Source organism: Talpa europaea (assembly GCF_964194135.1).
Source record: "Talpa europaea genome assembly, chromosome: 5".
Classification (NCBI taxonomy): Eukaryota; Metazoa; Chordata; class Mammalia; order Eulipotyphla; family Talpidae; genus Talpa; species Talpa europaea.
The window spans coordinates 15,956,364-16,028,452 of record NC_140071.1 but is presented as its reverse complement, the minus strand read 5'-3'; the positions used below and the strand labels follow the sequence as shown (position 1 = coordinate 16,028,452).

Here is a 72,089-nt window from a genome sequence, read left to right as displayed (position 1 = left end):
GGAAGTATTATAGTACGGAAGAAAATAGTCAACATTGGTAACATAAGAATATCTGGTCAGAGTAAATATTATTTCATCTTCTGTATGTTCTGATCATACCGAAATAATTAGATATCTGGAAGTCAGTGATTGGTAGAGATTCTACCACCTTATGCAGATGGCTGGATGCTCATTAAATACAGGACTTTAGAAAATGCACAGCAACCCTTACCTCTCTTCTTATGTCTTCTTTTTACTGAGCCTTTGAGCTCAATCAGACTTTATAGGTCATGAGCAAGAAGCCATTGAAGATAGGTAGGAGGGAGGGAGGGAGGGAGGGAGGGAGGGAGGGAGGGAGGGAGGGAGGAAAATAGATAATTAGACAGAAAGAAGACAGATAGATAGACAGACCAACCAGCCGGAGGATGGATTAAGGAAGTATTACGGGTGTATTTTGTGGTGGGTATGACGTAACATAAACCTGAAGAGATGTGAACCTATACCTCTGAATAACATGCATGCTGTAAACTCCTATTACCGCATTAAAAAAAAAAATACAATTTTAAAAACACATACCACAAAAAGAATTCAATAGAAGTTTCAGCAGTTTCACCCAGTGTTTTTCATTACTTGCCAAATACTTATGCACCAAAGAATGTGTTGATGTCCAACTATATTCAAGCACCTTGCCAGAGAGCAGTTTCTGACCTCTGAGAACACCTTGCATGGTGGGGGAAATGAGTTACTCGCAACCACAATACAAGAAGTGGGAGGATTCTGAGACATCATCAAGTCCAGTCCTCTGTCTCATGGGTTCTTACATTGACAGCTGTGGACTAACTTCAGAATATTTAGCCCCTCACAATGCTTCTCATTCTCTGTCTCCCTTGGATACTCACCCTATTCTAACTGTCCCTAGTAGATTCTGAGATTCCTTAAGTATTCAGGCAGACCCATCCCCTGGCAGTCATGATTTCAAAATAAATATTGATGTACTCCGTATATCAGTGACTCCTAAATGTAACTATCCACACAAGATCTCATTTCTAAGTTTCATAATTTCACCACCACTTGGCATTTCCCCTAGGAAAACTTAAAAACAGGTTAAACTCAACATGCCCAAGATGTGCCTCATAATCTTCCCTCTCAAACCAGGTTCTTTTATACTTATACTCCGTATCCATTCTTAAGTCTCTCCATCCCCGTCTCCACACAATAAAACTAGACCACCTGTTTCCAACTACATCTTACCATGCCACATTTTGCTAAAGCCTTTCAGCAAACTATAAATGTCTATGTGATTTGGGACATTTAGGACTGAAAATAATAGAGAGCCAACCCCCTCTCAAATAGCTTAAATAGTAATGACATCACTTAAGAAAAAAGTCCTTACAATGGTGGCTCCAGACGGGTTATCAGCATCTTCAGGGATCCAGTTTCCTTCCATCCATCCATCCTCGCCACCATTCATTTTTTTTAAGATTTCTGGTTTATGTGCATCATAGTTTTAGTCATAAAGGAAAAATTTTCTTTCCATATTAATCCCTCTGATCTGTTATGCATGGGTTGTTTTTTTTTTTTATAAACGAGCATTTTATTTTCTATTTTAAGAGAAATTATTTTATTTTATTTTTTTTATTTTTTACATCATTGTTCATTTTTAAACAATATTTGCTTCCCCCCACCCCCTCAGGTGTAGTCCCCATAGAATTTCCTTCCCAATGCACCTGTATGCATGGGTTTTTAGATTGGATCAAGGCAATGATTCAAAACATTTAGTCAGTGAGACGCCACGGAATAACAAAGAGCTGAAAACAGGGTTAGCCAATGAGTTAGAGCCTGAGAAACAGACATCAGCAGTCTGGACCATAAGTACAAAGAGGAGCCTCTCTTGCCCACGTGGGAAGTGTGTCCACTGGACATTTAGGGACTCAGTCAGGTGAACCAGGCCACAGACCCGGGAACCCCGCAGGAAAATGTAACTGATGCCCATGTCAGAAAGCTCCTCCGAAAAGTAGTTAAAGACCACCGCGTATGTAAACTTACCTCACCACAATGACCCGACTCAGAACTTTGCCAGTGCCTGTCCTTCCTAAGACTAAGGGAGGTCATGGATCTCTTTTCGCCCCCCTTTATATCAAATTGCAAAGACATCCTTTCTAGCAGTATGGAAGATGTGATTGCCTGGAAACCATCCCCTTGAGAGATCTTGAAATATTGGGCAGGTAGAACAACATTACTATAAATGCATAGCTGAGCGCACACAAAAATTAAGGGAAAGCTCAGGGACACAAAATGCAGAAGGGGTTGAGTAAACACCAGAGCAGTAAGAGTGTGAGCCAAAGGACTGCCTTCCTGGGTACAAAAAGGGTGGGGAGTTTGCCAGGTTACAGAAAAAGGACTTGGGCTTTAGCTGTCATGCAGGAACAGAGATGAATGTTTCAGAGAAAATTTGCCATGACTGAATATTTCTCTTGGGTGACCTTGAGTGACTTCTAGGCTCCTGGTCAAAACGTGTCCCCAGATTTTTTCCCCAGTGGTTGATTCTGAGGAAGAAAGTAAGGAACTTTTTCAATGCTTCTTCTGGATGTATTTCTCTCTATCAGAAAGCAGAGGACTCCAAAGCCTCTTTAGTACAACAACAGACCATGGAGACCCCCAGAGCCTGCAACTCTTGAACATTTAGTCACCTGGAGACTTCAGCTCTTCATCTTCTCACCCAAGTTCCCAAAGTTTCGGGACATATCTTCCACTCTTCCTCCCTGCTCTGTTCCAAGGCTTCTAGACTATAGACTCTATAGTCCGAAGGATCCTGAAATCAAAACCTACCTTGCCTTCCAATGTACAGTCAAGCCTAGAGTGTTCAGAAAAATAAAGTGATTATTCCTTTTAAAAGAAGGGAAACTTCCTGTTTTAAAAACCCAATATGATATCTTTCTTTTAACAAATCTCCATGGTGACAACTTTGGTCATGGCTACCTCAAGTCTGAAACCAGGACCTGAGAGAAGAATTGGAGGTCTCAGGAAATAGCACCAAACTCTCGGGTCAGGAAATCAGTAGGCACCTGGAAGGTGAAAAGGAGCACACAGTCACAGTAAAAACAGCTCCTTATCAGTGGAGTTCATGCTCCTCTAACAAGGAATTCCGTGTTTTCCTGAGAAGGTAAATATGAGAAGGTCATTAGCCCTGAGATGACTCACTGAAATGCACCCAGAGTAGCTGTATGTTCACTGGGAGACCCCCATTGGCATTGCAGGCTGTAAATTATGGTCATTCCTGAGAGGTAACAAGAGAGGTTCTGTCAGCTGTGCAATTACTTTGTTTTGGCAGGACACTTTGGAGTCAAGAAAACATTGGCTGGAGTTCAAGGCCAAGATTTTGGATCAGCTGCCACCATAATTTTTCAGAAATGTGATGACTGTTCCTCAAGAAATAGTTTCCTAAGTAGGCTGCAGGAATGTCTCCTGTACATGTTGAAAAGGGAGTTAAAGAATGGAGCCGTTGGGGACCCACCAGTACAGCTGAGTTTCCATGGATTCTCAAGCAAAGGATGAGCAGTCCAAGTCGCGTCAGGAAGCCTTCTCACCAAGTGTCATGAAGGAATGAGAGAATGGCTTGAACTGAGAATGGGCATGCCTGCTCTCTGCATCTTCTACATGATTTGTGCACATGGAAACATAAAATCTCTCAAGGTTACCCAGATAGCTCTCCCTTCTTCATTGAAAGTTCTGCATTAAGCTGACAGTGTATCTTCCTCCACTCCTTGGTCCATCCTATTTGGATGTAACAGTAGTAAAGAGTATCTTGTAGCCATCTAAATGACCCTCAACCCTCCAGAGGACCACAGAATGCAACCAGACTCCACTTCTCACCTAATCACAGTCCTTCATTTGTATGCCAGAAACCATCACTCATACTTAAAAAATTCAGGAGTTTTTGCAAGTTGAATACCCAAGTGTATGATTTGGTGGAGACACTATCCCTGTCCTTTTATATTTAGGATGACATTGCATCTAGACAAACACTGCATTAGAAACACTATATACTGTGGTTGTCAAGGACAACATTTACAATGTACCTGAGTTCCTAAGATAGAAAAAAAGATAGAAGTCTGAGTGGTGTGAGGTTGAGTGTCAAATTGGGAGTCAAATACTGAATTAGAAATACCATTAAAGAATTGCTGATGTAATAATTATGGAAGCACTGAGCAAGTGTAGCAAGTGAGGAGAGTTCCTTGAGGGCAGTAGCTGGGCCATGCAAGTCATTAATTTATTATCAAGTATTACATTCATTATTAATTTTAACAAAGTAAAGTATAATAAATACACTGTTTGCTCTATAAGAGATTTATAAACCATGGTCTCTCAAGAGTTCATAGAGTTAACACCAATGGTTTCTGAAATGGAGACTGATGTCGAATTCCTTTCTATTTAGGAAATTATAATCCTTATTCTTGGGAAACCTATAAACATTGTATGCCCTTAGATTGGTTCTACAATATAATCTTTTAAATGTTATAAGAAATAGAATTATGCAAATAGATGTGAACTGAGGTCTTGCTTGGAAGGTGTGTTTCAAGTGTTCCAACTGTATTTCATTCTCTTTATTTTTTATCATGTTTCCAACTTTACCATATGTGTCTTGTGTGAGTATGTGGTAGTGAGGGTAAGCGCTGTAAATCTGGGAGAAGGTGGGATATCTAAAACATCAACAACAGAGCTTCTATCTATAAGATTCCCAGTTAGTCTCATCTTCTTGTATCACCCACCTGTTCCCACCCACACCATGCAATGCATACACAAACCTTGCTAAATACTGAGAGTTTCTTGTGAGACAACACTTGGGGACTACTAGCTAAAGCCATATTTTTCATATTTTAAGGATTTCTATTACAAAAATTTAAAATATTTGATCTCTCAGCCAATACTCAGGGCAGAACTTTCTCCAGGGTCAAGATTAAGCTGGGAAGTTCACCCTAGCATCCAAGTTTCTCTTTAGGATCTGAGGTGGCCTTTTTTCTCTAGGATATAAAGAGCATGAGGTAGGCTTTTGAAACCTTGAACTCTAGTCCTGGGCTTACTATTTGTCAGCTGTGAGAATTTGAACAGATTTTTGTCATGCTCACAACATCAAGTTTCTCATCTGTGAAAGAGAAGCATCATTGATAGTTGAGTTCTGAGTTCGGCTGGGAATCGTACACAGTAGTGTGCTGGGAAGCATTTAACAAGCAGTCTCTGAAGGAAGTGACATGATTTGTGGTACTTGTCAATTGCCCTGGTGTAAATACTCATCCCATGGCCCATTTCAAGCTTCTGATGTGATGTCAATAGGCAAGGAGCTGGGAAGAAAAAAACAGTAGCACACCATTGTTTTGTATTTCCACTAGAAGATACCTTACAGTGTAGATGTAAACCTCAAAAGCATAGATAGTATTAAAAAAAATTAGTTAGTGGTGTTCTTAGTACTAATTCCTTTTGTTTAAAAAAAAAACAGCTTTAAGAATGGCTGTTAACCAACCAGTTCACAAAGTTCCTGAAAATTTAATCATTTGTTCTCCTGAGAGCCTGTTGTACAAGCCAACTCCAACACCCCACTAGATACATTCATTTTCTTTTATATGACAGAGATGAACCAGAGAATGGCAATTAATTCTTAAATTAGCATCCGAGAATTCCTTGGGGCCAAGATTTACTGGAATGAGAAGACATAGCATTTTGGGAATATAACATAATATTATAATGTAATGAAATATATGTATATTTTATTTACATGTAACATAAAACACAAAAATGCATCCTCACTCATATGCAGTTTTGGCATCATGGGCTATTCTTTTTCTCTCCTAAGTCAAGCAGCTACGTTTCAAAAAGGCATAAAGTAAGGAAAACTCTCAGTGTGGACATACTACATAGAAGCCTCTAACATGGTCTTCCGTTAATCGCTACTGTTATTATACTAAGCCAATAAACAGTGATTTTCACAACAGAAGCTTCTGGGAAGAGTAGCTACAGCAACACTAGAACATTGGAAAATGGTTTTGAGAAACAGTTATGTAAATTTTTGATGGTTAGAGCCTCAGTCTCAGATGTTTGCTTTACCAACAAACAAACATGTTACTCAACTAGTTAGAATGTGAGTGATCTCAAAGGAAAACAAAGATAAACCATGTGGAATCTGGGCTGGGACACAGGTATTGTGTGGACCTTAAAATAATCAGCCACAAGAGCTTTCCTGAACAGATACCTCTAAACAACAGGCTCCAAAAGGGAGCAGTCTGCCCAGGACAGGAGATATTCTCATGTTGCATGAATAAACAAGTAGACATTGTGTAATCCCTTCAGACAACAGGCTGATGTTTCTGGGTGGTTTCACTTTCAGGGGAACCAAATAAGGGATCGGGGGGGAAAAACAAGAACAATATATTGATGAATTTTATGATTTTCAACCATTATTTATGGACTTTTTGATAAGCAAAAACATTTTTAAAACCCACTATCATCACTGCCATTTTTTAATTATTTATTGTATTATTTTACTGAGGTAATATTGGTTTACACACCGTATATGATTGAGAGATACAGGCTCACACCGCGTCAAGTATGTGTTACCTCAACACATCCACCACCAAGGCACCCAAAATCCTCCACCAGAGTCCATGGGACTCCTGCCCACCTGCCTCTCCTCCTTCTCCCCATGTCTGGAAGCCTCAATTTTAGAGATAGGTTTCTAGAGTTTATTTTGGTTTGGTTTTGTCTAAACCTTCATTTTGTTTCTGCATATACCACATATTTTGAAGCCATTTGATCGTTCAATTTCAAAGGTGATATTCACAACTCAGATACAAAATCCTAAAGTTATACTCTCTGAACAATTTTGAATCAATGTTCATTGATCAACATTTCCCCATTATTGCCCTAAGTTTTCTTATTTCACTACAACCTGGCATAACTCCTTGGGTCAACGCTAGTCTGCAGATAGTGCTTGAGAATCTCCAAGCTAAATCCTAAATTCTAGTATAAAGTACTATTTTCTTATCATCGTGATTAGTGTATGATAGGGCAGGGGTGACAGAATTTGAGGTGGGAGTCTCCGAGGGCTGTGCAGGCACACTTAGGGCGTGAGTGACAATTTGTGTATGTTGCCGCCTGAGTCAGAGCCGAGAAGCATTGAGCTCTGAATCCACATTCCCAGGAGCTGTGTCTCAGAAATGATGGCAGCGCCGCCTCCCCCCGGGCTGTGGGGAGACAGTGTGAGGTGCCAGCCCATGGAGGATCCTGACCTCAGACGTGCACAATCATCATCGTCTGCACAGGAACTTCACGCCCGCAGTCCTGTGCCCACCCAGTGTCCCCGTGTATGAATAAGGACAGGATTAGAGGCGGGCGTCTCTCCTGTTAGCTCCGTGCCCAAAAGACCCCAGGGTCTCAGTCATGGGTCAGCCTTGACCGCAGGTATCCAGGAACATGAAGCACTAAGTAAGGTTGCTCGTGGAAATAGAAAGGGACTGTTAGAAAACACTACAATGCAGTCATTATTCTCCGGATTGCACAAAAGAGGAAACTGAGCAGGTCCTGTGATTTGCTGAGGCCTCACAGCTAGTAAATAGAAAAGCAAGGGTTGAAGCTCTGGAGTCCTTTTAGTGGAAAGTCATGTAAAAATCTTCCAGTTTTAAGAAAATTTCGCAAAGCAGAAACTTGATAGAGCATGAATATCGTAAAAACTACATTAAGATTCTTTGGGTAGTAATTCCTCTGCTGCAGGAAGTATTTTATTTTGGAACCACTTAGTATTTGATAAGCTAAAGGGAAAGAGACAAATCTAAAGTGTCAGGGGGAAAAAATTAAAGTAAAAAATACAATGTCAGGAGCCTCCCCTGGTGGCGCAGCGGTTGAGCGCTGGGCTGCGAAGCTGCCCGCAGCCTCTGCAGCGCCGGTTCGATCCCCAGCAGCCGGCGAGGGTCCCACAAGGTGCGACAGACCTCTCCTGCCGTGCCCACAGCTCCCCTCAGCAGTGTATTTCATCAGTCTGCCTGTTCTGTTCCCCACTCTGGCTCTGGTGAATTCTCTCACCCTCCCACGCTTTTGACTATACCCAGTGCTTGTATAAATAAATAAATAAATCTTTAAAAAAAAAAAAAATACAATGTCAGGAAATTTTTTGAAGACTAGCTACTTGGAAGGTATGCTATTAATCGGTAAATGTGGTGGCAATAGCATGAACCTATACATGATTGTCCAATTAACTGCACAAGTGGAGATTGAAAGCCCAAATCTTGAGTATAAATTAGTGAAGAAAACTGGAAGTAAGAACATCAGAAGTCTAGGGGTTCTGGCAAATTCCAATTTACCCCATCCAAAAGCATTCAAAATCCTCTATTTTTTTTTTCCTAAAAGCAGGCTGACCCTACAGAACACATGTGCATACCTCCCATTCCTAACCCCCAACACAATAAATGCCACAAAATCAGATAGAGCTCATCTGGGACTGGCGGGGGTGGGCGGGAGCAGGGGAGCTTCTGGGAGAACTGGAATTTGAGCTGCAGATGCAGACGGACCTGGTTGGGTTTTCCAAGCAGGAAAATGCTGTGAATAAAATGTTCACAGGCAAGAAAATGCAGGGAATGTTTCATGGGTGACAAGTGAATCAATTTGAGTCCAATTTAGCACAACATAGCAAACCAAAGGAAAGTGAATAATAAGGCGATAAAGCAGGATGGAGGGTCTAGGGCTGTGAACACCAGGCACAGGCTAGAGGATCTGGCCTCTGAGCAATGGGAGTCATTAAAGGTCCTTGCACAAGAGGACATTACGAGTGTTCTTTTAGCAAGACTGATGTGACAGTGATGTGGACAATGAGTCGAGAACTTAAAAATAAGGGGTGTTAAGAGGCTGCTAACTTGGTAAATTGAGGATACAATGATAAAGACTTAGTGACAGAGATAATGGAGAGAGAGCGCTGGGTACAAACCCGAAGTGGACAATTGATAAGCCTGACAGCGCCCTGGCTGCAGGACAAAAGGCCAGTCTGCCATGTGGTCACTGGGAGGCCTTGGGCGAGCCATTTAGCCTCCCTCTGACTCAGTTTACAGATCCCTAAGAGAGAAGGATGACCCCAGTCCTACTGAGGAGTGACATGAGGGTAACCACGTAAGGATCAGAGAAAAGAACATGTTTAAGATGCTCAGCCCAGTCTTGGCATGTAGCCGCTCTCGACAATAGCTACCATCATGGGCCGGAGCAGGGATGCACTCTTGCTCACTCTCGTTCCCCTTCTGCACATAGTGCTAAAAATAGCCATAAAGTAGCAGTCATTTAAGATAGTAGGGAAACAGTTCTATTAAGATAAATCTCAGGTTGGATTTTTGCCTGAAAGCACAAAATAACTTTAACACCATCCAAGATGTTCCTGCTGGGGGAGCGTGGCTCTCTCGCACACTGCTGGGTTTTCTCAGGCATTCCATGGAGACAGCCATGCCTTGGGCCCAGATACCCTCATCTTTGGGTACCAGGTGCTGGCCACTGTGCTTAGCGGCCTGAAGCAGGTAACGCGGCCTAGAATGCCGCCTCCCAGATGGACACCCCCCAACCCTCATTTTGAACTATTGGAGACCGTTTCAGAAGAGCAGTTTCGTCTTTATTCTGGTGTCTGGGGACCCTAGGCTGGGGAAGAGAAGGCCCCCGGGAGTGCTAGGAACCTGGTCACATTGATGTGGTTGCTTGTCACCAGCCGGCAGCACACTTGATCCCACTAGACACGCTGGAGCAGCAGCAGAGTAAGAACCTCCTGTGTCCCCCAAGGAGATTCTCATTCTCTCTCTGTGTGTCTGTGTGTGTGTGTCTGTATCTCACTCTCTCTCTCTCTCTCTCTCTGTGTGTGTCACACACACACACACACACACACACACACACACACACAGTGCTACTATTGCATTTGGGACAAAATCCCAGCATTCTCAGGGGAGACCTGGGCCTGAGAACAGCCTCTCACAGGAAGGCCTGTATGTCCTGGGGGAGCAGGACTGCTGTCTGGTCATGGACCCAGGGGGTGAGGAGCAGGGAGCAGTTCTTAGGGCCACCTCCTGCAGGGGCAGAAAGCAGGCTGGGGGTGGCAGGTATGACATGCTGGACCAGCCGTGGCATCTCCACTCTGAGGAGAAAACAGATTTTTGGGAGACCGGTCCCCTGAGAGCTTCAGAGATGATGTGGCCATAGCTGTTCACATCTTGGCTCTTGTCTGGATCCTTCAGGAGGAGGAGAGTGCACAGACACGAGACCTGTTCCCTCCTTGTCTCTCATCTCAGCTTCCACGTCATGGAAGGAACGGCCAAGGCCATTCCAAGCTTAAACAGCCTTAAAAATGGCTAGTTGGGGTTTTATTTCTTTATCCAAAGTGACAGGAGGATATAATCTTCCATCTGTTGAGTGCTTCGGTCTGTGCCCAACAGGCATCTGAGTACGAAGTCCTCACAGCAGCAATGCAGCCAGGAACAGGATTGTCCCTGTTTCACACAGGCCAGTGAGCCCCACATAGCAGAGCCAGGTGCCTCCCCTAAGCTATCTGCCTCCAGGATGTCCTCACCTCTGAAGTGGGGGTGATAGGGCTTTAGCAGTATGGACAGCAGAGACGTGCGAAGCCTGCGAAGGCAATTATTTGTCTTGGTCCTAGTTTGGTGCTAATAGACGGTTTATTAAATGGCTATTTTTTTTAAAGATCTCCAGCCATTGGTGCTTCTCCCAATAGTAGCTGCTATTTAAGTCAATCCCAGAAGCCCATAATTTAGGGTGAGGGTGGGGAACTAAATCAATGGTATTTGGAGCGCCCTGGGGCTCCCCTGAAGTACATATCCCCTACTAGCCAGTCATCAGGCATTCTGGCCTTCTGAGGGGTGTTGAGTATGCAGGAAGAGGTTCGACGGGGGTGAGGAGGTAGGAGATGAAATGGAAAGATTCGAGGAGCCCATGGTCCCCATGGTGATGTGGGAAAGTAGTCACAGCACTCTGGACTGAAAGTTTGTGTTCCTCCTAAAATCCATACGTTGAAGCCTGAACCCCCGGCCTGGCTCCACTTGAACAGGGAAAGTCTGAGAAAGGAATTAAGGTAAAATGAGGATATAGGGGTGGCGCCCGAGTGTGAGAGGATTAATATTCTTATGAAAAGAGACACCACAATGCCCCCTTTGCTCTCTCCTCCTCCTTTCTATCACTATCTCTGTGTGCCCGTATGCATGCGCACGTGTACACACACACACACACACACACACACACACACACACACACACAGAGCAAGAAGGAGCCATCACTAAGCCAGGAAGAAAACCCTCACCAGGAACAAAATTGGCTGGCACCTTGATCTTGGGTTTCCCAGATTCCAGGATGGTTTTAGAAATAATTTCTGTTGTTTAAGCCCTCAAGTCGGTAGTGTTTGTTACAGCAGCCCGAGTAGACTAAGACATCCTGTGTTCCCTGGAGGTTTCCCGGCCCCACCCTGCATGCCCGCCGCATCTGCCCCGCCCTCTCTCCCATCTCAGACCCCAAACCAGCATCTTGCTCAGAATGTTTTCGAGTGCCATGTGACTGCCAGGCGCTCCCATGGTGGAGACAGAGTAGCAGGACCAGGAACGGCCCTCGGACCAGGAGAATCACCATGTGCTTCTCAGGCTTAAAATAAATCATGAGTAACTTCCCAGACAGTGAAGCAGCATTTTACAACCCAGAGCAACTGGAGAGGCTGCTTAATCTGCTTAGCAGGCTACAGCCCAAGGAGCTCGTTAGAGTGACACAGTTGACTTAGGACAAGAACACCGAGATGCAAGTCAGAGAAGCCAGCGTCTAACTACAGGGGGCCAGTGAGCTGCAGGAGCCCGGGATGACATTATTCACGCAGGTTTCTTCCCTCATCTGCCAATTCAAGATTTACCCTCACTTTGATAGTATATTCTTTTCTCATTTCTGCCAATTTCCCTTTGCTAGACAGAAGTTCTCGAGCTCTTTTGTGAGTACCATTCAAACAGTACAATCCATCACGTCCACCAATTCCTCTTTTACTTCACCCCATCCTAGGAGAACAGAAAATCCTTGGAGAATATGGAAATGGCAGTGTAGGATTGCTGAATTATAAACAGGAAAAGGTCTCATTGGGGATGTATTTTTTTAATGAGAACACATTGTTATACTGTGAGCATGTAGTATTCTTGCTTGATAGAAATATTTACAAGAACACATACACATCTATATCCAAACACCAAATGCACCAAATGAAGTAGATACTCTAAATAACTGGTTTGCACCAGAAATAAAATATATTATACAAAACAGGGGTTATATCCACAGTCATTAATTCTCATTTTCTACACAAAACAATAATAAATTAAATCACATTATATGCAGATAGTTCTACTTACATCAGAATAATAAGCTGTATGTAGCTTGTGCAGCTTTTACTTTTACTTTTCTACTAGATTCATGGTAGGCTTGTATTGTTCGGTAGTCCTGCATTTAAATAAACAATAAGACGACCCAGAAGACAGGGGGTGCAGAATCCATCTTCCACAGATCTACACCATGTCCTCTTGGTTCCCATTATTTACCATGCACAGGGAACAAAGCTTCTTTTCCCAGGACCCAGAAATAAGTCTGCAAACTCACAGCATCTCCAGGCTGTGGATGCACACTTACTGCTCTCTTCAAAGTACCACATTGGCCATTTCCAAATCGTAGCACTAGAGAATCCATTGGTTAGTTATTGGATATTTCAAAATCCAAACATTCTTCTTTCCCAACCTTTTTTGCCCAATTATTAAATTATGTGATATGACATCTCTGTTCTATCAAAAAAAAAAAAGCAATTTGGTGGCCTATGTTGTGATTTACATGTGGTGAATAGATCCTTTATTCCCTGTGCATAGAAACTTAAGTCTTTAAACATGTGAATCAAAGCAAGGCAGCGTGTTTGCTAACTCTTAATTCTGCCTGCTCAAATCGCTCCCCTAGGAATCATCCCACACCTGATACATCAAAGAGCTATTATAACATATGGATTTTTACTTCTAAGACTCAGCTCCCATTGAGACTCTCCTACTATGTTTGAAGTAGCTTAAAACATGAACAGTAACAGCATCAGCTGGGTTAGAATTGCTTTGCCTTTGGTATGAATGAACATTAGTGGTTAATCAGAAATTTGAACAAACCCCAATCCAGCACCTCTTGAAAGTCATTTTAATCCTAGAGTCTAGCTGTGGGGCGTGCCTGCTAGAGAAATTTGTGACATCTATAAGGTGAAAACAAAAGCCAGGCTCACTGCTACAAATGCACAACACAGGCTAAAACTGCCCTCACTTTGATAGAGCGAATCTGGTCAAGTTAACACAAAGGGTCTGAAGAAAATCCAGCCACATTCTTACAGACAGTACTGTTTTGTCTTCCATCCCACTGAGGAATGATGGAGGTCCTGCTCACAGTGTCCACCTCCATGGGCAGATGCTGATGCATCTTAGGGCCTTGCTGGTAGATCAGGCTGTGGGGAGGAGGGGGTGGTTAAGATGGTATCAAGACCACACTCTTTTGTGTCTTCTGGAGGCTCAAACTTCTGATTGTTCTTACTGGATATGTCCCAGGCTCTTTGCTGCACCTGGCTGCTGAAGATGGACTAATTGCTAGTTATTCTGTAGTTCTAACAATCAACCCAAACTGTAGGGCTATCCTTAAAATGTAGCTGTTATAGCAGCCTCAGTGGACTGAGGATGTTTGGGGAAAGCTTCCTTGTTGTTCACTGAAGTTGTTCAGTCCAGTATGGACTCCCTGTGAAGCACTGAACCACGGGGCATGACTCACTGGGACCGGGACCCAGGACACACAGACCTGAAGCCTGCTTTTGGTGGCATTTGGCTTTATGATTGCATCCACTCAGGACCTGAGGCTGTGTCCTAAGAAACATAGGCATGTGTTCCTTTCAGTTAATAGACGCTTTTTTTGGTTCCCACCAGCATTATTCTACTTGGCCTCGCAAAGAGAATTCCACAAAGAGACTCACAAGAGGCTCATGATGCCACTGGAACCAACTTTCTGAATTCCTGTCTCTCTGTACGGGATCCATGCAGCGGATACACTGTCAATGGCATATCTTATACTCCCCAAATCAATAGCAGACAGAAAGAAAGTGGTACATTCGATGCAAAGGGGACACATGTGCCTTGAATCAGTTAATGATGCCAGAATCATGTGACAGGGAAAGTGAAGGGACATTCCAAAGCTCAAGTCTTTGAATTTCAGAAAGAGAAGAGAGACATTCTCTTTCCATACATTTCTCTCCTCATCCCATTAAATGCAGTTTCTGAAACATAAAGAACTATTTTAAAGCCTGTGGAACTATGTCTGCGGTCCAGAAAAGGACAAGCTGATGGGTCTTCCAAGAAATGTAATGTTTACAGGGGCTTCCTCATGGATCCTGTGGTCTAGGGGAGGACAGGCACTCTTTACAGAAAGTAAAGTTTCTTGGTAGAAGTGAGTATATGGATAAAGCTTTTATTTCTAAGCCCTCCCAAAGATCTAAGAAGGTGACAATGATGACGATAAAACCTACACTTCTTCCTACCCCATGAATATATGTATATACTCATCTCAACCTATATCAATGTTTGGCCAAATGAGAGGATACTGATAAAGTATCTCTTGAAATCTGAACACCCTGGATTTCAGGGTAAAAATTTATAGAATGATTTGAGAACTAAAGCCCTATTTAGATACTGTATCCTATGTGGCTACTGGCAGAGGATGAATGGCTAGTTGTCAAAGGCATGTTTAGCAGTTAGAACTTAAATCCCAAGATATACTCTCCAGCAGTCATAACACCGGTAACCTGGGCCAAACACCTACACTTTTAGCTAATGTTTCCAACTTAATGGAGTTTTGGTAACTCATATGGCACTTTCAAGGAAGAAAGAATAGATAACAGACATGTAAAGAAACAATCGCTCTTAGGGACCCTAGATTTGCTTTAAGATTGGAGAGAATCTGCATAATAGAAATATCATAATTTGTTCTGCCATTTTTAAGATACTAAATTCTCACTTATTTTTATAAGTTTATCTGAGATTATAGTACTAAGTTTAGGACTATTCTGCTACCTGAAGTAGAAATAAATTATATTTGCTCTATATATGTTAGAGCTAATGGGCCCCTATATAAATCCTGGAAACATCAAAAATGTTTATACCCAAAAACTGCAAACACATAGAGTGATTTTTCCCATGATAATAAGTACATAGGGTTTTTGGTTTTGTTTTTACAAACCAAAGATAATAGAAAATGAGTATCTCTAAAATATATAAGAGCAATAATCTCTCCAACCCATGTAAATAATATGGACAATCCTCCTATTCTGTTTTCACTCTGAGGAGTCCTGGGCTTTGCTTTGCTTTCCTAGATTTTATTTCCCAAACTGCCTACATTAGAATTTCTAGAGCTTGTCTTTCTTACCCTCTTCTTCTAGCATCATTTTTTTTTTAATTCAGCACTTTCTTCTTTGCATTGAGCTGGAGAACTACAATTGAGTTGTTTCAGGCCATCATAGTTAATTTTATCATGCTCTCCTGCTGCCTGCATTCTGTTTTTTTAATAGTAGAGTGGAAACGTGCCTCACACACAAATAATCTGTTCACTTTGGCTGGTTGAAGTAGGAGTGACAAAGGCAGACTCCTCCAGCAAAGCAAGCTCAGGCCAACTTCCCAGATGTGCAGCTTTCACTTACCACCCTACACCACCATTAGGGGTGACCCGTGACCCCTATCACTACCAAGGACTTGCGCAGACTCCCCTATTTTCCTCCTTACACATGCTCTTTTAAGATAGTTTATAACACTGTTTTCTAGATATTTAAAATGTTTTTGAGGAAAGACCCACAGAAGTCCAGCAGCTTCCCATTCTTCCCTCACTGTTTCCTCCACAAATCATAATTCCAAAGGCAACCTGAGTTTAAACCTACGCGCAGAGTACTAGGTACAAAGTATTCAGCACTTCTTCAACTTTGGCCAAATTCCTTACATCCAATCCCAACCCACCATTATGCCAGCGACTAGTGGATGACGACAAAGCTCTGTGGGGTGTATTGTCAATTTTGATAAAATGTTGTGTAAGCATTTTTTTTAATTTGTCACTTTTGTCCTCATTGTCAAGTTCTAACTCTATAAAGTTGTTCTTGAGGAAAAAGGGCTGCCTCCCTTTAGGACACCCTCCTAAATGCTAATAAATTTCGCTCTTGATCTTAAAATTTATCATTTGGTCAAATGTAGAGTCTGTAGAATCTGTAATCTGAATACAATTCTAGATCTCTGTGATTCAGCAGCAATTGGCATTTGGTTCTGGTCAAAGGGGAGGGGAGCAGGGAGAAAAAGAAAAGTATCTTTCATCACTGTTGGCTTGTTGTACACTTTACCCATGCTTTTAAAATATAAGTGAAATTTAATCTTCAAAATGAAAAAATAGACACATTTTCTAATAGCAAAATATAAGATTAAAATACTTAAAAAATAAAATGTTAGTGTGAAATATGGCACTTTTTACATTAAAAAACAAAACATTTATATTTGCTTCTCCTGTACAAATCCTCTTATCTCGATAGTTATAGCTTTCCAGAGTAGCTCTTATGAGACACTAAAGGAGACAGGGAGGAAATTCTTTGTCAAGATGATGAAGTCAGGACCTGAATGTAGGCATATAATGGACAGAACAGTTCTCAACCTCAAGTCTGCCCCAGGCCTGGAGAGAGGAAGCTACATCTCCAACCTTGAGGTTTTTCATTACATTTTCCTATTCTTAGGTGTTAAATTCTTTCCAAGAATATTCTACTTGTAAAAATTATTTTATTCTAGCTATAAAACATTTCATTTAAGAAAACCACATTTTATAGCCTTGTGTGAAATGCCCCCAAAGGCCATCAAGATATATGGAGACATCAGATTTTCAAACACATATCTAATCATATGCTCTCAAAACAGCAAGAACATTAACAGAGTGACTTTGTATTCTTATATTTGTCATGAGATGAAAGGCTGAGAGGCATATGATGATTAATAATGGTTCCTGAGCTTCTAAAGAAATTTTACAATGAAATGACTGCTTGAAAGAATGAGTTCAAGAGCGCCCCTTCTGTTTTCATTGATTTCTTTCATCCCGTCTATCTCCTTAAAGATCTCAGAGTGAAAGAAAAGATTTCCTTTTAAGCCACCGAAAAATGGGATCTGATGGAATCTTCCCGTAACTCCCGATGTTTTCCAATGTTACTTTCTTCTTGCTGGTTTCGCCTCTCAATGGTTATTCTGTATTTCTTCCTGGGTAAAAGGAAAGTGAATGGGTGAATATAGTAATAAAACCTCACTTGGCTACAAAATACTATGGTTTCTCTTACAAAGAATGCCCTCAAGGGACATCTGGGTTTGGGTTGATAAATGAGAAGTGACAGAATATGAAACCCTGGTCAGAGATTAAAGTAGTGTGCCCCAAGGCGTGTGGCCCTTATTCAAGGAGGAAAACTGCTCTGTTTTCTGAACTGCCACAGAACAAGCTTCCCCTTCTTCCCTTTGTGCCTTGTGGGTTAAGTCTTGTCTGTTCTGCCACAGACGTTCCCCCAACTCCCAGAATATGCCCTAGATAAAGATCAGATTAAGTGCCCAAAGGAACAGGACTATAATTGTCCCCACATAGAGTCACATACACCCAGAGTTTCATTTCCATGCAGAAAAGAAGAACTCTTAGTCTAATGATTTAAGAATTAGTCAAACTCAACCACCAAAGATTACAAAGGAATAGACCACCCTCATGATGCAAAAGTATCTGTCCCTTGAACACACATATTACAATTTTACAAGCCTTGGAGCTGAGTCCCAGTGGTAATTAAGCAGTGGGTCCTCCAAATGCTGAGAGCAGACCAGCTGGGAAGCCTGTACCGTTGTGAGCTACCTCCACCTCTTCAGAAGGTGAACCCACACCTGTTTCTGAATTAGGGAAAGCCTGAGAATAAGAAAATGGAGCTCCCCTTCTGTCTGGATTCCTTGGTACGCACTAACTTGGTGGGTGGTAGGGATTCAGATCAGCATATTTATGATCAATGGAGAGCGGCTGCTCTGTGGCTTCAGGGGGAAACAATAGAAACCTCAGCCCAATACCCCTACTCTGCTCCCCACCAGTCACAAACATGGTATCTGTCACCAAAAGGATGGCTTCCTTCTTTTAACCACCATGCTTTTTGGGTGAGAACAAGCTATGAACAAGTCACAAAAAGGCTCGTGCAAAGGCAAGTAATGAAGGCAGGAAGAGTAGATTTCACAGTTCACACAGCAGTCCCAACCTGAAAAAGTAGAACGCCATTAGCAATCCAGCTCCAAGCAAAGCCCCCACGACAATTCCTGTCACCGCTGACTCTTCTAGGCCACCTGCTTGAAAAAGAAACATAGATCATCAGAGTTCATTTCAAGAAATAGTTAGAAAGGCTTCAAGTCTCATTCACTGGAATGTGTTTCTCAATGTTCCTCAAATTTTCCTGTCTTAAAGAAAGGTGTTCTGGAAGCTCCTGCATTTGGGGATTTTGTTTGTTTGTTTTTTTCCCAGTGCAGAGGTTAAGGTGCATTTAAGAAAGTCTAGACAAGCTAACTAACTGCTGTAAGAGAGTGAGCACAAAGCAGTGAAGCAGGTCCTGAAGGACTTGAGGAATGCTGGAAACTGCCGGCTTCGGCTGTCTACACCCTCGTTTGAGTTTGTCGTCAGAGGTGACACCTGGGTGGCCCATGGGGTGGACCCAGTGCTTGTTTTCACAGATGGGTGGTGACACTTCAAAGTGCTGGAGGGTTTGGTGAAAAATTCATTGGGTTAATGTTCTGTTTTTAGATGTTCTCTCACCAAACCCAGAGATTCATGTCAAAATGTCCTATATAGCTTTGTGAAAATGTGAATAACAATTTGAAACAATCAAGTTCAGCACTGTCCCAGTTATTATATAAAAGTGACAAAAGCTAACTTGTATATGAAGTCTAATGTACAGCCTTTAGTGCATTATCTCATTTAATCCTCAAAAACAACCCTAAATGTGGGGCACGTTTCTTTCATTTTACATATGGGGAAACTGAGGCTTAGAGAAGTGAAGGAAAGCTCCAAGGACTGTAGTAAGTGTGTCGAGTCACACTTGTCACAGTAGATGACAAGGGTGAGAATTCAAATAAGCCCAGAAACTCCAGCAACCGTGTTCTTAACACATTCGTGCAATCGCCACATATACATAAGTTTCTCACAGTTTGAAAACACAACTCAAACATACATCAACCTTAGAGTGACCAGCTGACTGGAAGCAGGATGTTGCTTTGTTTTCCTTCATTAGCTTACAAAAGGGTCTCAGTAATGGAATGATTTCCAACAATTGTCCCATTTGTAAGTTCCTTATAAGAATATCCACTCGCTTCTACATTTATGAGAAGGCTGCTTATAAATAAAATGCCATACACTTGTTTGACAAGTTGTCTGGTTTTGGCCATTAAAGAATATTGTCTGTTTGGGTCTGAGGAGTAGAAGGATAACCACAGACTCTGGAATTCAGAAAGAGACTCCCTGTGAGATGAATAAGTGGGAGACATTTGTTATTTAGCCTTTGATTTTCCCTAAAAGTAGAAACCTCAACTACTAAGAAATTATAATTGTAATAAAAGATGTAAAAATAGGGAGAGGTTTTCTACCATTTTGGAAAAGTAGACTAGAAGCCTCCAATAAGGTAGGACGACAGCTTGTGAATTATTCCCCAGGGTTTGACCACATCAGAAAGAGAAATCTTAACTTTCAAACACGAGCTCCTAGATGACACCTGTCTTAAAAAGTCAAGTTATGCTGATACTACAGATGAGGAGACGCATAGCAAATTAAGTCTCTAAACTTACATGATTTGCAAGGAGAGCTGTTTGTGTGCTCCACAATTCTGGTTTCATCTATTCTCAGTTTTAAAGGTCCCCAAGGATATTTGACATTGGGCCGCATTTCAAAACGACCTTCTTTTCCAAAGTAATCACCAATCACCTAGATAAAAGGGCAAAAACAAATATACAAACTGAAAGGTCAATTTACTTGTGTCTCAGAGGCATAGGGCGGCCCCCTCTTACCCACAGGGACTATAATGGCGTGTTCTGAGGGTGTTGTATGTGAGGATTTGGAGTCGCTAAAGGTACTCTGAAAGTGGGCATAGTTTAGGGAGGACTATGGTTCCTTGGCAGAGAAAGGGTTATACAGAAACAGAGGATGGGGGAAGTGGTAGGGCTTGTGTAGGGAGGCAGTGGGGTTTCCAAACTAAAGGCTGTCTCGCCAGCCTCGTCTGAATATTCTGCTGTAGCTACCACGCAGTGGGAAGGCAGGATCTTCCGTGTCTCTCTTGGCCACTTGAAGGGTAGGGCTTCCCCACTTACAATAAGCATGAACCATTTCCTGGAGTCTTCCCTGATCACCCCAATGAGAAGTGGGCCTCCCTCCCTAGAAACTCCCAAGTCTTGAGCTCCTATTTATGTGGAGGCTGCTTTCGGGACTGTTATTTGGACACCAGGAAACACATTCCTTGGAATCCCAACAAGCAGAAGCAGCAGCTGGAGCAGAACCTTCTTTGCTCACCTCCTGGGTGCCCGCTTCCATGTCGGTCATGGCGATCACAGAGAAATCCCCATATCGGTCTCCATTGGCATCTATGGACACCTGGCCAGCAATCCCTAGAGGAGGAGATGGGAGAGAACTCCAAGTGAGTTACTTACAGTCCCTCTGTCCGCCAACAAAAACAAGAAAGTGAATTGACGGGATTTTTTAAACAAACTCATGCCACAGGGAATCTCATCAGACTCTGAGCTTTTTGTTGGCCTTTGGAAAGACATTGTAATTTCATCTGTGTCTGCATTCCTAAATTCTTAACATTTCTCCATTTAAAATGAAAAGAAAAAGAAGTAAATGGCCTCCTTTGGGGAATATGTTTAAAAAAAAAAAAACGGACAGGCTAACACTCAAAACAGCCTACTTAACCCCCCAGTTTTAGATTAGTTTTTTTAAAAAAAAACTGCCAGTGGGAAGTGGCAGTGGGTACATTCCTAAACTTGCTATGGGTTCAAGTTATCGCTGGAGAAATGTTATGAAAGAAAACTCATTCCAGGCCCAGGCTCAGCGATGGGCTATTGCACTGGCTCCTCTGATGAACCAGAGAGCAGAGACCCCCATCCCAGGTCCTGGAGCCAGGAGCTGAAGAGCTGGTCTCTATCCCACTGTGTTGTTCATTCATTGTTTATCCAGAGGCTTTCTGGGTGATTGCAGCATGCGGGATTTAATGCTACAGCTAAGGCAAAGATGCACTGAACACATTCTTTGCCCAAAAGAGGGGCAGCCTGGAGTAGGGATTCAGCTTGGTGAACTCACATTGGAATCCCAACTACTCGCATTGGAATCCCACCCCTATATTTACTAGCTCTGTGCCCTTGGCCCAAGCCCTTCAAGCTTCAGTATCCAGGGCTATAAAAGAAGCACATGAGTCCCTGCCTGCCAGGAGGCTGTTGAGAAGGTTAAATGAGATAAAACAGGTTAAGCACTCTCAACACAGCTCTAAGAGGAACTAGTTGTTTGCATCTGTGGTTATTATTACCATCACGGTGCCTAGAATAGAGGAGACCATCTGACTGTGCCTGCAGCCCTCAGAAAAGAAGCTGGCCCATCTAGTTGCAGAGTCTGGGAATACTCAGTGAAACAGCAGGTCTTTGAGAGGGACATTGGAGAAAGTCTAGAATTGGGACATGCAACCATCAGGGATTGAGAGTGTTCTGCAAACAAAGGTTGCCCTAGCTAGTGTTTATGAAGGCACAAAAGCCAAAAGGAAGCAGCAGACCATGAGGCCCCAGGGAGGTAGTGATTGTAGGAAGGGGAGCAGTGGGTGGGAGGCTGGAGCATGTGGTGGGAGCACGGAGAGCCCTGAGTGCTCACATGGAGGATGTGAATTTGCTTTGGCGGGCAATGGAGGCTTACAGCAGCCAATCAATAAAAATAAATGTGTCTCATTAGTTGGTATAACTATGTCTATATTATAATTTTCATTAGCTAAGTAAGAGATTGCATATGTCAGCCACTTTCTAATTAACTAATTTGTTCTCTTTCTCTTTAGACCATAGTAGACTGCAGTGTCATTCTTAATGGGTGTTTCTATTGATTGCATTCTCTGCAGAAGTAAAATGAATGTCTGGGAAAAAGAATCCCAAGGGAAAGTTCCATGCTCTAGTGTGGCTTGGAGAGGGCAGGTATTTGGGTTGACTGTCCTTTGGGTTGTGGTTTGAAGGCTCAATTATTTTTCCAGACTTTGGTCTACTTTGCCGGAAACAGAATGGAGCTACCCATTCATCTTGACTTTTTTGTCCTCTGAATATAGACTGGTTACAAAGGCTACATCTATCTCAGACTTGTTTATCCTTTTCAGCCTGTAAATCTTTTATGTGATTATACCATTTTTTAAATATATTTACCTCCAAACGTACTGGCTCTTCAAAACCTTGTGTCATGCTGTTCAGATGTGTTTATGATGGTGTGTTCTCCTAAGTGTTTTGCAGAGTATTTTATAAGACAAGGTGGCCCTCGTAATCCAGACCTCATTACACTTGAAGCTATTACAATTCTGCCGAGAAATGGGGTGAGAACCCTCAGGGTAGCCAATTAGCAAGTGAGACTTCGCCTGAGAGTATTGTGTCGAAGGTGAGAGTGTCAGGCTGACAGCAGAATTTTCCTGTACATAAGTAATGACATTTTCCACACTCATTTCCATTGGCCTGTAGTGAAGCACAAGCTTTGAGCCACAGCCCTATTTACCTCGTCACTTCTATCTCTCACACAGAGAAGAAATTCAGCTTCTCTCCAAGCCATTTATTGAAAGACTTGGGAGTTGGTCACAGGTTTCACGGTAATAAAATCCAAATTTGTCAAATAACCTCCAGGGGAGTTTTCCCTTGACAACTTAATGGTCACTGTAAGTGACCATTAAACTTAAAAGTGTTTTTAATGTTAGAAAACTTGGGGTTTTTCTTCACACAGATACTTTAAAGTTCTGGGGGGAGAAGGGGTTACGCTCAGATTGATTGTCAATTAGCAAATAAAATGGACTCATCTTACAAGTCAAGCTCAAAACTCGTCTTGGTTTTCATTGACATTTGAACAGATGCGATTCTAAATTTAGACTGAACTATACAGAACAATATAGATTCAGTTCACATCGCCTGTGTAGACCTGGCCCAGAATGAAAGCATAAGGCTGCTGATGGCAACACGTAACCTGTGCCCCTGGCTCTGAACAAAACGGGGCTCCAGTCATCGTGGGCACCTGCCTTGCCCCTAACAACCCCTCTCAGCAGACCAAGAACAAATGACCACCGGGCAGGGGGGAGTGCTTTAGAGCAGACTGTGGCCTACCTGCCAACGTTGTGCCCACACATGCTGGTTTCTCGGTGTATTGGGCACAACTTCTGGGAAATGTGAGCATGTCCTAATGTGCCCCTGAAGTATTCTATTTGACTCCAGCTCCTAGCAGCAGTAGTCAGAGGTCAACAAGCAAGGACAACCCTGCAGACCTAGTCATTCATCTTACAGTCTGTCTTTATGTAAAGCAGACGTCACTCTGGTTTTGAATAAGATGTGGCATTTGCTAAAACCACCCACCAGTGAGAAATGAAACCCACCAATTTGAGCATGGCAGCTGCTGCTGGAGGCCTCTAGCTAGAACTTGTGGCAATAGCTATGTCACAATTGCTAATGCCCTTTAAAAGGCAACAACTTACTTTGGATCCACAAAAATTCTTATACAGTTATATGGTAGAAAAATGTGGAACTATCACTTTTTAAATGTGCTAAATCTGTGAGTGCTCATCTGAAAATTCTTTTACTTGACATACAAGTTTAAAAAAAGTTAAGATGAAGAATAGCATTCATAGTCTGATCCTTTTGTGTGAATTTTTTAGATAAGATATACAAGTGCATATGTGCTGGCAGAAGGCACGAAATATTTTTAGACAGAATCATAGGAAATTGTGAATAGTGATTACTTTGGGGAGAGGGCAGTAGGGTGGGAAGAAAAACTTTCACTTTTCATTTTGTACATTTTTGTACTGTTTAAATTTTCCAGCCAAGAAGTGTCTCATTCTTGTACAGTTGTTAAATATCAGTAGGGTTTGCTTGAGTGATGAGATTATAGGCCTTTTTTTTTTTTTTTGGTTGTAGTTCTTGCACCTCTTTGTTCTTAAGAAAGCAACAGCTAGTAGTCACCATTGCAAAAATAAAAACAGAAAACTCAAAATAAAAACTGTTCTTCTCAATAATCCTTTCATAATCCTTTCAACAGGGGATTATTTCACTTAAAACTGATCACAGAACTCTTCACAAACACTACTTGTTGTGGATGTGGCTTGTGATCCATGTAATTTGAAGACTCATAGAGTAGTTATCCAATGAGCAGAAGGAGAGAAGGCACGTCCTATTTCAGTGGGACTTTCATAAGCTTTATCTCATTTAATTTTCACAAGCCTGCGAGGTACGTTGGTCTTGACTTATTATCCTTACTGTATAGCTGTGAAAAACAAGACACAGGCAAGGTCCCACTGTTGTAAGAAAAAAGCAGAACAAGGAGAGAAGGGGCTGGAAAGGCTGCAGAGTGCTATCACCTTAAAGAGTGAGTCCTCACCTTCAAATGTTCTGTTCCAGGTCTGCTGGATAATTTTCCCTCCATCCTTCTTGCTGTAGCCAGCTCTGAGTACTTCGTGTAAAGCCAGGGCATAGAGAAGGATGGCGTCATGAAATCCTTCAACAAACATGTTAACCTGGAAAGGAAACCCCATGGGGTGAGCCCAAACACCAAATGACTGGCATTCAGGAATAATGCAAGCAAATTAAAATGGTTAACAAGTTAGACTCGAGACCCACAGGCAATAGCAGAGCGGGGCAGAAGATTAGCTAAGGGGCATCCCTCCCTGGTTTTCCGGCAATGCTCAGTGAGGGAGCTCTTCCCCCTGGTAGAGTTGTAGAGAGGAGACAAGACAGAGAATCAAGAACTTGGTACCTATTACTAGGTTCGGCTTCCAGGGACATAGTTCCTGTGTGCTCCCCCTTCTGCCCACGTCTGCTCTCTACCTCAGGCCGCCTCAAGTCCGGCCTCACCTTGAGGTCTTCTCCAGCTTCAACAGGCCCCACAATCTCTCTAAACTCTTCATGAGGAGCATATCTAAGAGCACAGTAAGGATTCCTCATATTCAAATATTACTAAATGCCCCGCATCGTGCTGGTACTGAAGTTACAAAGAGCTGGGTCTAACCATTGCTGTCTGCCCTGCATCTACTTCCACTCTGTCAGCTGTCACATCTCAGCTTCTGTTTCCAATTTATATTTGAGGGGTTCCTAAGCACTCAGCCATTCCCTACTTCCACCCCTGCATCACTCCAAGGACAAGAACGGAAACAGGGCCTCCCCTGGTGGCACAGTGGTTGAGCACTGGTCTGCGAAGCTGCCCGCAGCCTCTGTAGCACCGATTTGATCCCCGGCCACCGGCGAGGATCCCACATGGCGCACAGACCTCTCCTGCCGCCCCTGCTGCTCCCCTCAGCAGTGTATTTCGTCAGTCTGCCTGTTCTGTTCCCCGCTCTGGCTCTGGTGAATTCTCTCACCCTCCTGCACTTCTGACTGTACCCAGTGCTTGTATAAATAAATAAATAAATCTTTAAAAAAAAAAAAAAAAAAAAAAAAACCTCTTTTTAAAAAAAAAGAATGGAAACAGGTCTGGATCTTTGGTTTACCCCAGTCAGTTCTGCTCAAGTGAAATAGCCCTCAGTTCACTTACAGGCTCACAAAAAGTTGGGGAGTCAACTAATCAGTTTGAGACTCGTTTCCTTCCTTGAGCACCTATCATTTGGCAAGTTCAAATGCTACATTTAAGCCTCTGTAGTATTCATTAGACATGAAATATGCATTTATAATCTTGAAAGAGTGAGTAACTTACAAACAGTATAAAAGTACAAAAAATATCTGAGCCTTCTCAGTTCAGGAGAAAGTGTCGAGAACAGAATGCCAAAGCAGCAGAGAGAATCGGGTATCATGACTTCGACTACATGAGGTTTTGTGAAAGGTCTTCCCTGCCCAACCTAGAAAGACTCTGTGGGAATATGCCACAACTAACCAGTGTCGTCACCCAGGTCAAATATACAGTCAGAGAAGTCATGGCTCAACATCACTCCCCTTGGCCTCATCCCACCCCTAAGAGTGGGGGAGCCCATTAGTGTGACAGCAACAAGTATTTCAGGTTTATCAAAGTCTAGTATGGTGGGCACACCTGGACTATAGTGAGGACTACGGGGGCCTTGTGATGAGCATGGGTGGGGCATGTATCTGAGAGGTGTGATCTTAAACCTCTGATCATGTACAGTGTTGCAAACCAATGTACCTCAATAACATGTTGCAAACCAATGTACCTCAATAAAATAAAAAAGCACAACAAAGCAAAAACAGACAATTATAAACCAGAGACATCCTGCAGGGGAGGAGGCAGGAGAGGGATCAGAGGGAGGGAGGGAGGCACACAGGGGACTGAGGTGATGGTGCACGGGTGCATTGGGGGAGTAAACTCTATGGGGACTACACCTGAGGGGGTGGTGGGAAGCAAACATTATTTAAAAATGAACAGTGATGTAAAAATTTTTTTTAAATTTTAAAATTAAAAATAAAATAAAAAGAGCTTAGTGCTGAAAAGCAATTTATAATAATGACTAAAAGAGCCTGGGCTTGTTACCTAGCTCTGCCACTTCCTAGTTTCTGCACCACTCTGGGTCCAGTTGGGTTCCCTCCCCCCAACTGGAATATAGGAAGAGCAAGTGTCCTGGTCTCGTGGGGTTGCTATGAGGTTTAAATGGGTAGAAAAGACTTTGAACAGCACCTAGTAGAGTCAGCACTCATTGCTAGCTTTTGTCATGGTTACTGACAAGAGACAGAGAAATCTAAATCTAGGGATTCAGCTTGGTTTCTGAATCCTAATAGCAGTACTTAGGAGTGCCCTACAGATGGGCATGACATATCTTATAGACCCATTTTACACATTATGGAAACTAAAGCTCCTTGTTCATGCTCGGGCATTCCGCACAGCTCTCTCCCACAACATCTAGCCCTTAATTCCTCCCAAGTGTAGTATCTCAAGCTGGTCAAGTCCATGAATGCTCTGGGAGAGGCAGAAGGTAGGAGAGTGTACTGGGGTCTCAGGGAGCTCTGAGTTAACTGCTAGACTCAAGAGCTAATCCTGATACCTTACGTCATCTCTCTTACCTTCCATGTGCTTGTGGGTTAAACTGGGGTAAGGTACCTACTCATCTCAAAGAGTTCTCAGAAGGAAGGAATGAATGTAAAACATCTAAATGTAAAACATTTAAATGAAGAAATGAATGTAAAACATCTAAAACAGTTCCTGGGACTGTAAAAGCCAAGGGGAGACATTTACTCTTAGGCGTCAAGCTTAAGTCTCAGAGTCATTATTTTCTTAGGCACAGAAGAATAGTGTAGAAATAACATCTACTAGTCAAAGATAATTTTCTGCAGAGTTGGCTGTGCTAATTCAATTTTCCAAAGGAATATGAAATGTTCACTTAGGCCATGAAGTCATCAGGGCCCGAGAAAGTATGCATGCTGATGAGCTAATGCATTTTAATAAGTGGACTTCAGCAGTGTCATTTAACTTCCAGGCCATAATGAGAAGAACCTTTTTCAGAAGATCTACCTCCTCTTTGATAAAAGCTTAAAACCTGTCCCGCTGCAGACAGAAGTCACTGAAATGCAGAATCGTGGGATATGAAAGAGGTAAGGCGCCTTAGGAAATCTCTGCCTTTGCTCCTCTCCTTATAGTGAGGGCCAAAGAGTATCAGTCGCCCTCAACCTCTCTGTAATTGAGGGTTGCTCCCTCTATATTCCTTGTTCCTTTCTGACTCCTCAAAATACTAACGCAGAGGAGCCTCCCCTGGTGGTGCAGGCTGTTGAGCGCAGCACTGTGGAGCTGTCCGAGGCCTCTGTTGCTCGGGTTCGATCCCGGCCTGCGATAATCACACATGGTGCAGCAGACCTCTCCTGTCTCGCCCGCTGCTCCCCTCAGCAGTGTATTTCAGTCAGTCCGCCTGTTCTGTTCCCCGCTCTGTCTCTGGTGAATCCTCTCACCCTCCCGCACATCTGGCCTGTACACCGGTTCTTGTACACATGAATAAATAAATCTTTAAAAAAAAAAATCCTAACGCAGGGCCACCAGGCTACCATCAGCCACCCACAGCATCAGATGGTGGCCTGGTCTGGCCTTTGCACTCCTCCCCTTGGTGATCGGCCCTCTAAGCTGCCCCCTCTATGATCCGGGATGGAAGAAGCATGAACTTGGGTCACTTCTTTTCTATCAGGTTTGGTGTAGAAGTGACTCCATAAGCTCTGAACACATGCTGGGTCTGGAGACTCACTTTATTCCGATTTGCAAATGGATTGAAAAATTCACCTTTTTCCCTCTCAATGGGGCTGAGTGTCTCCCTCTCCTGCCAAAATTAGCAGGAGAGCTGCCGACCCCCACCAAGGTTCACTGGCACCCCAGCCTGCTGCGGGGGAGGTTTCAAAACACCTACCTCATAGGACCTCAAGCCAAAAGCAAAACCCTAGAGGCCATCTTTTCTCGAGGAGAACATTCTCACATCCACACGTGTTTTTTAATGGGAGGAAAGCCCGTTAGCACATTATAGACACTGAAAATAGGAAGTGCAAATTAAAAAGAAAAACGAGGGAGAAAAAAAAAATCCAGAGTATTAAGTTGCCTTTGGAACACTTTCCACTAGACCTCTGGGCTGAAAGGAGCAAGGTCGTCTGTTTTATTCCCTGCTCAGAGCAATACTTGAACCTCAGACTCCTGACTGACACCTCATGCTGTCGTGACGGAGGTCACTGAGTGACCTATTCTAGTATTTAGCATTATTGTAGCCAGAAGGTTCTTCCCGCCAGCCATTCCTTACCGTTAGCCATAGGACTTCATGAAATTCCTAAATGCAGCCAATTTCCCTGCTAGATGCTGAACAAAATGAGTTAAAAAAAAAAATACAGTTCATGATTCCTGGGTTTACAACCTCAACTAAACAATATACCGCCACTCCACACCATACAGACGGACTCCACTCCACACACCACACACTCAGGCCTCACTCCACACACCACACACAGATGGACTCCACTCCACACACCACACACTCAGGCCTGACTCCACACACCACACACACAGATGGACTCCACTCCACATTCCACACACACAGGCCCCACTCCACACACCATACACACAGATGGTCTCCACTCCACACACCACACACACAGATTCCAGCCAGGCAGCTATGAAGTGAACCCCGGTGCGGGGCAAGCACAGGTGATGATTATTTGTGCTGGGTATCAAGGAAAGCATCATTCAAACAGGATGGAACTCACCATCTTCCACCATCTTCCATTCACTCACCATCGTCTGCTCACTCTGGGAGTTTGCCAGAACACGCTAGCATGCTGACGTTGTCTCTCCTATCATTGCATTGCAAATCTCTTGATTTTGTCCTCTGGTAGTTGACCGTAGGCAGCAGGAATTTCAAATGGAGAAATGCTATTTTTGCCTTTGGCCTTCCTTTCTGATAGCACCTGTCAATCATGTCTATTTATTCCCCTATCGTGAAGAAAACTGAATAGAAATCCTGTTATTTTTTAACGGAATACAAAGAGTTGCCATTCACAACAGGCTGCACTCTCTTTGAGGATGCAAATTCATAGACAAATTCCTCAATGCTTGTGCAAGTACGCAAAGAGGGCTGTGTGCCTCAGCTGTTCTGTAAAGTGAGAGTAAGTGGCACGCAGTATCTAGCTCCCCAGGGCCATCTGATAGCTGAGCCGGCCTGCAAAGGAAAAAGCTACCCAAGTTAAATGCATGAGAAGCTGACCAAGGGTTTGGCTAGTGGCGCCCACGTGAGCTCAGTCTATCACAGTGAGGCTGCCTTCCTTACCACAGACCACTGGTTCCCAAGGCAAGAGAGGGCCATAGGGGGTGCTTGGCGTTTCTGATGAGTCTTGTGAAAAAGATAAGCTCCTTAACCTCCTGTTAGGGTGAAGGAGAGACAGGGAAAGGGAAATCTGGATAGGTGCAGAACCTGCCCTTTCTCCATCGGAGCTGAAACAAGGGCAGCAGCATCTTGTCTGGTTAATAAGAATCAGAACCTGGTCCCGCATTCCTGGGCCATGGAGACGCAGGCAGCAGATGGCAGCCGCATGGACTGGCCAACAGTTAGAGAACATGAGGCTAGTGGTGAGCACTGTTTGTGCCTGCCATGCAATAAAACAGACAGTTTTCATTCAATTTTCTTTTAAATCAAGAAAGTAAATGCATAGGATTCAGGCAGGGAAACAGCAGGAATTTCCATAATCCCAACTTCTTCAACACTAAAGAGAAGTTCTCACTCTTACAGATACCCCAAAGTCTGCTCGCCTCTCCTGGATCTGTCTGCAGGGAATTTGCATTTGGTCATTTGCTGACTTATTTGAGACTGAAGGAAATTTAAGTTGAAAATAGGCATCTTTATCCCAGTTGAACTCTGAGGAAATGCAAGGGGGAGTGGCTAACAGCCAGGCAGCTTGTCACAGAGAGCACCCGGACCCAGCTCTGCTTGGCCAAGGCATCACTGTACCCCCTTGGCCACCTTCTCTCTCCCAAGACTGAGGTTAGGATTTCTGGGAAGTGGCACTTTATCCGAGGATGACCATCCTGTCTCCATCCTGGCCTTGGCTCCACCCCATCCCAATGCTCTAGTCAGGCAAATCAACTGAGGTCTGAAGCCTCAAGCGTGGTGCCTGCCAAGAGAAGCAGACCTTTCCTCTCAATACCCAAGACAGAACGGATGATTCAACAAAAGCAGTGCTGGGACACGCAACACCCGTTAAGTCAAGTTAGGAGACCTCATTATGAGTAATGACAGCAACTGCTTGCTCCTTTAATAGTCAGAGCAGCGGTGCAGGCCCAGTGCAGCCTGGTGCTGCATATGGCAGCCATTTACATGAGGAAACCTCAGCAAGGAAAGCTCCCAGGGGCCTCCTTGTGGGGAGCAAGCAGGGGGGAGAACTCCGTGGAACTGGACTCCTGGAATTGGTGGTTGTGAAGCATGAGCAGATGAGAGGCACTCTAAAAAGTTCTCCCAACGTTCTTACAGGGAATTCAGTCATCTGATACATTTGCCCTTTGAATGTGTCACACACGCGTCACATACGGATGCTTCTCATCACCCATCGCCCTTGGCTTAGTTGAGAAGTGCACATTCATAATGACATAATTGTTTCTGGCTTTCAGATGAGCGAATGAGAAATCTGTCCTTGGCCTTGACATCCCGGCAGTGACGGACTGATGTGCCTCTGGAAAGCCTGGTGACCAACCCCCACACACTAGGCTGCACACTCACTGGCTGCTCTTCCCAGGACCTGCATTCCTGTCAGGCACAATATCAAGGTGAGCAAATGCATGAACCAAAATCCAATGGCAGGAGGATGGGGCGGGCAGCAGACACCCCACGTGTCCTGTGAGGCTCATTGTAGGGCTGTGATGATTTGCTTTTGAAGGATCTTTGTTCTATATTTCCTGATTCTTGATAATAACAACAACTTTGATAAATAATAAAAAATGTAGCAAAGTTTCATTTCCCCAAATGAAAATGAGTTTCATCAAGGGAAAATGGATGTTTCACGTAAGTAAACCTTTTAAGTTCTTAAATGTTATTTCTCTATCAAAACTTTTTGGACCATATAAACACCTTTTATATAAATGCTTCTAAAATGGAGAAAGGATAGTCTCTTCAATGCATGATGTTAGGAAGACAGAATATATACACATAAAGGAAGGAAACTGGACCACTATCTCAAGCTACTCACAAAAATTAATTTGAATGGATGAAAGACTTGCATGTAAGACCTGGAACCTGGAAACTACTGGAAGAAAATATAGGGAAATCTGTTTTGACAAAATCTCCTTGGCATTGGTCTTGGCAATGTGTTTTGGATAAAACAATAGAACAAGTAGGTCTTCATCAAACTAGAAAGATTCTGCAGAGCAGAGGAACCATCAAAATGAAAAGGGAACCTATGGAAGAGGGTAAAATATTTGCAAATCATCTTTGGTAAGGAGCAAATATAAGAAACTCAATAGCAAAAAAAAAGAATCAGATTTTATAATGAGCAAAGGGACCTGGAAGAGACATTTGCCAAGGGAGACATATTGAGGGCCACCAGGTCTATGAAAAGCTGTTCAGCATCACTGATCAGGAGAGAAATGTATATCCAAACTGTAAGTGAGATAGCACCTCACACCTCTTAGACTATTACAAAAAATAAAGTAACAAGTGTTGGCAAATGTGGAGAAAAGGGAAACTTTGGGTGAGAATTTATATGGCTTTTATGAAAAACAGTACAGCTTTTCCTCAGAAAGTTAAAACCAGAATTACCATATGATCCATTAACCTAGATATATCAGGACCTTCGCTGTCTGACCCTCATGTTCACTGCAGCGTTACTCACAATAGCCAACACATGGAAACGAGCTAAGTGCCTGCTGATGAATGAATAAAGAAAATGTGATATAAACAATGGAATATTATTCAGGCATTAAAAAGAAAGAAATCCTGCCATCATCATTATTGTGATGTCATAAATGAACCTAGAGAGATTATGCTAAGTGAAATTAGCCAAGCAGAGAAAGACAAATACCACATGATCTCTTTTATACATCGAGTCTAAAACTCTTGAATTCATAGAAATGGAGAGGTGAGTGGTGTTACCATGGCAAAGTGAGAAATGAGGAGACACTGTTCAAAGGGTACAAGCTTTCAGTTACAAGAGAAATCAGTTCTGGGAATCTATATATAGCACGGCCACTACAGCCAATACTGTGTTGTCTACCTGTGACAGAGTAAAAGAGTAAATCTTAAATGTACTTATCACAAAAATAAGAAAATCATAACTATGCAATGTGTTTGTAACCATTCCACAATATATACATGTATGAAATCACACGGTAAACCTTAAATTTACATAATTTTGTCACGTATACCTCAGTAAAAAGGACGGGAAAGTGGTTGTTTGTGGCAGGTGGAAATTGGTTGGAAAGAGACATAAAAGAATTTTAGGTACAAATTCCCTGTATCTTGATTGGGATGGTAGTGACAAGGACATCCACATTTATCAAGACTGATCAAATTGTACAGGTAAGATCTACAGATTTCACTGTATAAAAATTTTATTTGGATAAAATAATAAAGAACCTGTATATTTAAAATACATACTGAAATATTTATAGATTAGATTAAAGTGCCTTAGATTTGCTTCAAAATTATCAGGAGTTGGGCTGAGGCTGAAGAAAAGGTTATAGATGAAGTCAGAAACTGAGTTGGTAACTGCTGAAGCTAAGTGAGGGGGCATGGGACACCACTGTCCTGTACTCTCTACTTTTGTATATATTTGAAATTTCCCATAATAAGGTTATCTGTATTAATCAATCCCCTAAATGAAGTCTATAACAGTGCAGAAACTTCCACAGTCGGTACTAATAGCACATATGAAAATACAAGGTCAACATTGATGTTTTGCCCTATCCAATTCTGTATTTTCTATATTGAGCCAAAATTCTATTTAATTTTTAAACCAATAAATTTTTTAAAAAAGACATTTACAGATCTCAAATATCAACCTAAAAGAATAAGGCCACACACCAATCAACACTTTCTCAATCTCATTTGGGATCCATCATAATGAACTAATCTAAATCATTCTGGAACCGTTTTAAGACAACCTTTGGAAACTATGCAAATAATGAGTTTCATATGCTTACTAACTACCAGAAAAAATAGTCATTCTTTGTAACTATCCTAAAAATATCCCTTTAGGTCTACAGTTTGAAAATTCATTTAAGTCTCCAAATTTCAAGAAATACCCCCAACAGTCTTCACAAAGTTGGATCATGCTACCTCTAATTATATATTTTGAAGAGACTGTTCTTTTTAAGTCTATTCATCAGACAATTGCTTCTCCCCTGGGCAATTAAAAGATACTCTATTTCTTTCTTAAAATGTTAGGGTGAACATAACCTACTAATGTGAGAAAACTTCATTTCTCTGTTAAAAGTTAATCAAAACTGTGCAGAGTATTCTAGATGTGGATGTAACAGAACTTTATACCATGGACATTGACCTAATTTTTGAAAAGCAGAATGACACTGAGCTTAATAAATATAATGGCCACTGCATCAAAGAAACTCCTGAGATGTCTTGGGCATTAACCTCCCAGGCATTCTTTACAACCTAAAAGAATTTCATAATCACAAAACTTTACAACTTGAAGGGAATTTGGAGCTCATGTAGTGCCACCAGCTATGTAAATGAGAAAATAAAGACCACAGCGGCTCTCCGGTCCAATCCACGTCTCCCGGTTATTGAAGACAGCTGCATTGGGACTCTAGCCCCCTGACTCCAACCAGCATCTTTCTCATCAGTATGAATTTGTTTATCAAGCAAAGCAACCCCCTAAAGACAGAACCCACACACCCGGACTAGAGCACCACACTTCTCAGCCTCTTCTTGGAAGACTGAATTTGAATTCTCTGACATGTATGTATAAGACTTCCAAGATGTTTTCTGCATATCAGAAGGGAGGGGGGAAAGAATAAGGCAGTTCATCCTCGCAAACACATGGTAAATTTAAGTATCGGGAAAATAGGATCAAGTTGGAGCCAGGGGTGGATAGGAAGAAGGATATTATTCATAGATACCAAATTATTAAAATCAGTTCCAGGATTGCTTAAAAAATTATAAACTGACATGAATGCAGAAAAATACATTTAATCTCTTTAAGCCTATTGCTCATGTAGTCAGTTTATCATTTTCTACAAGGAGCTGTAACTTGTTTTTAAAAGTTGAGACATAGAACATAAAGGGAGGAAACTAATCAGAGATTGCTCTCAAAGAACTGAGGCATCAAAAATCCTGTCAAATATCACTGTCAAATATCACTGCCATTTGAATCAAGGACTCTCGGACCCAGGGCATAATGAATTCATTAAGGAGGTTGGGAGTCAGCTCACATTCTTCCTCTCCACCCACATTAATGCTTTCATACCAGGCCAGTTCAGCTTCCCTGGGCATTATTCATTCATTCAACACTGCAGTCTCTTGGTTCCTGGACTGCTATTAGTTTCATGAATTTTGTCTCCACTCAATTTCATCAACTCACCCTCATGGACAGACCCTCGACCAATGTTTCTCAGACTTCACTGTGCATACAGCTCACCTGAGTCTATTGTCCACATGCAGCTTCTGAGTCAGTAGGTCCTGGTTGTGGGTGGGGGGAGCTAAGACACTTCCTTTCAGGCAATGCTGATGCTCCTGGTCCACAGACCGCCCAGGTCTCATCAGCAGACCCAGATCTCATCAGGAGCTCTACTTTCAGCATCCTTGAAAGTCTCTTTTGTTCGTAATCTCCTACTTCCTACTCCCTCTGGGTGCAGAACATGTTCTTTGTTGGGTTTTTTTTTTTGTTTGTTTTTTATTTATTTTTTCCCTTTCTGTTATTATTTTTTTAATTTAAATATTTTATTTTATATAATTCTTACATCTTTTTCCATCTTTGCACAATGTATGCATTTTCATTATGGTTATATTCCCCACACAATTGCACTCCCCCCTTATTTTGACTCTAGTCCTTCCTTTCCCCGCCCCTTCCCACCCACCTCGTAGTGTGTCTCTGGTTTGTAGTTGCTTGTTGATTTTGATTGTTGCTTTGTGTTGACAACTCCAATTTCTCTCCTGAGGCACCCACTTCCAATTTCCCATGGGCCCATCCACCTGACAACAGTCTCTGCTCGCCTCATCTTTGGGCTGGGCCTTGCTCTCCATAGAGCTCTGCTGGGCTGAGCTGCAAGGGGGCGTCAAGGAGGAAGCTTGCAGAACACAGTATTTGTGGAGTAAGTGGAAAAGAGGACTTATGAGAGGAGACTCGGACGCACACTGCAATGTAGGCAGAGAACTTGGAGATGGTTGGCAGCCAAGGAAAGAGCAGATTTCAAAAGAGAGACCTTTCCAAGCTACTCCTCAAGGAAATCCCTCCAGCCAAGCCAGGTTATTTTGCTCACTATTCCCTAAATACGTCTAATGCAGTCCTACTTCAAAGTTTGGATTCCCACTTTTTTCTCACCTGGGAAGCTCGTCTGTACCCATCTCTTCTTACCCATCCTTCAGAAGCCACCCTCACAGGTATGCGTTGTCCTCACAGGACCCAGCACGACGCCTCGGACAAAGGAAGGACTCTAAATGCTGCTGGTGTGCAAGTTAATCACTCACCATCTGCAGGTTTACGAAATGCAGTGATTCACAGCGTTGAGTGGCAGCAGAGATAGCTGTGCACTCAGAGGACATGTGAACTGTACCTGAAAACTGTGCAACCCAAGAGACTCTTGGACATGTGGTTACCATAAATACATGTCACTGCTGAGTACAGAAGAGAGAAAATGGTGTCAAGTTGGAGTGAGTGTAATTTTATGGCAACAGTCGGCACACTGGGGAACCAACGTGAGGAAGGACTGATAACTCATTAAGATCTTTAGGAAAGGGTAGAAATTAGCAGTGAATTAGCAATTCCCCACCTCCATAGAGGTAACCAAGCAAAGGCAGTCATTAATAAAACTCCCCAGATTTTGTCAAATTGTCTATAATGCAAAAAAAAAAAAAAAATGGTTCACCTACGCCCAACCTCTAAATCAGAGCCTCGGGAAGCAAGATTTTTGGAACTTTATAAAATAAAGCAAGTTCACTCTTGGAGGCGAGGGGCTCAGGGCAGGATCAGAAGATAAAGACTAATCCAGAATAATTTCCTACAACTGGTACTACTTTCAGATTTCATAACTGAAAGGGCCTGAGACCCCAGCAATATATTATTCTAGTTCCTCTCTTTAACAATTGGCTGGACCCCAGGAAGGATGTCATTCGAAACGGCTACTACACACTGCGTGCTACACACTGGGGTGTTCAGCGCTCGGCTGCTTTCTTTGGAAACTATCACTCAAAGTGCTTAAGCTTATAAAACCCCTTTACAATCATTTTTCATAACTTCCAAGAACAACTCAGTGTGGTTTTCTCCATTTCACAGATGAAAGTCTCTGGCACACAAGGTGGCATGGCCTGAGGTCACTAAAATGCCCATCAATTCATATTTATTGAGCCGCCACCTTGGGCTCTGCCCCACATCCACCCACAGGGATAGCAGCATCGCTGCTCAGGCCTCCTGAACCAGAACTCTGCCCTGAGACTTTAAAACCTGCGGCTGCTGTCAGCGTCAAACACCAGAGTCCTCTATTAGCACTGAGGCCAACGGAGCTGGCAGGGCCCCGTGGGATCCCTTCAAGCTGGAAGGCTGAAGCGTGAGCTTTCCCTTCGGGTCCTGTCAAATTCTGGGGGTTGCCGCCTTCTTGCTGCTGCTTCAGACAAATGCAAAGCTACATGTTAGGGGTGTGAGTCCTGAAAGCAACTCGCTGCTTCTTCCACAGAGTGATCTCACTACAGAGCCCTTGTCCGAGCAGAGCTCTCTCGTAAATAGAATAAATCCTGGCACTTGCAAGACTTTTCTCTACACCCAAGAACAAAACACCACCTTTAGATTCCCTTTTCCAGGTTCCTGCTTTAAACACAACATCCCAGTAAAGCTCATCTACCAACCCCTCAGCATCTTTGTGTAAATGAGTCCTCACCAAGTGGAGAAAGATGGATTCAGTGACCCAGAGGCCCCAGAAGGGGGGTTAAAAAAAAAAAAGACATCTGCGCTTTTATCCACTGCAATTTTGTCCCGTGCTCCTTTGCTTACACCAGTGAGTGTAACTGTTGCCGTTAATACATGTACTTTCTGCAAATTGAACTGGTGCTGTCCCTATAGTCCATATTTTAGGTGACTGGACTATGCTGAAAAATAATTTTTGTTTCCATGGTGAAGGATTTGGCCAACTGTGGTGGAATGTCCTTCTACTCCATGCAGCGACAGTGCAGGATAAAAAATAAAACAGTTTAGCCTTTCAGTTGTGAAATTTCCACACTGCATTGCTGTTTTAGTCATGCATATTTGAGTATATTGTCACCGTTATTGCAAAATATCTTTCTAACTGAAATTATATCATCACACATAAGTTGAAAAAAACACAATGATTGTCTTTCAGAAGGTCACAATGAAGCCTGTTACTGGGGGAAGTCATTTCTCATAGGTGCTGTGGTTCTTCCTGGAATATTTCAGCTTGCACCAGTTCAGCAACGCTTTTGCAATTAATAAATCCAAACGTGCCAATATGTGGAAATCACAAGCAAATAGATACTGCTTGACAACCAAACCATAAAAAAAAAAACTCATCATGAGCGTCCCAAGTTTTTAAAATATTCTAATTTAACACAACTAAGACTATGTCAACATTCCAGGAATAAGCCATTTTAAAGCAATTTCCCTTTATTTCAAGAAAATGCAAGTGATTTTTTCTTTTAGATTGAGTACAACTATTTAAATGTGTTTGGAAAATCAACTGATGTTTCTTTAGCTATATAAAAAAAAGAATGACTTTTAATAAGTCATTCCTCCTGCAGAGCCATGGTCCACCTGATTGCATTTCCCTAATAAAACTAATCTTATTAATATGTTGGCATGTGAACTCATTATATTTCTGTTGTTAAAAGCCAACTATGGTTTGCTTTTATTCTTTCAAATACAATTAGCAAAGCTCTCCAGTGCCTGAAAGGGCCTTTTCATTTGGACAAATTATTCCCTGGCTGACTTTAAAGAAAGGGGGTGAAAGCAAAAGAAGGGGGGAGGGGGGTATAGTCTCCTTCTATTTTGATGCAGCCCAGCAGACACAAAAGCTTGCCTGTGCACAGTCTTGCAGAAGTGAGGCGAATACATCTTGCCTGGATGCATTTTTTCCTTTCATTGCTTTAACTGAATTGCTGACTTTTTTTAAAATTTCAGTAAGAGTAACCAGTTCCAATGAAATGACATTATGTAAGACAAGATGGGGGTGAAGTGTCTGGCCAAGATGTTAGTGATAACTTTGCAACTGATGTCACCTCCCACACGGCTTCCATGCAAAGTCAGTGTCAAAATGTAAGTTGGTTCAGACAGATCTTCTGCAGGGTCTTTCTGTCATTGAAGGAAATGAAAGCATTGGTTTTCAACATTTTGGACTTTCCAAAGTGTAATGTCTGGCCTATCTAAACAATGATTTATTAAGCCCTGTCTCTGTTCAAATACTTGGGCTGGATAAATTGTCCACTCCCAGGGGCTCCCGTTTCATACATGAGTGTCGGAGGGAGACTGGGAATGAGGAATACCCAGAGGCGCATTCCTCCTGCCTAACAATACTGCTGTGCAGTCAACACTGCCCGAATATTTGTTTAATTAGTTAAATTTTCAACTTTTAAATAAGGAGAAAAAACAAGCTATGGGTGGCCCGCTAACCTCAAACGAGCAAATATCCAAGGTTATAAAATCACCCCCTGCTCAGAATACCTGGTTAGAAATAAAAACAGCATTTACCAAATTCTAACCCAAGTGAAGAACAGAGATCGCATTAAGAAGTATGAAACTGAATTGGAAAGCCGAAATACTAAGGGTGCAGCATTATTTCAAAAAAAGAAAAAATGGACCCTGAGCATTCTTTTAACTAAAACCTTTCTGTAATAACAACAAAAAATCTTCTCTGAGATGGAGAACAGGAGAAACACTATATATTAAAAAAAAAAAAAAAAAAAACCGCAGACCCTCCCTTAAAAACTAAGCTCGCAGACCCTCCCTTCAAAACTAAGCTCTACCCTTGTATTGGCAAAACTGCACTTGCAACTGTATCTGTACAGATGCAAATTGGAGCAGAACATTGCAATTACTTAATTTCTGAACACAAAGGTCAGCTGTGCACATGCAAACAGTTACAGGCCACAGAATGGTGACCAGTTTGGAACTGAGAAAAAGTTGGTCCTTTGTATTTTAAAGCTAGAGTCTTGAAAATTTCCAAAAGATTTTTCTGATGTAATGTTACATGCAGGAGAATACTTCATTGTAGTAAAACTCTCTAAAATGGGGAAGAGGGGCCTGTGATCATTTTACACTGTGATTTTTCAATAAAGGATAAATAAATTTGATAATGAAATATATGACAATGACAACGTATAGTGACAATGAAACACAGCCTCTAAATTAAGACTAAGGTTAGAAAACACTTTCAACATGTAACAACAGAAATTGGGAATGGGAAAGCCCTTTGAGGTAGTGCCTCCCTCGTGCCTCAAGGGGTTAAGCACTACACTATGAAGCAATCTGAAGCCTCTGCAGCATGAGTTCAATCCCCGGCCCATCAGGGAGCAACCCACATGGCGCAGCTGACCTCTCCTGTCTCGTCCGCTGCTCCCCTCAGCAGTGTATTTCGTCAGTCTGCCTGTTCTGTTTCCCACTCTGTCTCTGGTGAATCCTCTCAGCCCCCACACCTCTGGACTGTGCCTCAGCTCTTATATGCATAAATAAATAAATATTTTTTTTAAAAAAGCACACAAATCTCTGGTTTTAGAGAAGAAACCCTAAAAAGTAAAAGGGTCTGGCCACAAACTTTCTCAGCCCAGATTTATGGACTTTCCCAGGTCCTTGCTGGCAGGACTACCGTCGGCTCTAGAATGATGCTGTCTCCAGTGCTGGTGACTACCAAGAAATGGTCTCTGCTCTCCAAGGTTGTATGGGACTATAACTGGGTCCTTCTTGGGGGCCCACTTAACCAGTTTCTACCTTCAAATGTCTTTAAAAATTTTTTTCTGAAGCACTTTACAATAAAAGAGTCCTGACAGATTCTAGAAAGAGTATAAAATTGCTGTCACTGCAGATTATAAATAACTCGCTAGGACACAAACAGCTCCAATTATTTTTATGTAAATATCTTATTTTTCATCCTTGCAACTGAGTCAATTTGGCTTTTTAAAAATCTATTTTAAAACCTCAAATTCTGCTATCACTAATAACAGGATTCCTAGATGATGTACACAAAATATTATTTTTCAAATGAGGTTGGCATGAGAGTTGTGTTAAAGGAAACAGTTTAGACTGGGCGGGTAGTAAAATAAAGCCTTCTTATACCAGTCTAACAGACCTGTAAAAGAACAAGCGTTTCTTAATGAGTATGTATTATTGTTAATGCATGCTACCGATATACAATTACCTTGAAAGAATTAAAGAAGGCCAGTGTGTCTGAAAGGGTAAGAAATTAAGCTAGTAAATCAAGAAAAAGTAGGCACTAGAAGAGAAACTTATCATACAGGTATTTATAAAGGAGCAATACAAACATGTTGATCCCCTCTGCAAACGCACATATACACTCTCTATTTCCCTCTTCCTTCTTTGATTTGAATATAACAAGATCCCCCCAAAACAACAACAACAAAAAGCACCACCATCTTCAATCCATATGATTCAACAATCCAGAAATTCTTATAAATCACAGACATTAAAACACATATTCCCTCAAAATCCCCATCAAAATGACAACAGAGGAATTTTTAAAATTTTAAACTTGCAAATCAAAAGAATACAGGAAGAAAATAGTAGATGAGAAATGAAATGTCAGCAAATATGTGCAAGTTGGAAAGGGGTAACTGATGTCAAAGACACCTGAGTAACTGCAAGTGTGCACAGGAGCATGTCGGGAACTTCAACAAAAAGCAAAGAGCTCCACTCCGGAGGCTCCTATTGGAGACACTGGCTGTCTCTGGAGGTAAAGATGCAATGGGTCGAAAATAGCAAAATTAACTGAAAATCTGCATAAAGAACACAAAAGTTAGATTCCTCACCCCAAACCTTACAGAGAAAAAATAATTGCCCCTTTCCATGCGGACAGAAGACAGATCTGTTGTTTGAAAATGTTGATGCAAAGAATATCTGGATGGAAGGATACCAAGCACAGCTGGAGATTGGGTGAAGCGTAAAATGGAAGTTTCATGCAGTCCTAAAGGAGAGACTCCCCATCCCTTGGCTCCCAGAGTGTAGGGCAGCCTTATGACTCTCCAGAGGGGTTTGGAGGTGAATTCTTTAGTAAAATTGACCAGCCTAAGGAAACAACTCCAGATAATCATATTTGAAAAAGTTAGCTGGTCATCATATTGTCCTATAATAAAGTCCACTACGAAATACATCCCACATCCCCACACACAGAGAGCTTCTGGAGAGTTCTTTAACATCTCACCCTTAAATGTAAACATACAGTTGAGGATTACCAACATCTCAAGAGAAGGTTGTAATAAGAAAGGAAAGAGATCAAATTTAATATTCAAAAAAGAGCACTTGAAAGAAATAGCCCATACAGGAAGCACAAGAAAACTATTTTAAATATTCTAAACAAATGTAAGACAGCAGCAATTATAAGACGCACCTTTGTTTTGTGTGCCCTTAGAAGAAAATGTTCTACTTCTTAAATTATGACAGTCCACCAACTGTAAAGTGAATCCCAATCTTAGATAAGTTAGAATGTGAATGAAGTGTAAATAAAATGCCTTAGTTGAAAATTGAAAAAAAAAAAAAAAAAAAAAAAAAAAAGAATGTGAATGAAGTGATTTCTAGAACTGATGAATGGGTAAACTCACAATACTGCAGCCAGGAAATAAGATCAGGGTTTGTTTTTGTTTGTTTTTTTTAATAGAGGCACTCACGGCATAAGAGAGCGCTTGGAAATTAAAAATATGATCACAGAATGAAAGAGGTTAAATTTTTTTCTGTTTTAGAAGAGCAAGAGATAATTTTTAAAAATGTATTATCATTAACAGCAGTATAAGTAGGTTGTAGACTGCGCCTCCTCTGGTGGCGCAGTGGTTGAGCACTGGGCTGTGAAGCTGCCTGCAGCCTCTGCAGTGCCGGGTTCCACCCCTGGCCAACGGCGAGGGTCCCACATGGCACGACAGGCCTCTCCTGCCATGCCCGCTGCTCCCCTCAGCAGTGTACTTCGTCAGTCTGCCTGTTGTGCTCCCCGCTCCGGCTCTGGTGAATTCTCTCACCCTCCCCTGCTTCTGACTGTACCCAGTGCTTGTATAAATAAATAAATAAATCTTAAAAAAAAAAAAAAAGGCTGCAGACATATAGGAGGGAACAGCAGAAGAAGCCAATTCCAACATTAAGGATTATTGCTTCTAAGGAATGGGAGGCAGGGTCAGCAGAAAAGGAGGTTCGTGTTTGTCTATAACACTTCAGAGGAAAATGAATTCATTGATATTCACAATGTGGATCCTTTACATTAATTATATTGCTTTAAATCTAAAAGGTCATGTGTTGTTTTGATGTAAACAACTTCGGGGCAAGGAGACAAGCTACATCCATGGGGAGAGCCAACAGTTAAGGTCTCGGAAGTGCCAAACAATAGGGTGAACGGGGCAAGAGCAAGAGTGGGATTTACAGGACTGAGAAGTCAAAGAAGCAGCCAGAGGGGGAGGATGTCTCCAACATCAGCGCCATCTACACTGAGAAACAGCGTCAGGGACAAAGCTAAGTCTACCTCTCACAAACATAACACCAACACCCTGGGAACTGAAAAGACTGGCCTGACTGCCTACCACAAAATGAATGAAGGAAGAGCTTTATCATCTCCAAGATAAAACTAATAATTTTACAATGTAAGATTAGGAAGTGTTAGAACATGCAGGTGTTTCTTCATTGCTGTCCAGGGGAGCAGCTTTTCAGTGCAACCCCTGTGCACGCAATGTTGTACCTCATCCTTGTGAATAAGCCAGACTTGAGACAAGAACCGGGTAAAGGTATGCTGACCTGCCAGGGTCAAAAGCAATGATTCCTAGCTGTCTGGGACACTGATCCCATAAAGAATCAGAGGCGAGGTCTTAGCCCCTCTCTCCAAAAATATACACATGTGCACCCAAAATTTTGAACATAATTATGAAGTTAATGCACCCTGAGTCAAGAAACCCTCATCCACACAGAAGTCAGGGAAACTTGGGAGAATTTGGAAAGAGCCACCTACTAAAGTACCCACTCCCGTGTGTTTGATTTCATTTCTGTAGGAATGAATATAGTCACGCATGCACCACATTTGGTGTGCAGTGGATATGCTGTCCAGACCTCTGTGAGGACCGTCAGAACTTCAGAGAGCTTTACACTGAGAGGTGAATGACATTTTATGTCCATGTTGACACATGCATGCAGCTCTGTGGCCTTCCAGAACGTATGGTTGTGGGTATCTGCATACCTGTTTAAGCATTTTTAGGTGGTGAGTATTCCACCCCAGACTGGACCACCACATGTCCTGAACCTGCTCTCCTGGGTACTCAATAAATAGCACCTGATGGTCTAGGAAATAAGGGTTTATACTTCAGAGGAAAACAAGTCACTACAGATGAAGAGGAGACAGAGTCCTAGCCAGACTGTCAAGTGTGTGAAAGAGTAAAGAGAAATTGACACCTGAAGCGTGCATGGGGGCAGGCAGTGTGCAGGGTAAGGAAGGAAATACTCCAGCCTGTGTTGCCTGCCAGGCTCACTTGTAGGGCCCGAGACATTTAATCTTCGGGTCATGGGTTCAACCCCATGTCAGGCACATTGTTATTAAAAGGGTCAGACTGATGTAGTGGAAAAAGAAAGTCACGCAGCCAGGAGTCAGGGAATGCAGCTGATCTTGGCTCAGCCACCACACAGCGCATTCTAAATTAAATGCCAGTGCTCTGGAATTGGAACCACTCTTGTGGTAGAGGCCAAACACCTCCATGAAGACACCCGTGAGCAAGAGCCACCAACCGTGTGGGTGACCTGGAAAAACCACCAGACAAGCGCAGGCAAGCACCTGGGGAGCCCTTGTCCGAGCCTTGCCGGCGCCCCAGTGACGCTCAAGGGCCTCTCCAGTGGGCTTCTCTTCTAACTTTAGATTCTGATGCTCCCCAAAGAGCTTTAAACACCCTATTGTGGAAACCCAATACTATCTCCCAACATAGTCACCCACAGTCTAAGTGAAATCGAATGCCTGGCTCCGATTAGTACAAATAAGAGCAGCACAAAGACCTAGAAAAGAGAGGAGTTCTAGACAGAAGAACACCAGTCTTGTCTTGTTTACCATCTCCAATTGCATTAGATCAAGGGCTAGCAGCTGTGAGGCCCGGCCACACCAGCTCCCATTTTTTGGCTCCCAAAGCCCCCTCTTCCATAATATTCACCCGATAAATATCTACAGGGGGAACTCAATGGGCACAACTAAAACACATGTAAGTAGGAAAGAGGAACTAATCTTCAGAACCGGAATAGGTTATTATAATGAGCTCTAACTTCTACTTAAAATTATAATTTTATTTATAAAGTAGGTTTTAATGATGGCACAAAGAAAAGAGTATTGTAATCTACTACTAGAGATAATCTCTAAAGCGCTAGTATTTGGTTTAGAAGATGGTATGATCTTTGTAGCAGGTATACTTTCCCTGATGAGATTGTGCTTACACTGCCATTAAATTAAGATTAATATGCTGAACACAGAATAACGGATGACCAAGAAGAATTATCCAGTAGTGTGTTGGGATGCCAAATTTGCCCAATGGATATCATTATGAGGACAACCTCTGCTGAAGACTGTTGAACATCAACAACCTCAGGAAGGAGGCCAGACAAAATGACACAATTTTTGAGCTTTTATACCAGAAAATTAGTATGAATCTAATAAAGTAAAACAGCATACGTCAAGACTTCGATATTTTCAATATTGGGACAGCCTTCTAAAGGCAGTACCACTGAAGTAAGCTCAGTGCCCTCTGTGTTCTTTCATATTCCTCAGGCAAAGGGTTTGGAAGATGGCAACACTATCACAGGTTTCCATAAACTGGGGCTCTACTGCAGACACTCTACTTCTTTCATACTTGGGACTATGCTGTCAGAGTAAAATACACATTGGATTTCAAAGTCTGTGTACAATTTAAAAAAAAAATTTTCACTCATAATTTTTACCTTGATTAAATGTTGAAATATTTTTAACATTTGAGTTAAAGTGCATTATTAAAATCAATTTCACCATTTTTTACATTTTTTTAAATGTGATTACTAGAAAATTTCTAAAATTTATAAGGTGTGGCTCACATTATATAACTACAGGACAATGCTGATTTAGAAGTCAAAGGATACTTTAAGGGTATATAATATATAAAATATTGAAGACACTACTAATATATTTCTAAGACCCTCTGTATATAATTTGACAACAAATTCCTATAAAGTATAATATAGCACAAGTATAAAAGATGTGTCCTTTACTGAGTCCCAACTTTTTGACAGGTATAGTGCTGAATGCTTCAGATAGTATATCTATAATCCTCCCAAAAGAGAAGAGGAATTTGGATCAGGGAGACTGAGAAATTTGCCCCACCTCACACTACTGAGGTGCTAGATCCAGGCTCTGAGTGCAGCTCCATCTGAAGCCAATGCCTGTATTCTACAGAACTCAGGTGAAGAAATTAGGAGGGTCCCTGATCAGAAATGATCCCCTCTTTCGAAGTGGGTCATTATCCAATGTGGATAATGATAGCCATCTAGCTATCATTAATAACGTGTTCCTTTCTGCTTTAAAGACAGAGTCCACGGTTTGGAAGACCAGCCACCTGCCCAATGAGCCAGAGGGGCCTCTGCTCATCCTGTTTTGAGAAAGGATCTGCAGCAGTGATACAGAGGTTTGTGAGACAGTTAAACAAAGGAAAATCTTTTATTTTAAAAGAAGTAAAGAGGGGTGACACAGCAACATGTAGCAGAGGCACCAAGTAAGATGTGGTCAGCTGACCTCAATGCCCCTCTAAAGGAGTCTCTCTGCTTAATACTTAGCCTGGTCTACAATTCTGACCTTAATCCACTCCTAGAAAATGCATTGGCAACAGCAACACTATGGAGCAGGAAACTCTAGAATACTTGATAGGAAACAGCAGAAGTGGACAAGAACACACAGAGAGAAGCACACTTGCCACTAACTGGGCCAGATGACCCAAAGAAAGAGCCTTCTAAAACCCAAAAACAACTTCTGCCACCAAATTTTGGAAAAATAAGGCATGCAAAACATTGCCACTCCTTCCTTCATCTTCTCCCGAACATGCTCCTAGCCGAAGAGTTGATGGAAGTCTACAGACCTCTGCTCAGCATGACCACAAGTACCCACAAAAGGCCATTTTCCTTCCCGCAACAGTTGGAAAAGGGGGGGGGAGGGGAGGGAGAGAGGAAAACCAGCGAGAAGAAGGCACGCATAGAAAGCAACAGGGACATTCAGAACTGAACCTGGGAATCTTTGAATGGCTCAGAATGGGACACTTTGTCACCTCTGATTTAATTAGAAGACTGTTTTCAGGATGCCCAAGGTCTAGGCTCATAATCAAGCACTTACGTAATCCTCCTCATTGAGTCCTTGTTTCTCAACAGAACTTTTCACCTCCATGGAAAACTTCTCAAACTCAGGTTTCACTGTCCTCAGTAGAGTGATTGTTTGGAGGGATGAGTACGCTTGCTTAGCTTCAAAGTCGTGTTTGTCTCCTCTCTTCCACGAGCCATCTCCTACGGGAGAAATAAAAATATTTATAATTCTGAGCCGGTCACCATAAAGGGGCCATTCTCCCTTTGCAACTGTGTCTCTACATGTTACTTCTGGCAGCAGGGGCAAGAGGTATTGTCACAGTTTTGCACTAAGGTAGAAGGTGACAGTGTCAGGCCGTCAAAGGAAAAGACTGTGCCCTTTGAAACTCGGGAGAGAAAGAAAGCGCTGTTGAGTTCACCGCCTCATAATAGCCACATAAAGGTGATTTTCTGCCTTCTGGACATGCAGCACAGCCAGGGTGCGAAGTGGTTTTATTCCCTTTTATTTCCTTCCACTCACACTTACTTTGTAATACCTGAGGCCAAGGTACTACTGTGAGCAATAAACCTGATGGTTATGTCGATACACAACAGCTGCAGTCTGACGACAGATATGCACAAATATTACAGAGCCTGTTGAAAGAAATCACTTAGCGATGGTTGATATTTCTTGAAATACTTCTTGCACCCCTTCAGAGTGAAAAGTAACCTAGGTGAAGGTGAGCATTTCTCTCTCTCTCTCTCTCTCTCTCACACACACACACACTCTCTCTCTCTCTCTCTCTTTCTCTCTCTCTCTCTCTCTCTCCAGTGTTGGCCACATGATATAAATTGTTGATTGACAATATTCATCAATAGTGAAGAAATGAAAATTGCTAACAGTCAGAGAGTGCCTCTGTAATAGTGAAATCTCACTGAGCAATGAAATGTATAAACTCATTTAATCTCACAAGACCCCACAATGTGAGTACAACTATTCTCTCAATAAACAAATACACCAATAAAGAGAAATCAAAAAATAAAATGAAAACTGAAGTAAGATCATTCCATTCAGAATTATACTGAAAGTCCTCAGAGGTGCATTAAGAAAAGAAAAAGTATTAAAAGCAGGAGGATTGGGGTGAGGGGGAATAAAGCACAAAGCATAAAAATGAAATGCTCAAGGAGACAGGATATTTTATAACTAGTATTTGAAAAAGCAGTTACCCCCACTGTTTTCAAGATGAGGAGATCGAAGCATGGAGAAGCTGGCACCCCGCTCCTTCACCGCCCGCCTCTTCACAAAAGCACAGGTAAATTACAAGGGTATTAAATCATTACCCTTCTCTTTGCTATTTGGTTTTTGAGAAAGCATGTCATATGCAGGCCACCTAAAGGAAACATGGACCCCTAACTTGTGACAGTCATTGTTCCTATGAATTATCATGATTCCTGAAATCTCTTCAAGGCATTCAACCTGCTCGGGTCCAATGCCAAGGTCACTTGTTCCCTATGATTCCTGACTCCACAGCAGATGCTGGAGCCCTGCTGAGCAATGTGGACACCCCTGGAGAGGCTGGAAGGGCCCCCCAGGGCTCACTCTCCTCTTCGTTCAGTGAGATGCTGTTGGCTTTGGAATTCCCATGACCACTTAAATCAGACAAGCCTGGCCTAACTGGGTACCAGGTGCAAGGTTCTGTGATAGCTACAGTGGGGAACGTGACTGTCCAGAACAGTCTCCACCACCTTCAAAGGAGGAATTTAGAGACTGACGTGTCACCAGCTGAAGATACTACAGGGTCACAGCTCGCTATGGCATGGGGGATGAGGGGGCAGCAATAAAGAAACGGTGCAGTGTATAGGGGACGAGGCAGTGAGCCCCAACAGGGGAAGGTTTCATGGGAGAAGGAGGCATCAGCCTGGCCCTAACTGTGCAAATAGGATTTTAACAAGAGGAAGGGCGGGCAGCTGGGGGCCTCCGTCTGCTGCCTTCTCAAAGCATGAGAAAAGACAGAGACAAAGAATTTGTGGAGGCACCTGTATAATCATCATCCTAATAATAGCCACCATTTATTAATTGCCTAGTACGAACAAGGGAGCTGTTAAGGGATAAATCAGACAGACCTGAGGACACAATTCATTAAGGGCTAGATCCACTCTCAATGAGCACAAGATTAAATTTCAGGCTACCAAAGAAAACTTGATAAAGTCCTCCTCCTCCCATAGGGAACCTCCTTAAAAACACCAACGAGGTCTCAGCACTTGCCTGTGCTCGTGAGCAAGTTAGGGACGTGTCCCTGCCGGAGCTGGCTGGCCCCAGCTGGTGCTCAGGCCCCGCAGCATTGCCTGTAGGGGCTGAATCCATTTGCCAGGAAGACTCCAAATTATGAACACACCCAGAACATCCTCACCCTAAGGAGCAGCCCATCTCTTACAGGCATGCAGGCATCTTCATTAATTCGTCTATAATTGGCGTGAGGCCTCAGGACTCAGCCGGAGTCATGTTTCTTGGACAAAGAGGGTCAAAGCTTCTCAGCTCCAGGAGATAGTTAACCCTATAAAGTTTTATGCCATGTAAATGGAAAATACACGTAGAACTGGAAGTAGCAACTTACTATTTTGAAAGAAGTAAAATCTGTACAATAAGTCTGTCTACCACAACCTAAAAGATAATAACTTTGGGGTTTATTTTCTAGAAAAAAGGGATGGAAGCAACAGTGCTAAGTAAATAGGAGCCAAAGTGTTACAGCCAAATTCTGTCAGGGAAGCAGGCAACACTCAGGAGGGAAGATCTTTATTTACGCCTGCGGGCTTTCCGGGCAGGCCCAGAGGCGATCTCTCTCCAAAGTCTAAGCCCAGAGCAACTAGGTTACAGAGTGTTTATTGACTGAAGCAAGGGGTACGGTCATCTGGAAATGCATGAATCAGGGTGCGTGTGGTCTTGAGGGCGCTTATCAGCTGTTCCCTGAAACTTCCAGTCCACAGGCTCTGTCCCAACTTCAGCTAATCAACAGGTCAGCCTGACATTTTCCACTTCAAAAGTACATCCTATCACCACCATGGCCCAAACTGTGACCACCAGCATTTGTGGGTGTTTCTTACCCTTGTCGGTGGCATCCCAATACCAGGCTGAGGAGGGCTAGGAAAGCAGAGGCTGCTTGGCATGACCCCCCACTAGTAGAGACAAATTGAAGTCAGTGGACAACTGGGTGTCTCTGGAGATTTACGAGCGAAACAGAAGAATGGCATGATCAGAGCCACCCCTGGGAAATGGTAATGGTCTGGAATGGGGAGACACCGAGGTTCAGAGTGATAGCCGTCCAGAGAGAGGTTAGGAGAGGTTATACGGGGGAAGCCACACCCCTCGAAATTAAACATGGTTCTCTGTGTGATTAGAGTAAAGACATGTTTTCTTTTCTTTCCTTTGTTTGTGTCTTTATAAATCTAGTCAGTTTTCAATAATACATAGTTACTGCTTTTTAAATCATAAAGAGAGTCCCTGAGTGAGAGCAGAGGGCCTTGCAAGAGGAATCTCAAGACTCCCCCAGAGTTAGGGAGTGAGGGACAACAGACAGAGGTGCGTCATCACTGGCAGCGAGGCGAGGGACAGCGGGCTGTCAGGTTGTTGTTTGTCCTTAGAGGCCAGGGCAGAGCCAAGTGGAGGAGGTGGAGGGGTGAGGTGGGCGTGGAAGTGACAGTGATTTCAGTTGGGCTCAGCAGCCCCCAGCAGACTGACTATCCAGGTAACACCACCAGGCTGGAGAGGCAGTAGCAGCCTGGACCCAGAAGAGCAGTAAGAGTTCAAGAGAGTTGGGCGGCCTTTCCACACAGCAGGTGGGTAGAAGCCAGGACTGGCTGCGCTGGGTAAGAAAGAAAGTGCAAAAAGAGAAGGAGAAGAGCTGAGCACAGACACTTTGGGCTGTTATTTTTAGTGGGCAAGAGGAGGCGAATCTAACTGAGAACCAGAAAGATTCCAAACTAAAAGCTATGAGTTTCCAGAAAGAGGCAGATGGAAACAATATTGAGGCTCCAGAGCCGAGCTGTCACATCAGGAGCCTCCCTAGCCACACATGTGACTGTTTAAATGTAAATTAATTAGAATTCAATAAAAGCTAGAAATTCAGTTCCTTGGTCACACTTGGCACATTTCAGATGCTCAGAGGCCACATGTAGCTAGCGCGTGCTGTATGGAGCGACGCAGACAAGAGCCCAGTCAGCATACCCGAGGGGGTATCCTGATATTAATGCAATAAAAATAAGCAAATAAATAAGGGAAAAAATGATCCACACTATAATTAACTGTGACAGAGACACATGAGGTGAGCACATGCTGACAGGAAAATGGTGCCACAGATTGGCTCAATGCAGGGTTTTCAATCTGTAAAACACACATCATCTGCAAAGTGCAAAAAAGGAAAATGCGATAAAATAAAAATAAAACAATAATAATAAATTTTAAAAGCTCAATATCAAGTGTGTATTCATTAACAGAGAGCATTTTTCTGGAATGGCGTAGCTTGGTGTGAGGAAGCACTAGGAAAGGATGCGGTAGACAGACTTTTCCAGAACACACATCTCATTCTTAGGACACAAAATCCCAGGGAAGGCCCTTCACTGATGACAGGCACCAGAGCTTTGGTCTGGGCCACTCTGCCTGCCCTAGGATTCTGATATTGCTCCTACTCTGTGGAGGAAGCAAGCAGCAGCAGCAAACACCAACATGTATCTCCCTATATCCATTCTCCCTTCTTCTTTAGTAACAGATTCCTGAGATGATTTGGGGCAGCAGTGACTCCAACTAAAAGCATACATACATTTCCTGACCACTCTTGCTAGCTGGGGAAGCCAAAGATAGGTAAGCAGAAGTTAATGAGAGGGGCTGGCAGGACAGCCTTCCAAAAGAACTGAATCAACTGATCTGGTTTCGCGTCTCATCTTTCCTGTCTAGTCTAGAATTAGGACACAATTTCTGGAGCCCTACCTTGTGATCTTGAGGACATCATGCACTAAACTTGAGGGAGCAGAAAAATTAAGTTGGACTCCTGTTGGCATTATGGAACCACTGTCTCTGGTCCTCTCTGGACTGCTTACAGGTGAAAGAATAGCCCCCAATAGTGATTTGTTTCAATCACTAAAGCTGGTGTCTTGGCTATTTGCATGCAGATGTAATTCCCAATGCCCGCAGGTCCTTAACATGTAGTAGATAAAACAGGTAACAGAATACACAGTCCTAACTCTATTTATAAAACTAACCACAGGAAAATGTACAAACCTAACTTAAGCACTATGCATAATTGTCAAAGTAAACTGAGACTAATAGTAAGTATAGTTACCACTTACTAAATACTCATGTTCCAAGGAGTTTACTGTGTATCTCACATACATCCAGTCAGCCTGATGCCAGATGGTAGATACAGTTATTATTGTTGTTAGAATTAAGGCTTCAAAGGAAAGCAGGGTTAGGTCAATTTCCAAGAGCTAGCATGTGGAACATTCTCTCATGCAGACTGACATCAGAGCCCAAACCTGAGCAACCGTACTGCAAAAGGTTAGTAAAAGGGGAACCTCATGGGGAATGCCCAGGATACTTGAAGGTTTGCAAGAGCACCCTATATATCTCTATGCAATTAAACTTTCAAGAAGCAAAAAAAGTGAACTCACAGAAAAATGTCTTTAAAAGCTGTCCAGACACCTCCAGCAATAAGATATATATGTATAATCAAATATATATAGCTGTGTATATGCATCTGTATATATATATATATATACACACATATATGGTGTACGTATATTTGTAGGTAGATATATATCTGCCTTCTTATGCATTGAGGACACAACATCATTTTTCCAGTATTCTTACCAGAAGTATATAAACTCAGTCTTAACAGGTGAAAATACCAGATAAATCTAAATTAATTCTACAAAATAACAGACCCATCCAAAGTGTCACATCATGAAAGACAAGGAAAGATTGAAAGACTATCACAGATTGGGGGAGTTTAAGGGGACACAATAACTAAATACAACATGAGATCCTGGATTGGATCTGGAAACAGAAAAAGAACATGTGAAGAAAAGGTAGAAAATTTCAAATTAGGCCTAAGACTTAGTGTAGTGTGCCTGTGTTAATTTTCTTATGATCATTGCACTGGTTATTTAAATAGTTAGCATTATGGAATCCAGGGGAAAGGAAGACATGAACTCTGTAATATTTTTGTAAGTTTTCTGTAAATCTAAAATTATTTTAAAATAAATTTTTTTTAAGTTTTCTAAAAATTACCTCTAAAAAGAAGTTAGGTCCAGATACAGAGTTGAATTGTTTCCATCTTTCAAGGTCTATTCTTATGGTATATATACTGTTCTAGAGCATAAAAACAATGGGAATTGTTCCAATTAGCTTTATAACGCTAATGTAAACCTAATATTAAAATCTGGCAATACCATCTCAAGGCAAGAAAATAAGTGTCCAATCTTCACTCACAACTATATATTCAAAAATCCTAAATAAAACACTAAAAACTCAAAAATCAACAATATGTCTAAAAAAAATCATCAAGATAAGTACCTTAACTCCCAGTGTCTCAGTATTAGGAAGTCTATTTTAAAAATAGGGCAAATGTATTTAGTAACACTTACTACCTACTTTTTAAATCATATTTAACACACTAGGAATAAAAGGATACTTTAACATCTACTTAAGACAAGTCAAAGTATCACCACTGGTCTATACTATTATTCTGGAAGCTCTTGTCAAGCAAAAAGAAATAAGGTATCCGGCTATCCAAACATGGGGGAAACTGCTACTGTTTGTTGAAAATGATATAAAAATTAATATAATAACATATTAGTATTATTAAATTATTTGTTTTAATATTACATTTAAATTAATATAATAATTTAATAGGCAGCATCTTGGCAAGCTAAATAAAGAAAATTCAGAGCTTTTTATGTGATAATTAATTTTGAAAATGTGATGGGAAAAGATCACAAGCATAGTGACAATTCAAAAACATAAGTGGTGCAGAGTTTAAGTGAAGAAAACAGCAAATCTTTGCTCGTGAACATAAAAAGAAATTCAAATAAATAAAATAATTTAAAAGTTAGGTGGTGCAGGATTGACAGGATGTAGGAAACCAATTTCACTCATTGTTGCCAAAAAAAAAAAAAAACAACTCTTTAGAGGACAACTTGGGCATCTATCTGTCAACACGTAAACACACATCATTTTTGACTCAGAAATTCTACTTTCAGAAAATGATCTTACAGGTAATATGTAGCCCTGTATATAAATGCGTGTGTGTGTGTGTGTGTGTGTGTGTGTGTGCTTCATCTGTGAATGAAAGGAATTTGGGTTCCTAACATGAGTATTGCATTGGCCCATTCACACACTCACCTCCAAATTCTACGTTTGCAGTTGCCAACTTGCATGACTCAGATTAGATGCTTTTCACTTTTACCAGTTCCCACTACTATCTCAGTGAATTCAGTGCTGAGTTACAAGCGCGAGCTGCTGGTGGGGGCAAAAGGAAAGCGCCCGCCTGCTCTTGTAATGAGAGGCTGAAAGACAACCACGGCAGGAAGACGGGAAAACCAAGCTCCACTTTTATCAGCCACAGGAGGCCTGGGCTACTTTTGTCCATTGACTTTTCTTCACCTCCATGAGAAGTGGGTTTTACTGTCCAAGCACGCAGCTCTGTTGCTTCCGTAAACTGGGCTGCCGGAGAGCCAAGCAGAGGTGTATGCTTTGAAGATTAAAATCAAACTCTGTCTCCACAGCAAGAACTGGGGAATGGAACTCAATGTGCACGGCCCTGTGTGGTGAACACACCTCATGGCTCCCCATCAGAGCTTGGTTTTGAGCAACGAAGGTACAGTACGTGGAAGAGTGTTCCCCAATCCTACATGTCTACTCAGAGAATGCCCCCAGCCACACTCGGGAGGTGTGCCTGGGAGGTGTGCTCCTGACAGCCTCCTCCTCATCCCCCTCACAGAAGTCTGGCAGCTTCCCCAGCTCCACCTAAAGGAATCACAAGCTTTCAGTCCTGTACACTGATGCTGTCAAACTTCAGTCTCAGATCTGTTTAAGAGACAGTGATCTGGAAGGAGCGGGGCTGTCAGCAGTGGGTTCAAAATGTTTACCTCAGTTGACAGTACTGGTCCATTTATTAGTTTTACAATGCAGCCCTTCACAAACACACATATAACATGCACAAACATATACACACATACAATTGTCTCTCTAAAAGAAAAGTTTCATGAATCAATACATAATTCTACATGTGACACACTCGGACGTGTCCTCTTCCAGTGAGATGTTTTGCTCTAGTCCATACTATTAAAAATTCTGCCCAGAAGAGCTTAAAAGAAACTTCTCTGAAGAGGAAATGCAAATGGCCAACAGGCATATGAAAAAATGTTCAACATCACTTGTCATCAGGGAAATGCAAATCAAAACTACCATGAGATACCATCTTACACCAGTGAGAATGGCACATATTAAAAAAACTAGCAACAACAAATGTTGGCGAGGGTGTGGAGAAAAAGGAACTCTTCTGCACTGTTGGTGGGAGTGCAAACTGGTCCAACCACTGTGGAAAGCTGTGTGGAGATTTCTGGACCTACTAAACATAGAGCTTCCATATGACCCAGCAATTCCACTCCTAGGTATTTACCCAAAGGACACAGAAACATCAATTCCAAAGAACACCTGCACCCCTATGTTTATAGCAGCACTGTTTACAATAGCTAAGCTTTGGAAACAACCCAAATGCCCAAAAATAGATGACTGGATCAAGAAGATGTGGTACATATATACCATGGAATATTACTCAGCATTCAAAAAAGATAAACACATGCAATTTGCTGCAACATGGATGGCGCTGGAAGGGATCATGCTCAGCGAAATAAGCCAAAAAGAAAAAGAAAAATACCGGATGGTCTCACTCATAGCAGGAATCTAGAAAACTTAAATAAGGGACCAGGAAAATGAATAACTATAAGAAAGTGAAAATCAAAATCAACAAAAAACTATGAACCAGAGACACTTTTAGGGGGGCGGGGGCGGGAGGGGAGGGATTGGGGTCAGAATGGGGGGCTGCAATTGTATGGGGAATATAACAATAAAATTTATAAAAAAAAAAAAAAAAGAATTATGTAAAAAAAAAAAAAAAATTCTGCCCAAATCTCACTAGATTAATCCCTCATGGGGGAAACAACGGTGCTGCTGGGAGGGCAGCAGGGAGGGGTCTTTGGGGCCTGGCTGTGCCACCACTTGGAGAGCTGAAGCAGCACAGGCAAGTCCCCTTGGCTTGAGAACTTAGCAGAAGTCGTGGGAATGTTCACAAATTACTAAAATCCAACTTAATGGAAATCAGATCTACTGACGTTCATTCAAAGCGCTGGCTCCCTCGCGCACCCCCTGTGTGACACCCAGCAGGGGAGGCGAAGCTGGAAGCAGTTACCGTAGGAGGAGCTGTTGAAGAGCTCGATGTTGAAGAAAGCATAGTCTCCGCTGGTCATCCCGTGCCTGTGCGCCGCCAGCATGATGCTCCGGACCGTGTCGCTGCTCGCACACATGATCACCACTGGGGAGGGAGGAACAGACGACACGCGTGAGTCGCCCCTCACCAGGGACAGCCAGGACCGCAGAGCCGCGGGGACGTTTGACGAATGACTTGCAGATTACCGCGGGGGCAAGTAGGGGGGCAGTTCCGTGGAGAACCCAGCATCCCCGCCCGCCAGCACCCCTAAGCGGGGCGCACAGACCAGAGCTCACGACCACCCCTGGCCCCCCAGGTGGAAAACGTCCAAGAGGCAGCTTGAATCCAATCCGGAGGACGCAGGGGCCTACCCAGCCTGGGGCCATGTGGAGTCGCGCCTCCCACGTTCCTTACAGGGTGGGTGCCATGAAAAACAGGGGGAAGCGCTCCAGACCAACAGAGACTTAGCAGAGCAGGAAACTAAGACAATGAGTGACCTGGTTGGGTTAGGAACCTCAAGAAAATAATGAAAGTCCTGTATAAAGGGCATTATTGAAACTACAGGAGAACTCGGAAGGGGGTCTATAAATTAGGTCATTGAATTGCATTTGAGCCCATGTTCTGGCCTTTGGCGATTGTGCTGTGGTGCCATGGGGTGAGGGGCGGGTGGCCAGAGTCCGCCGCTAAGGCCCATGTGGCAGAATGTTAACAACTGATAAAGTCTGAGTGAAGCCTCTACAGAAGTTCTTTGTACGTTCTTACAGCTTTCCCAAAATATATAAAATCATTTCAAAATAAAGGTTTTTTTAATATTTCAAAGAAATCACCAGATTTGCCCTACAGAAGAGAGTGAAGAATGCCAGCTGCTCTGCACTGCAGCATGGCAAACACACTTCCTGAAAAAAGCAAACCGAATGGTTTTAAGGAGAATATTCATGTGACAGATCAGCAGAGGCCGCAAGAGCAAGGCAGACTTTCTGCTGTCAAATTTTGAACCGTTTCTCGACTTTCTCGAGCTGTCTCAACATATACAGGAAAGGTTAGCAAGATTCCAGGTCGCGTCTGTGCGCTCTCGGTAGATGGCCACACTGTTGGCGCTGTAAGCAGCTCCAGAATATTCTCCCCTGCCACAGAAGAGCTGCAGCTGACGCCAGTGACGGGGAGCCTGGCCGCAATCCAGTTAATCTGCTCATTGTCGCCAGGTCCCAGGCCCCAGGATGGTGAACACTGTTCGGGTGCCCACGTCAAGCAAAGGGGAGACCCCGAGGCCGGGGTGCCGGCCCTGCATTATCAGCATGCGCGCCAGCTCCGAGATGTGTGTGCTCTTTGTAAAAACACAGGCGCTGAAAGATATAAAACAAACTTCAGGCTGTGCCAAAGCTGCCCGGGCACGCTGCAGGGGTGAGGTGCTGTCAGTCCTCGCTCGGAGTGAGACAGCGTGATTCTGACATTTACTACCAGAGGGCTGGGCCAGCGGGCTCCAAGTTTTTGCAGAATGTATTGTTTTTCAAAACAACACAAAGCTCCTAAACACTGATAGCTGTGAGAGTAGGTGTTCTTTGTGCCTGGAAATATATATTAGGGATAAAAAGTCCAATTTCAAGATGCATCACTGAGGAAGCCATTGAAAAATCTCCTCATTATTCATTTTGCCCTAAATTCTGGTTTTCGCTCTAATGTGTTGCTAGGCCCTTCCGTGATCTAAGCGCCAATAAAGGGCTCAGGCTGAACAGGTTTGAAGAATGCAGATTCCCAGGGTGGGTGTCTATCTCCAGGGAGCCCCAGGAAGCACCAGCTGACTGTCCAAGGGCACCCCTCAACAGTGTCTGATCAACACATGGTCCAAAATCTGGCTTCAAACCCCCAGGCACAGAACCCGATCCTGTCAGCACAGTTGTGCCAGTGCTCACTGGCAGATGCCCAATAGCCCACCTCAGATAGTTTTAGCATCAGAAATGCAGATTACTTCAGTGCAGGGAGGCCCAGGATTGTCACAAACATGTTGGTGTGAGTATGCACCTGGGCATGCTAACTGGGAAGCCAAATTATAAGCAGTGGGTGTTGGCAAAGATGAAAACAGAATCAGAGAGATCAGCTAAAATCAGGCATCCAAAGCATCAGACTCGAGAGCCCTAAGCATCCAACTAAGAGATACACATACCTGGGTCAGGACTGAATAGGTGGTGCCCCCCAGGCTGAAGCACAAGCTTCCCTAAGACCTGGATGGGCTCTGCCCAGCACCGGCCTCTGTTCTACTTCTTTCTCTATTTTTACATTCCTGGCCCATCTTCTCTCTATCCCCATCACCCCCAAGGTCCACCCCTTCTGATGGACACATTCTTTTCCCAAAGTCTACCTGCTGTGACTGAGCAGAGTGAGCCAGAGGACCCTGGGTCCATCTGAGCAGACTTTGGTGATTTTAGATCTCATTCACTTTGTGTCGACCACGTGGGCACCTCAAGAGGAAATCCGAACCTCCAATCCATGGTTGGCCAACTGTTTCTCTTGCATTAAACAAACCCTTAATGCATGCCATTGTGCAGTTCAGGCTGCAGCAGATACTGGCAAAGCAGTCAGAGGGCAGAGTCCTTCTAGGTTTATAGGATATTCCTTAATCTGCTTTTTTCATTCAACGGCAAGTACTTTCAGCAGCTTGCCTTCGTACAGTCTGTCAGAAGATTTAAAAGAGTTTTCATTTAAAAACCAAGTTCACCAGTATGGACAAGATCTGTGGCTACCTAGAGCCGGGGGGATGTAAAATGGGCAAAAGGGGTTAAAAGGTACAAACTTCCAGTTATAAAGTAAATAAATACGGGGTTGTTATGTACTATATATTGTGACTAGACTCAATATCTGAAAGTTGCTAGGAGAGTCGATTTTATAATTCCCATGAGAAATATTTTTCTTTATAACTATATACAGTGATGGATATTAACTAGACTGATTGTGGTGATCATTTTACAATATTCTCAAATATAGAATCATTTTGCTGTAATGATCATATAGGAGCTGACATCAATATATTATTATGTCAATTATACCTCAATTGGCAAAATTTTTTTCAAGTTTTCATTAAAATAACTTTTTCTATTCATGTTTCATCCATTTATATCATTAAATTACATACCTAAAATGAACATCACAAAGGGCCTAAACAGATCTGGGGTCCACTCTTGGGCTGTATGTGTGGGCGGGTGGGAGAGCCGCAGGCACACGCCGGAGGACAGCGGCTGCTCTCCAACTGTCAGAAAGGTTTAGGGAGCAAAGGAGAGCCCCGCCGTCCCTGCGCGCTGCTTAGGCAGATTTTTTTTTTTTAAATAATTTCCTCTGCTACATTTTTTTTTTTAAGATTTATTTATTTATTTATACAAGTACTGGGTACAGTCAGAAGCGCGGGAGGGTGAGAGAATTCACCAGAGCCAGAGCAGGGAGCAGAACAGGCAGACTAACGAAGTACACTGCTGAGGGGAGCAGCGGGAGGCAGGAGAGGTCTGCGCGCCATGTGGGACCCACGCCCGTGACCAGGGATCGAACAGGCACTGCAGAGCCTACAGGCAGCTTTGCAGCCCAGGGCTCAACCACTGCGCCACCAGGGGAGACCCTGCTTAGGCAGATTTAATTAAGAGTTTCTGCTGTGTTTTTTTAAAGATTTATTTATAATGCAAGAACTGGGGTTCAGGCCAGAGACTCAGGGGGTGAGAGGATTCACCAGAGACAGAGTAGGGAGTAGAACAGGTGGATCTACTGAAATACACTGCTGAGGGGAGCAGCAGGCGAGACAGGAGAGGTCTGCTGCGCCATGTGGGTAGCTCCCTGGCCGGGAATGAACTCGTGCTGCTCTGGATAGCTTCATGGTGCTGCGACTTAACCCCGTGTGCCACCAGGGAGGCCCTGAGTTTCTGCTGTACTTAAGCATATTTAAGTATATTAATATTAATTTTTTGGTGGAATTGTTAACCTTCTAACAGGGGGGTGCTGGTATGATTCTAATTTCCAGGATAGACTTTCCACCATTCTGCTTTATTTTCTCCTCCTTGCCAAAGAACTCGAGGTGTCCCACATTATCCTGTACTGTCTGATTCCCACAAAACCATCTGTAAGAGGCTTCTTGTTTGGCACACATTCTTGCAGTCACGCCAAGAGCAGCAGAGAGGCTTGCACAGGAGCGGCTGCAGATGTCAGTTCAGGGAACCAGAAACATCCCAGGTAGCATATCTGAGTTAGGGTGTCATCCTTTCTCTAGGACCAGGTTTCCATGTGGAGCAACCTCTGTTAGGGCGACACGTCTATCAGTGTGACTTCATTGATCCCTGTCACCCCTGTGTACACCTCTTGGGAGGATGTAGAGTGAATTGTCTGATTAATGACTGGGGATGGAGGAGAACTGAGCATACTGAGCTCAGCCCTTCTTTCATCTTTGCGATGTGTCTGCTTGCGAAGAGCAGACATTATGGACTACTTTCGTTGTCATGTCATAAGGGAGCCTCTCCTTGAGAGGGGGTCTACAGCTGTAGAGCATTGTCTGTGAGTTTGTGGACGCCTGTTAGATTACCGTGCGGGGGAGGGAGAGTTAGACATGCTCTCTAATAAGTTTACCAATAATAAAAATTATTTTCATATTCTCCGTCCGACTCCTGCATCCACCTTGAATTTAATTCTGAACTTAGAAGGGAAAGGGACACTACCATGAGAAACAAGGTTGCCTTATACTGAAAATTGAGGTTACAATAGCATAAATCAGAGCCCAAAACTCAGCAATAACGTTAGGACTAGTCAAATAAACATTTAAGAGGAACTTTTTTTTTCTTTTAAAAATAGGTGATCAATAAAAAGAGAGGGATTAGAAGAGTAGAATGTCCCTACATGTAGCCTAACTTCCAAATAAAACAAATTCTAGAAAGAATAGAGAAAACGAAGGGAATAAAAGAAATAGCTAAAGATATTTTCCCAGAACTAAAAGCCATGAGTTTCTGAATGGAAGAGGCTTACTCGTCAATATCCTAAGTGCACAAGGAAAAATACTGGCAGGAAAGTGCCAAAATGAAATGCTAAAACATTAGGAACATTAAGAGATTGCAAAAATTTCCAGAAAAAAAAAAATCATTTGGTCAAGAATCTGAATCAATTTAAGCTTCCTAAGCGAGACTGGAATTTAGAAGACAATCCTTCAAATCTTAAAGGAAAATTGTTTCTAATCCAGAACTCTACAATTATGTATAGGGTAGGATGAAGGTCTCAAACTTTTGTTATCGTCCATCCTTTCTCAAAAAGCTCCTAGAGGATGTGCTCCACCGGAACAAAAGCATAAACCACAAAAGAGGAATACACAGGGATCTAGCTGAGAAGAGATGATGGGGGCTCCCAGAGCATGTTGAAGAAAGAACCCAGCGTGCATCATGCTTAGAGAACAACGAAACTGGACCAGATAAGGAGGCTTAAAATAGGGAAATGATAGATGACTTAGTTGTAAGTCCATAGTTGTAAGACTAAACAAACAACAGCAGACATTTTTTAGTTCCAAAGAGAACAAGCAGGACAAGAAAGGAAATGTCCTCATGGCAGCCTCTATGGCTGAGCTGTAAAGCACTGTGTATCTATTTTATAGCAGTTAAAAGGAAATAATACTACAGACACTAAATATGAGTGAACTAAAATGTCTTACGTATTGGAAAGAAGACTGGCTGGAAGGAAAGCTTGAGTGTGTGGTTAACATGCAGTAGAAGAAGGAACTAAATCATCCACTGGGATGGCAAAAGATAAGAAGGACATGTGAACAAGTGGAAATGAACTTGTTAGAGATATAGATTCAAAAACCTACAGAGGGCCTCCCCGGTGGCGCAGAGGTTGAGCGCTGGGTTGCGAAGCTGCCTGCGGCCTCTGCGGCGCCAGTTCGATCCCCGGCTGCTTCCCAGCCACCGCAGGAGGGTCCCGCATGGCGCGCAGACCTCTCCTGCCGCCCGCTGCTCCCCTCAGCAGTGTCTTCGGTCCTTCTGTCTGCTCTGCTCCCCGCTCTGGCTCTGGTGAATTCTCTCACCCTCCCGCGCTTCTGACTGTACCCAGTGCATGTATAAACTATTTTCAAATGTCATAACTGTTTCTGTAGGTTTTTTTTTTTAATAGAGGCATGTTTTTCTTTGTTTGTTTGTTTGTTTGTTTGTTTTGTTTATACATGCACTGGGTACAGTCAGAAGCGCGGGAGGGTGAGAGAATTCACCAGAGAGCTCTGACAGTTCTTCATACAAAAATATTTCTAGTCTTGCATCTTATAAAGTGTAGAGACGAGACAACTACTGATTTTTATTGCCCAAAAATATTTATTTTCAAACTTGCATTTTTAAAAAACAAATTTATTGTTGAGTGTAGAATATTAAGGGCAGTAGTTGATCAGTTAAATCAGTTTTAAATAAAGATCACTGGTGAATTCTCTCACCCTCCCGCGCTTCTGACTGTACCCAGTGCATGTATAAACAAAACAAACAAACAAACAAAGAAAAACATGCCTCTATTAAAAAAAAAAAAAACCTACAGAAACAGTTATGACATTTGAAAATAGTTCCCACTGGGAAGTAAGAAATGGGAAGTAGGAGACAGGAAACTCTTGTTCCTAATATGACTTGTATAATTTCTGTGTAATTTTCTGATTTCTTAAACTATGTAACTGTATCTTTGATAAAAATAAAATCTAACAAAAATTTTTTTCTGTCTGGTTCTTTCTACACTACATAGATATTTGCAAAATAGAGATCACACCTTTATTTTTGTTGTTCACAAAGTTCCATCTACTCCAAATGCTTTCAGAATTTCTACACTGCAGCCTACATTGTTTTTCGTTCCTGCTGTGTATTTGTTATTTTACACTTATCATGGGTTCTTGGCTTAAAAATCCTGTTGACCAACCACTCGGTCCTTTACCTCAGTCTAGTTCTAAAAATAAATGCATCATACTTATTAAGCACTTTTATCTCCCCAGTTGTTATGCAGGCCCAGATTAATGACATATTAATAACCATAAGGATAAAATGACAGTTCTTCATACAAAAATATTTCTAGTCTTGCATTCTTATAAAGTGTAGAGACGAGACAACTACTGACTTTTATTGCCCAAAAATATTTATTTTCAAACTTGCATTTTTAAAAAACAAATTTATTGTTGAGTGTAGAATATTAAGGGCAGTAGTTGATCAGTTAAATCAGTTTTAAATAAAGATCACTGGTTTCAAGTAATTTGGGCTAAGATGTGTGTATTTCGGTGAATTATATTGTCTAAAGGCATGAGAGAAAAAATTAAATTGACATCACGGGTAATCCCTATAATGAAGCCAAATGAAATTTTAGTCATTATTTGAGCTAGTGGCACTATCAGTTTTTATCTTTTTTGTTTGTTTGTTTTTGTTTTTATACAAGCACTGGGTACAGTCAGAAGTGCGGGAGGGTGAGAGAATTCACCAGAGCCAAAGCAGGGAACAGAACAAGCAGACCAGCGAAATATACTGCTGAGGGGAGCAGCGGGTGCAGCAGGAGAGGTCTGTGGGCCATGTGGGACCCTCGCGGGGATCGAACATGGAAGAACCGGCGCTGCAGAGGCTGTAGGCAGCTTCGCAACCCAGTGCTCAACCGCTGCACCACCAGGGGAGGCCCAGTTTTTATCTTTTAAAAGATTCAAACATTTGTGATCTGGTTTTAAAGATGAACTTCGTCCCAACCCCCCCCCCAAAAAAAAAAAGTACTGAAATTGTTATTCAGAAGAGGGGGGAAACCTCTCTAGTTCTATGACGTTTAATAGAGAACTTTCAAAACAAAAAAATGGTCAGTTACATTTTAACTCTTGAACACAAATCAGAACTACCCAAGATCAGTCTGAACAAGCCTGATTCTCATGGACCTGATTCTCATGGACCTACCCCCTCTGTTTCACAGAGGCAGGAACTGAGCCTCGGAGAAGGTAAAAGATTTGCACTGGACACACAGCTGCTAAGTGGAGCCACCTAGTCCAGCTCACCTGCTTCTCACCTCTGGGCTCTTTCCCCACAGTGTGGCCCCACCTTCTAGGCAAAGATGATTATCATATAATTAATAATAATAATAATAATAATAATAATAAATAAATAAATAAAGACTATATTAAAACCTCGTATTTATGGGGCACTTAGTCTGTGTCTCTCCTTGTTTCAGCGCATGTCCCCTATTAGCTCAGTTAACCCTTCCAGCAGCCTCACAATGGGAATGCACTTCACCTGAGGAGACTGAGTGCAGAAGTTTAGAAGCATCCTGACATTCCCTCCACCCCTCTACCCCCACCAATGAATTGCTAAGCCAGGGCAGGCATTCTCTACACAGAACCCCTCACTAAACCCCCTTTTAATTCATTGACAAGTGATTTATAAGACTTCCCCTAGGAAAGCCTTGTCACCAAGCAACTTTCTCTCCTGAGTAAGAAGGGGGAGGGGGGAGGGCCTGAATGAACTTAGGAAAGAAACTTTTATTTCACATTTCTGAACCTCTGCCAAGTCACTGTTGAAAGTATATTTTTGAGTTAGAATGGTCTCTTCAAAATGGTAACTACGGGGCCTCCCTGGTGGTGCAAGGGGTTAAGCACACTATGAAGCTATCACAACCTCTGCAGCACGAGTTCCATCCCCGGCCAGGGAGCTACCCACATGGCACGGCAGACCTCTTCTGACTCGCCCGCTGCTCCCCTCAGGAGTATTTCAGTCAAATCTGCCTGTTCTGCTCCCCACTCTGTCTCTGGTGAATCCTCTCACCCTTCACACCCCTGGCCTGTACCCCAGCTCTTGTATGCATAAATAAATAAATCTTTAAAATAAATAAAAAATAAAATGGTAACTACATCCCGAGTAAGATATTCAGGTCAGTCAAGCAAACTTTTGCAACTAAATTCAAAACTGGAAGGCAGCTGGGGGACAAAGAGACTTGGGAACATCTATGAGGTTTTGGAAATTAAAAAATAATCAGCAGCAGCAGACTGTTGCCCAAACCTTCCCAAGGTTCCAGGCCCACTGGGCTCTGGTGCCCTCCCTGTGCCCCTCCTACGCCCAGCCTCCACCGTTATGGTTAGGCTGAGGGCCGCGGCGGCCGCGATCCACCCTCATCTGGGTTGGTGGATACCCGTGGGCCACAGGCCACGGATCCCGGGCCACGTGCACAGGGATCCCTGCGGGCACCGGGACCTTCTGGGCAGCGGCAGCAGAGACTCTGCAAACTGCGGTTCTAGCCCGCTGGGGGACACACCCCCATCCCCAGCCCGACCCGGGAAGTCTCCCACCACCAACTCCCGCCTCTAGAAAGTCAACATCTGAAGAACCAGGTTCCCGGGCCCCGGGCAGTGCGAGGGCTGCAAAGGTCTGCAGCAGCCTGGGGACTGGAACGCAGAGAAAAGCCGACGTGGGTTTCTCCTTCGGGCGCGGCCGGTCTGTAGCGGTTGGACACAAGTGCCCTTTTTCATAATCTGCGAAGCCCGCGCCCCGCCTGCCTGGCTGGCAGGGATTCGGCGCAGACTGCCTGGAGTTCGAAGGCTCAAAACTTGGCTGCGCATCCCCGCTGTCAACACCTCCCTCCTCGGGGCTCTAAAGAGGGCGTTCACTCCGCGTCCGGCGGCCAAGACGCGAGGGGGAGGGGGCCGCAGGACCATCCCCAAGGCGCATCTGCCCACTCACCTGTCCCTGAGGCCCCTCACCCCCGCCTCCGGTTGCGCTGCCCCCCAAGGGGCTAGGACCCAGGTGCCCGACCCTGCCCGGTCATGCACTGGCCAGGCGACTGACTGAGCCCCGCGCCCCTCGGTCTCCTCGCGTGAGGGCTCCGGGAGCTTTTCTGGGATTGCACCAGTGACAATCCAAGCGCGCGCGCGCCGAGGGGCAGCAGAGGTGGGTTTCCCGAGGGGTTGCGCGCGCCAACTCCGAGGGCAAGAAAGAGGAAAGGGCGCCGTGCCGAGACCTCAGCCGCAGCCTACCCTGCAGCAAGATGCGCCGCACTGGGGGCGCTCCCGTGGTTAGGAGTCCGCGACCCCCCGCGTCTCCTTCCGCCCCCTGCGGCCACCGCCACCCCGCTCAGTCTTTAAGCTCTTTGTCCACTTGGGTTATTATTGCAAACTCCCGCAGACCCGAGGGGGGAAACGTAGGGGGCGCGTGGAAAAGAGTCAGCGCCCGCTTCCCTAGTAAGCGCTGCGGCAAAGCTTCGCTCCGGACGCTTTAGAGGCCGCGGTGCCAAACGCGCTGGGGGCAGTGAATTTCGCCTGAGTCGACACAGTGTGGCATTTTTGGTGGAAACCACAGAAGCTCGTTTATAAGGGACGGGAGGCCCAATGGAAGGATTGAGAAGGGCGATACAATGAGCCTTTAAAAGAAAGCTGAGATCTGTGCAAGCAACAGCGGGGAACACCCGGGGCCTGGAGCTACCCAAGTGGAGGCGCGCACCGTAGCGCGCCCGAGTACGCTACGGCGCTGGGAAGGGGCGCACGGCCGGGAAAGCAGTGGGAAACTAGTTCTTCCGTCGTCCACACGCTTGCAGAGCCCCGCCGGAGCAAGCCGCGGGCTAGGAGTGCGCCCCTGATCGCCAACCCCGCGCCCGCGAAAGGGAAACAAGGAAGAAAAACAGCCCAGGGTGTTTGACGGCACCTGTCGGACCTGGCGGGCGGGAGCAGCTGGCTCGGACGCCCCTCCCCCTGGCTCCGCCACCTCCCGGGGACCCTCAACTCCCACCCCGCGACCACGACGGACGACCCGATCGTCAAAAGTCACCACAAGAGTGTACACAGGGGGACTAGTCCTCGCCCGCGCCCCCCCCCCCCGACCCAGAGCAGTACCAAGTGCCGCGGGGGGTAATGAGGTCCGCGGAGGCGCGACGGGTGTGTGCGGAGAGCCTCGAAGAAGCGCTGGGTTAGGGCAGGGGGCCGGGGCCGCGCTCCCGCTCACCTCGCTCGCTGGCCTGGATGTAGCGCACGACGTCGTCCAGGTCCAAGCCTTTGGTCTCGTCGAAGCTGTAGGCGGATGTGTGCAAGCCCTCCTCCTGGAAGACCTCGTGGACCCCCTCGACGGTGAAGTAGCAGTTCCGCTGCAGCTTGTCGTCGCTGTAGACCAGCAGGGCGCGGCTCCACTGGTGGTGGCGGAACAGGGCGAGCATCATCTCGCCCATCTTGGCGTAAGCGGGCGCCACGCGCGTGAGGTGCGAGTACTCCGTGTCCTTGTGCTGGAAGCCCGCGGCCAGCGCGCCGGCCGACAGCATGGGCACGTCCCAGTGCGAGGCCAGGCGGGCCACCGGCGCCGCCGCGTACTCGCACACGGGCCCCAGGATGAGGTCGGGTCGGGCGCCCCGCGCCGCCGCCACGCGGTCCACCAGGCTGAAGAGCGCGCGGTTGCCGCAGTCAGAGTCTTCGTAGGCCACCTGGAAGCGAGTGCCGGCCGGCAGGAGCCGCAGCCCGGAGCCGTTGCCCTCCACGCTGCGCAGCGCGTACTCGATGGCCGGCCGCACCCGGGCCAGGGAGAACAGGTAGGAGTCGTCCCGGGGCAACAGCACCAGCACCTCGATCTCCTGGGGCGGCAGCGCCTCTCTCTCCCGGCGCCCGCCGCCCGCGCCCCCGCCACCCGCAGCGCCGGCCAGCAGCGCCCAGCCGAGCAGGACGCACGCCGAGAGCGCGAGCGCCCGCGGGGACCGCATCGTGCCGCAGCCGAGCCCTTCGCGCGCCGCCGGCTCGCCCGCTGCCCCCCGCCCGCCCCGCCGCGGCGGTCCCCACTCTGGTCTCCGAGGCCCCGGCGCCCCCTTGGGCGCTCTGAGCAAACAGAATACCCCCTCGCTACGTCGCCAACAGATAGCGAGGACGCGTCTCGTTTGCAATGTCACTCGTTTGAAAAAAAGAAGAAGAAAAAGTTCACCGGGTGTGAACCTGCGCGCCTGCGATGTATTTGTGCATCCTTATCATAAATAGACACATGCGTCCTCCTGCATATAGACTGTTTTGCTTAGAGGTGGCTTCTTATTTGGGCGTTGCTAAGGTTGCTTTTGAAAGCGTATTTGTAAAAGAAGAAAAAAGTTAGACTTGTCCGAGTGCTTGTAATTGACGGTGCATCTCCCTCGCGTTTGATCTCATTGATTCGCGCGGGGCCCCGGATCCATAGCCCGCGTTTAAATAGCGTGGCGGCGGCGGGGCGCGCTACCACACATGGCGCGCCCGGGCCGGGCTTGTGTTTCCAGCGGGGGGGGGCGGGGAGGGGGGAGCGGGGGGGGGCTGGGCTGGGGGAGCCTCTCATTAACATTCTGACATCAGGGCTCCGCCCCGCACCCCTTCCCTTCCCACCTCGCCCGTGTCCCCAACCCCTGCTGCTCTCCAGCCCTCGGCCTTCTCCGGAGAGCCGCCGGCGCCCGCGCCCCCACCCGCACGAGCCCCCACGCTGCCGCGCGCCCCGGGGTCCCCGCGCTCCCCGCCCCGCGCGCGGCGCGCGCTCTCCAGCTGCGCTTTAAAAAAGCGAGACGTGTTTCCAAGTAGAGAAATGCTGGCAGGCGCGCGCGCACACACACACACGCGCGCACACACAGAGCCCAAAAAAAGAAGCAGGATTAGAGGAAGCGGGTGGTCCTAGAAATGTGCAGATTCGTTACAGAAATCCGTAGATCCCTCTCGCTCTCACCTCTGTTTTCACTCCGGCCACATTCCCTCCGGACCGGCCGGCTCGGGGCGGGCGCCCGACATTCCCGGTCGCCTGGCGCAAGGTCAGGGAACAGGGACCGAGGTCCCGGGGCAGACAGCTCGGCGCGGACCTGGAGCGCCCTGCCAGCCCGGGCGCACGTCGCGCCCGCCTTCCCCGGCCCCGCGGCGGCCTCTTCCCTCCGGGGCGCGCGGGCTGGCGCCGGAGTCGCCCCGGGGTGGGGATCCCCGAGCGCCGGCGCGCGGACCCTCCCGGCAGTGGGAGCAGGAAAGCGAAACTTGTTGCTCCCCCAACCACGCGCACAGTCCGGCTTCTGGAGGTGGCAAAACTTGCAAAAGCATCTCCAAGGTGTCTTCGGCGCTGGGTTTGTTGACCCAGGTAGCTAAGTGAAGAGCGTGAAGAGAGCTCCCCAAGTCGGCACCCTGAGTCCCCGGGCTGCCCGCGCGCGCTCTGCTCGCGCCCCGCGCTGGGGGATGCGGCCGCTTCTCCTCCGGGCGCGCGACCCGCGGGGCCCCGGGGTCTGCAACGCCGAGGACGGGCTCCCTCGAGACCCAGCCCCGCCCGCGGTCACGGCCGCGGCCCCGGAGGACGCGGGATGGACACGGCCGTGGAGAGGTCGGTGGCCGCAGCAGCCTCGCCGGGGTCCGCGCCGCCGCAGGACGGGTCCGAGTGGAACTGGACCCTCTGAAAGGGGCAGAACACCGAGGTCGTTTGCCACGTGAAGGGCTACCCTGGACGCGAGAATTCTCACCCTTAAGTGCCGCAAATTTAAATACTTTGAAAATGGTTTAAAGCGGTCTTGGTCTGCGCGCCCCCGGGCACGCTGCGGCGGGGCTGCCACCTGCGCCCTCCCGCGGCAGGAACTCGCCGCGGCCCGGCGGCTGCGCGAGCTGCGCTTTTGGTTTGGGGGCGTTGGTTGGGGGGTTTTCTTTTTGTGGGTCCCCGGGGATTTGACGGGAGTGGGGGGGTGTTTGCTCCGAGACCCTAAAGATCCGTGGTTCTCGCTGGCGACGGCGAGAACGCGAACCCGCGCGCCCGGCGACGGCACCTGGGGCGCCAGAACAGCGGCTCCGCCTCGCGCCTCCCCGCTGGGGAAACCTCGGCGCTGGTAGCGTTTCAGCCTCGGGGTATTTAGTTTTCGGATTCCTCACCTAAACCTTCAGGGAGGCCCTTGCAAGTCCTGCGAGAACGTCCATGTATTTAATTAGAGCCGCTAACCAGTAGCAAAAGGAGCCTCTGTATAAAATGTAATTCCATAAACTGCATCATCCTCACACACTGAGATGCAGAGTTTGCAATTATTGTATCTTCTCTGAACTCCAAGGAATGGGGGGGGGGAGAGAGAGAGAGAGAGAGAGAGAGAGAGAGAGAGAGAGAGAACACAATCCCGAATTCCAAGGGACTTAATGGATTGGGAAGCCGCCGGCCAGCGCGCAGTGAAGGGACCGGGTCTCCTATTACTGTTCGCTGCGCCCGGTGTCCGGGGACGCCCGCCAACGGCGAGAGGGTTCTGCACAGGGCGTAGCGTGGGCTTATGCGGAGAGTCTGGGGTGTCAGCGGCACCGGCCTCGCGCGCCTCTGCTCCTGCAGGCGCTGCCCGCCTGGCCGAGGGTCACCGGCAGGGCAGTGCCTGGGGGTGGTGGCGAGCGTCGCAGCCTCTCGGCGGCCTTTGGAGCAGGGCTCTCCAGCTCCAGTTGCCCCTCCAGGGCGCTGACACACCCAGCTCTGGAAAGGCAGAGCCCCCCGAGTGGACAGCGTAAGGAGACCGCGGCGCTGCTCTCAGCGGCCCTTCATTTTTTCCAGGGAGCATAAATTCGGATTTTTAAAGAAAAGTTTTTTTCATGAAAGTAGACACAAATGAAAAAAAAAGAAAAAAAAAAAAAAGAAAGTAGACACAAATGTATAGGAAGACCCACCTGGTAAGAATAAAAGTATATGCATTTGGATGTTGTTTGTTTGCTTTCCATCAAATTAGATTTTTCTCAAGCAGTAGAAAGTGTGTGTGACTATAATGCAGTTTTCCATTCCTAAGACTGGAAAAGATTTAACCAGTCACCCAGCCTGACACCCACGACGGCTGCACGGAGGACCGAGGCCCCATGGCTGTAAATGACGCACTCACCTACCTCTTTGTCCCCTGAGAATATTTTTGTGTCGTCCTGAATTAGAAATCCAGGATGTACCACCTATAATACCATGTAAAAGAAAGCTGGAAAATCAAAGCTAACTTTCATTAAATAATAACATTCTATTAAAACTTTATATTATATGTAGCTAATTTTGAGGCTATACAGCAGGTAAGATGACTAATATTTTATAACTTTTTTGCACCTTTGTAATCATAAAAGTGAATCAAACCAAGAAAGAAAAAAATAGCAATAACCCATCTCTGGGACTCACTCTTCAAATATTGTTCCTTTCAATTCTGTAAAGCACTGAAATGGAGGGGCACATGCTTTTTAAACATTCAAAAGATTACCGATCTTTTCACTACATTCTTTCTGGCTGAAGTTGTTGAGTGAAAGCAGAAGAAAATTACAGGGAAATGCTGCAAA

At 44.3% G+C, this 72,089-nt stretch overlaps 1 protein-coding gene across 1 annotated transcript; it reads right to left on the bottom strand.

The window, feature by feature from the left end:
- Nucleotides 1-17,191: 17,191 nt before the first annotated feature.
- Nucleotides 17,192-68,548, bottom strand: NPR3 (natriuretic peptide receptor 3; the record flags this gene model as incomplete). Its single annotated transcript, XM_084233773.1, has 8 exons — nt 17,192-17,303; nt 18,320-18,407; nt 19,893-20,028; nt 20,611-20,705; nt 24,688-24,823; nt 47,455-47,621; nt 56,861-56,983; nt 67,807-68,548. The coding sequence occupies 8 exons, from the start codon at nt 68,546-68,548 to the stop codon at nt 17,192-17,194; spliced, it is 1,599 nt and encodes a 532-aa protein (XP_084089899.1).
- Nucleotides 68,549-72,089: the final 3,541 nt, after the last annotated feature.